This window comes from Grus americana, chromosome 2 (assembly GCF_028858705.1).
Source record: "Grus americana isolate bGruAme1 chromosome 2, bGruAme1.mat, whole genome shotgun sequence".
Lineage (NCBI taxonomy): Eukaryota > Metazoa > Chordata > Aves > Gruiformes > Gruidae > Grus > Grus americana.
Window position 1 is genome coordinate 45,748,367 of NC_072853.1, and position 60,948 is coordinate 45,809,314.

A 60,948-nucleotide genomic window follows, 5' to 3' on the forward strand; every position below is an offset into this window, starting at 1 on the left:
CAGCAGCTTAGCTCCTCCGTATCAGTCAAGAGAGCAGAGCTTATAATTGGCTACAAGTGTTCATACTCATTCCTTCACCTTGGAGAAAATGAACTGCTGTCAGCAATTTAAGGTGGTTATCAGTTCCCTGGGTAGAGTAAAATCCTGCAGCCACTAATCATCGGCAGTCCTCATGTGTTAATGCAACAGCTGCTGCCACCCTGAGACAGAGAGCTGCTGCCACATGATATTTGACCAACCCACTTTAAACCCTTTCAGGACTGCTAAAATGGTACAGGCCTGCAGTTTGAGAAATAATTGTTAAAAATAACAGCTTGTCATTATACCTACAGTTTTCTTATAAGCCACCTTTGGGAAAAGGTAGTGCTTTGTGTTTGAAAGAGCTGTGGCGTTGGAGCTGGGACACGCACAGAGAGGTTAAAGTTAGGCAAACTGCCAGAACAAAGTAGTTTTGCTCAGCATTGGCTTCAGCTCTCACACATCTGCTCTATAACTTACCAGCTTCATACTGCTGGCCTTTAGAAGGACCAGTGCCTGGACAGAAATCAAGAGGAGTATTTCTAAATACTTCTGAAGATCTGGGTACAGGTACTTTTTGGTTTATCAACAGATCTCTATCTCTGTAGTCTCATCTGGGAGACCCAAGGACACCAAACACCTGATGTTAAAGCTTTTTTTCTTAATATTGTTTGAGATTCATTTTTATTTTTATTTTAACTCTTAAAACCTGTAACTTTATAATAAAGTGCTATTTTCTAATTAGCTGATTAAAGAAACTATTCACAAATAAGAGCAGTTCAAATTCAATTGTTTAAATCTATAAGCACATTCTTTTATGCACAATTTGCAATATGCAGAATTACAAGCAAACATACACAAGACGGTTGTGTGTCAATCACCACAGCACATAGAGCAGGGTTAGCTAGTCGGAGATAAATTAAAAGCCAGCAAGTAAGAACAAATCCTATGTTCAGACATTCAACTTTATGTGCATAATTACTCTGATTTTGTCTGTATATCACAGATCCAGTTTTAGATTTTTTTTATTTGTCTGAAAGTGTAGTACTTATAATAGAGACATAAAATATCATCTGAACCAGACAGCATTTCTGAGTATGAAAGCAGTGATTCAGATGCAGTTCATTGACCTCATTCATTTTAATTATAATCCGGTCCAAAATTGTATCCTTTTTTTATTACACCATAATGACTTCTTTAATTTGCCAGAAGTACAAAAATTGAGCAAAAGTAAGATCAGAAAATCTTACTACAGAACTTTGCAATTTTCTTACAAAATATCATTGCAAAATATTGTTCTAATAGTGATTTGTATCAAAATGTAAGTTATTTTATGGTTTTGAAATTGATAGGAACTTTGATAGTTCTGAAATGGGTAGTCTTTGGTAATTTTTAAAGCACTGTTTCCTTTCCCCTGATTCATTTAGTCAGGGTTTCTCTATTGAGTTGTTTAAACTCAAGCACTTAGTCTATATCAAGCATTTCATTTGTGTCATAGTTAAGTTAGCTTAGAAATTATGAGCCAATGATGTAATTTGGTCCTGGTGTGCCCCTCACTGGAGGCTGAAGGATGCCTACAAACACTCTCAAAACCAGGAGACTGAACTATTGCAACTGTCTGCCGAAGGAGCAGGGCTCACAGGGACCACCAGGGTGGCCCTGGCAGCTCCTCAGAAGTGCAAGAGGGTCTGTGAAGCAGCTGTGTTCCCAATGAGTGAACTCCTCTCCCTGTGGTTTCCCTGATGGTACTAAATGAAATTTCCAGGTACTAAATGAAATCTGGCTCACCCTGTTCTCTGCACTGGCAGCAGGCTCAGCTTGGAAAGGAGCATCTCTTGGCTGCCTTATGGCTCCAGATTCCATCTTCTGCAAATTTGCAGCATCTTGCCAAAGGATCATTAGAGTCATTTTTGTCATTTTGGGCTTGTAGGAGGAAAAAGGCACAATCTTAACACCTACCTAAAAAAATCTCACATTTTTTTTAAAAAAAGTGAAGATCTGAAAAGCAAGTATTCAAACCTTAAGAAATCTGTAATGAAGCTTGGAAATGCATCATTGGCACTGGCCTTTTATCTATACAAATATTTGAGCTACGTGGAAATCTTACACGTAGATATTTGCCTGTTCAGCTGTTTCTTCCATGGATCTGCAGTGCTGCAAGGCAAGCAAGCAGAATTAGACCATATCTACACTGTTCCCATGACCACAATAAGGAGGCCCCAGGCTGCAGTGCCTTGCTTGTGGCTGCAGTTCCCTTAGTTTGCCACAGGTACGTTCCTGCTTTATGGAGGATGAACTTCTCAAGGACATGACTACAATCATGCAAGCTCTTATATCTCCTTCAAAAGACATGTCTTACTCCTGTGCAGACTACAGGGCCTGTAGGACCACTGCCTGCTGCCATCTTACAGCATCTGCACTGTACTCAATGCAAGACAACAAGCCACAGCTTGTGAGGTTGACAAAGGACAACAGAGGCAGCAAAAAGCTCCAGGTATCTCCAGATTCAAGGACAGCAAAACCCATCACCCTGGATAGTTGCTGGAGGCCATTTGGCTACTGGATCTCCTAGACTGCACTCTTCAAAAGTTGTGCCAGCACCAGCTGAATCTCTGCTGTTTTCCGATGCACTAAAAGCATGGCAGATGCCGCCATCAAACTTGGTTTTGCCAAGCCTTAATAATTCTGGGCATGCATCACAAGCCTCTCATGGTGATTTACATTCATGTGTTGCTAATTTCTGGATGCAAAAGATTACCTTCATGGGTCTATGTGGTGGGTTGACGTTGGCTGGATGCCAGTTGCCCACCAAGTCTCGCCATCATTCCCCTCCTCAGCAGGACAGACAAGAGAAAATCAGATGGAAAAAACCTCATGGGTTGAGATAAAGGCAGTTTAATAAAAGCAAAAGCAAAGGAAAAACAAAAGATTTATTCTCAAATTCCCATCAGCAGGTGATGTGCAGTCACTTCCCGGGAAGCAGGGCTTCAGTATGCATAGAGGTTGCTCCAGAAGACAAACGTAAATAACAAACGCCCCCCCTTACTCCTTCTTTCTCTTAGCTTTTATTGCTGGGCAGATGTCATATGGTATGGAATATCCCTTTGGTCAGTTGGGGTCAGCTGTCCCGGCTGTGTCCCCTCCCAAGATCTTGCCCAGGCCCCGCGTGCTGCTGAGGGGGAATGTTGGAGAGAGACAGCCTGGGTGCTGTGCCAGCACTGCTCAGCAGCAGCCACAACACCGGGGTGTTACCAACTCCTGGCTGGTACCGATACACAGCACAGCTCTGTGAGGGCTGCTCTGGGGAGAATTAACTCCGTCCCAGCCAGACCCAATACAGTTTCTATCTCAGAAACTGCTCAGTGCTGGAGGTGCCTCACACCTCTTTCTGTTTTCCTTTTCCCAGTCTAGAAATGTATGGGCATTTCTCCTTGGAAGCTGTTTCTGCCAGACTCCTATAGATCCATGGCACAGCAATCTGATGTTAGTAAATCTGTTGTGGCTGTGGATGTAATGAAAGTCTGCAGGCCACCACCATCTGCTCCTTTCCTCTCTGGTGAAAATCTACATCATCCTGGACATCTTTGCTGTATTCAGGGGGAATAGCACACTCAGCTGTGCTAGGTAGGATGTGAGGATGATATTTTCTGCTAGCCAGTGTTCCCTGGGCACAGCCAGCACTTAATACAATCATGTGGGCTGCCAATCCATCATATTCCACAAGCATTGAGATCCCACAGGCAATTCATGCACATGAATGAGCCATGTGCACGTCTACTGCAGGTTTCAGAATTACTGCACTTCTTTCTCAAAAAGAAAGAGCACACTCATCCTAGTGAAACTGATATCTGTGATGCGTAGGTGGTCACCCACAAGGTGCAGATAGTCATATTTTCTCCTGCCAGCTGTATGCAACTCTGTCCTCATGGCTGCAGTGTCCACAGAGAGTTCAGCTACATAACCAAATCTGAATGGCAACTGAGGTACTAGGGATCCTGATACAGCCTTTCTATTAAATGTCCTTTCTTCGAAAATGCTTTCACATTCACCGCAATTTGAGTCTGCAATTAGGATAAGGAGCTCTTTTCTAGCCTAAGTGGCTGCTGAAGTAGAAATACTTAGCTCGTTATTTTGCAAATCCTCAACACATACACAGGTTCATCCTACCTCATTGCGCAGCCCTATCTGGGAGCAGTTTCTAGTTCATCTCTATCTCAGTTGGCCCTCCTTGTCAGCAGTCTTCAAAAATGTTTCTAATTCAGGAGCCCTAGGCACTTTAAGTGGGGAAAGTCCAGCTGGTGAGTTATTCAGATTTTGTGTGGGAGTGCCTCCAGAGTTTTCTCCTCCAGTGGATGCTTTCAGTCCACCCTCAGGAGCACTTCACAGACTGCGCGACATGGAAAATTAGGCTTTGTCCTCTAGAGTGCTGCAAGGAATAGGGTTGTGTAAATATAAGCAGATGTCTGCCCAGTGGTGTAGACCTCCTCCTGTTGTGAAGCTTGGTGCTGATAATGCTGTGATTCAAATCGAATGAGGAGGAAGTCCTTCACAGCAGTGGTTGCGAAGCTGTTGCTGTGCAAGGGCCCATCTCATTCTGCCAGGGCACAGCCCGCGGGGCTGTACCAAATTACACAGAGACTCTCTAACGTGCAGGGAAGGAGTCTCTTTCTTTCCCATTTCTAATACTTAGCTCAGCACTTAACATGTCCACTTTGGGCATGCATTTGCTTTGCACCTTGCACATTTTGCAAGACAAAGAAAAATGTAAAGTGCTCAGTACAACAAATTGCTTTCTTAAGGTTTTATTTTCAGCTATTTCTCAGGCTTCCATCTGTTGATCTGCATTATCTCCAATTACCTTGATCCTCCATCTGGTGGCCAGACTTTCTGCTCAAACTTTCTTCACACTCTCCAACTAATGCTTGGAGAAGAATTGTAATTCCACACAGATTTTCACCTGAATTTTCAAGTAATTTTTTTCCTGATTTTTCGCATTGGCACTAAACCATAGCTCTGGGCAATCTTTCAGGTTTGCTAGTAAAGCTTTCAAATTCAAAGATGACCAAAAGTTTTCATAAGATTTTAATCTGAATTCAAAAACAAAATCAAGGAGGAAATTATACTTTAAAAATTAGCATTGCAGACTCTATTATCTTTCTTTTTCTGCTTTCAGGTCTGCATACATGAAAAGAGCAGGTGTACTTGTTTCAGTACAATCTATTTAATTTCTTGACCAAATCTGCCGCTGTAACAGGCGACGATAACATTTTTTCAAGTTTTTTAATACAGTTTGACAGGTAAGACTACGAAAGCAGTAGTTCATTATTTTCTATTTATGAAGCAAGCTGAGACTCTATAATATCCTGTCCTGACGTGATCTATTGTTGTACTCTTATTTCCTGCCCCTGTTATCTGACTGCTGCTAGAAATTTTACCCATAGGTGCTGATGCATTGCCTTTGAATATAATCATGTATTGTTGCCTGTTCTCTCAGTTTGATTTATTTTGGGTGATAAATGGACATCTTGAGGCAGTCATCAGACTTTAATTTGACTGAACAGATCGTATCTGAAAATCACAATTTTCCTAGAGCGCTGTTGAAGAGCAGCCAGTAATTTCACATTTAGCCATACATTGTTGGCTGTTTATTGGTTCTCTGCAATATGCACTACAATGCTTTTTCTAGTACTTACGGCACTACTCACATGTATTACTATCAATGCTTCATAAGCTACCAGCAACAGGAAAAATATATATTTACCCACAGAGCATGTGATACTGGGGAAAACACAGAAATGTAACACTACTAACTGTACATATCAAACAATATGCTAAGTTGCTTTACATACTATTAAAACTAAAAAGTCCTTTACGGGTGCTTTTATTACCCTTTTTTTCCTTTTTCTAAAATCCTCTGGAGAGCCTCAAATTTGAGAGGCTTTATACTTTCCCTTGCAAGAATTTTTAACACAGCTGCATATAGGTCTTGTTCTGCTGTTATACTGATGTAAGAGTATTGGTGTCAAGGGATTCACTTCTGATTTATAAGACTGGAAAGGTTCTATCTCTTTCCTCTCGTTGCTGTCTTTGCTTTCCCTTGCCTTTCTTTCAGCTCATATTGCCCATGCCAGTTGCGCTGGAGCCCTTCCTCTTACGTTTCATAGATTCATTGAGTCTAAGGACTAGTAAATAAAGTCATCCAAGTGCCAGTACAACAGAGGCCACAGGATATTGGCCTCCGCTGAGCCCAATAACTTGCATCTGGCTGAAAAATATCTTTCAGGAAGCATTTAGTCTCACTTTGAAGGCAGCAAAACAGGGAGACACTGCCACTTCCCTTGCCTACCTGCCTGTATTTTCCTGTACTCTCAATTTTCCATCTTATAGACAACGTCATCCAAAATGGTATCTTTCCTTTTGGCTCCTGTTAATTGCTAAGCACATGTAGAGTTCCAATAAAGGTGATATACAAGAAAGGAGCTGGATCCCAAAAACCTTTCTCATTGTAACAATCCCATCAACAATCATCAGCAGCTGATTTTAACAGAACTGACTTTAAGGAAGCAAAGTTTTCTAGCTGAATTCTGACACGACTGAATAAGCATGGTCAGCTTTTGTGAAAAACTTTCAAAGGGTCAGAATCTCTTTGCTCTTTTCAAAGAAACACCACCAAAGTGCTCTTCCCTCCGCCGTAAGTAAGCCCAGTACTGCCGCAGGCTTTACTCTCTGGGGAACATGGGGCTGCACCATCCACTCCTCTGCTGGGACGTGTAGGGCTCCAAGGGGACAGGAAGGAGCCTGAGTTGTACATTTTTTCTCTAACTCTAATGCTCAGCACAGCAAGGCATCTTTTGTGCCATTCGATTCGTCTCAGAAAGGATATGTGTGAACTGAGACAACGCTTCTGCATGGCAGTCCCTCTGTGCTGCACAAACTCCAAGTTAGCCTCTATACGGGAAGTTTAAAGCTCTTACCGTCCTTATGAAGGTTTTGAGCTGTAAAACCTAGATCCTTTGAAATCTGATCCTGTGTACCTACCTGGTCCAGTTTCTAGTACTGTGAGTTAAAAAGCAAGACTTTGTTGTAGTCCTTGGAAGTCAAAATCCCTTGCTAGGGCCGCTCCATAGTAGCTGATGCTTCACATAGTCTTTTGTTCAACTACTTATGCACCATTTTTCTGGTAAACATATTTATTTTTCGTACAGATGCAGGGGAAAATTCTAGCATTTTATAGCACTTTCAAGGGAAAACACATTCTTACAGAGATTCTTTATTTTTTTTTTAGTTATTCTGTGTGTACTTCATTCTGAAGAAAGCCCTGGAACACAGTGTCACCTGTCAAAAATCCATAAACTTCTACATCTACTAAATTAATTTAAAACTACCTAAAGAATGAAAAAACAATTGTATGACCTGCTGCCACAAGCGGATTGATCTTCAGAGAAAAACATTTGTGGCTATGCCCTGCTTTGAAACAATCATGGGGTGCTGTTGGGAAGTAATTTTCACTACTCCTGCTTACAAGTCAGGAAAGCAAGGTAAAAAGCAGGACAATGATAACAGCTAGGTACTGTATCCATCCAGAGTCTCTTAGGTAACTAATTTTCAAAGATATATGTGGAACAACTTATCTGTTGAAAGCATAATAAAGTATTTTGTGGAGATCTTGTAAGAGCATACATCTCTTGTGTAGTTTGCCCTGTAGCTCATATTTGCTCAGACTCTTACTGCAATCCCTTCTGCAGTGGCTTCATGTTATATGCAGTGGCTGAAAAGCACATGATGTAATTATGAGAAAGACTGTTTGGAAGGTGGCCTGACTATTCATCTAACTGGATGTGTCAAAAGGTCCCTCTGCTAACATATTATGTCACATCATATAAAGCTGCCTCATGTATGGTGAGCCAAATCATACATTTTGAAATGCTTATGGCTTCTTGTGGAAAATGCTTTTATTTTATTTGGAGCACAACCTCAAACGCTGGTTCTGTTGTATCAAGGACTGCTGCTGTTGGTCACTGGTGTTGTCAGTCAGAGAGAGACTGAACTGGTGAGAAAGTTCCAGAATATCGCTCCATCTTCCAAAAATGTGTTCAAAACAACATCATGTACTTTTCAGCTGTAACCTCTCCTGCCTCTTTTCCCAGGACCGAGCAAGGGAGATACAGAGGATTGCTGGAAGAACCAGAGCAAACACATACTAAAGCACCTGATAGCATAGCATGCCAAGTTACATACTGCACTGGTAAAAGTCCACTGATATTCTGACAAATAGGAAACAACACTAACTTTGCCCTGAAAATCTCTGTCCTTTGGAGCTAAAAAAAAAAAGTTTTACTATCTGCCCAGCCTTCTGTGAAAAATCTATACTTAGTACTCTGTAAGGAAAGCTTGGCTTGGCTTAAACACAGCCTCCAGCGAATATCAAACTAATAACGAGTGCACCTTCCATAAGCTATTGTAAATTCTTGTATAATTCACTTGCAGTGAATTCCCCCACCCCATAGGCTCAGACCTGCCTCAAGCCTAGCTTTGCAAGGTGGGCAGGAGGAAAGGTCTTCCCATGCTGTGAGACACACTCAGGACTAAAGGCCAGTCTCGGCAGGAGTGTCAGCCCAGAGTACCAGGCCAGCTCAGTGCCTAACTGAACGCTCATCCATACCGACAAAGCCTTCCAGTTCAAACTGAGCCATACACAAAATGGTTCTTATGGTCTTGGGCTGGGGAACAGTTTTCAGCTCCTGCACTGCTGATGTTCATGTGGAGTGGGAGAGCTCATCTGGTCCCTCTGCTAATACTGACGCTTTCTGCACTCCAGACCAGTTCTGCCCATCTCTCTGCTCTCTCCCAGGAGTTAAACCCTGTGGGTATTGTTCAAGTGTGGTAATTTAAACTGACCGGTGCAGGGAAGTCAAGCACTAAAGAAGATTATCCTGTTTCTGCTGAACCATATTTAGGACGAGCACAGCAACAGGAATAAACGGGGTTCATCCTACTTTATATTTCCAGTCAAGGTATTCAGCTGCCTTGATATGAAATAGCTCAAAAGTAAATTTCTTTCACTGAAATGTAATACAGGAGTTGTCTTCAAAAGATCTGTGTCAGCATCTCCTTGTTTCAAGCCTTCATATTAAAAAACATTATGAATGCTATTTTATGCCTGTATGTTCAAGCCAAGCATTTTATGGTGTTTAAAAATTAATACAAACCGAAAAGCCTTTGATAGTGCAAACCTCAGCATTCTGGATTTCCTTTTTCATTCCTTTATATGTGCTGCCAAAATATTTGTTAACCAGCTGCAACCTTTACCCTACTTTCACTGGGTACTAAAATAGTCTGTTGTGCTGTAGATGTGTTTCTCTGCTTTTAATTTGCTGTTCACGTATACTATAGCGTGTAGTAGCCAACAGCCTTTTGTGGGGCAAAGGTAACCTGTGGAATACGGCAAAAACAACACAAGGAAAATGTTGAAAGTTTAATCCTAGGTACAAGCAGCATCGTCTGACATTTAGGCAAACATGAGTTCAGACTTCTGAACTGAACACTCATGATCATGAGTCACATGTAAGACATTTTCTATCCAATCTCTTTTCTATTCCCTATAAACTCTCTATATTCTGATTTAATGTATAAGCAAGGAATTTTAATGTGTATTAATCTAAAATGCTTCAGGACCATAACACAGAAAATGAATTATTCTGATTTTCCCTTCCTTAATGCAGCTTGGAACAGTTTTAATCCTCCTGAAAATAGGCAAAACAAGAATAGTTCTGTTAGTATGTATTAATGATAATAAACAGGCCAAATGCTAATTCAACTAAAATCCCACTGATCAGGAAAACTGAAAAAAAGACTTCAGGGCATAGTCCTATAACTGTAATTTGCAATGTGCAGCACCTTTTGTCTAAGGGTTTTATAAATATTAAAACTCAGAATGTAATAAGTCATTGTAGACTTGACTAAAAGGAGGATTGACGCTCAAACAGGCAGTCAAGGTCGCAGTCACAATTTCAAGACTGTTCCCTGATTCAACTGCCATGTCCCACAAGACCGGTAAGAAAAGGAGCCATTGCAGACTGGACAAGGTTGCTCAAAGGTAACAATAATAAGCTGCATCAGGCTGCAGAATAAATGATCTGCACCATCCTGATTAGCCTGCAGATTGGGAAGGCATTGAGCATCAATGTGCTGCAAATTCCTAATTATGTTGTGCCTCATGCAAGGCTCTTTGTCTTGGTGGCTGAAAGCCATACTTTAGTCTTTTTTTCCCTATTTTAGGCCTTTTAATGTATTTTTCATAGAAAAACAAGATGGGATGTATCTCAAAAACATATTGTTTTAGGGATGTGTATGTTCTGGGATTCCTAGCAACACAAAGAATCCCAAACCTCTGTGGATTTTAATGGCTTAACCAAGTCTGTTGATATTGGATTTAAACCTGAGAAAAAATATATCTCTGCTGCTAGAAGCACTGGGAGAGTTCTGTCCTTAACTTATTTTCTGTTGTACGGAAACTCTCCCATTTCCATTATCCCTAAGTGCATGTGTAACTCTTTTAAAAATACAATAATGTGGAAACAAATTTTTCTCTTAATGTACTCTCTCTGTGTTTATGTATTCTTACACATACACTCCACCTTAAAACTAAATGCTGATAAGTCACACATACATATATATATCTTAATTATTCGTAAATAGAAGTGACATTTTAAAAATTCACCATAAGACTGAAATCAGCAAGTTGCCAGAGAAAAACAAAGTACTCTGCAGAAAGTGAAAAAAAATCCAGGCTTCTTCCCCAGCCTTATGCCCAGATGTCAAAGAAAAGAAAGATGGATTTCAGGCGGGCTTTCATCAGGAATGTTTTTCTTAGTTATAGACATGCCAGTCTTCTACATTCATGAAATATACATGTCTTAAGAGAAAAAAATATCCACTCTTTGACTGATAGAAGAATATAATTTGCAAAGGTTCGAATGGTTATGTTTAAAGCTTTGAGGTGGACTGCTTCTGTGTACTGCTTCTGTGTTCTGATATCTGTTATATGTCTACCAATGCAGTTATTTTCGACTTGTTCAAGAACAGAAGTACAGAATCCATACTCCAAACACACTATGCAATTAAGTGTTATCTCCAATTGCTTTGATTTCATTAAGAAGTTCTAGAATCCTACTGCAAACCATTAGTCTTATTTTGAATTATCATGTCATATATTCACAATATTAATGTATGCATAGAAGTAAAGGAAATACTGTAAGTGTTCTGACACAAATAAGTGTATATGTGTGCATCTCTCACAGTTCTGCCTAGCTTGTTACATGATTTTTATTTTGTTCAGTTGGTGTGGATGGAGACTCTTTGGCAGAATAATGTGTTCAGTTTTAACATGGACAGAAGAATAAAAGCTAGAAATTCACTGTTGGGACCAAAACTGACTCAACCGCTCAGCTGTGTTTCTTGTTCTTAAAATTATCTTGTATCAGTCCATAGTTTTATGAATCACATATGCTATATAGGATGAACTAAGATTAGAGAAGGTATTAAACCTAAATTTGTGTACTTTTGTAATTTTCTAGTTTACCGTTAATATTACACTTTGCTGGGTAAAAAACTGGCTGGATGGCTGGGCCCAAAGAGTTCTGGTGAATGGAGTTACATCCACTTGGTGGCCGGTCACAAGTGGTGTTCCCCAGGGCTCAGTACTGGGGCCAGTTCTCTTTAATAGCTTTATCAAGGATCTGGACGAGGGGATCGAGTGCACCCTCAGTCACTTTGCAGATGACACCAAGTTGTGCAGCAGTGTTTATCTGCTTGAGGGTAGGAAGGCTCTGCAGAGGGATCTGGACAGGCTGGATCGATGGGCTGAGGACAACTGTATGAGGTTCAACAAGGCTCAGTGCCGGGTCCTGCACTTGGGTCACAACAACCCCATGCAATGCTACAGGCTTGGAGAAGAGTGGCTGGAAAGCTGCCTGGCAGAAAAGGACCTGGGGGTATTGGTCAGTAGCCAGCTAAATATGAGCCAGCAGTGCGTCCAGGTGGCCCAGAAGGCCAACAGCATCCTGGCTTGTATCAGGAATAGCGTGGCCAGCAGGACTAGGGAAGTGATCGTCCCCCATACTCAACACTGGTGAGGCTGCACCTCGAGTGCTGTGTTCAGTGTTGGGCCCCTCAATACAAGAAAGACATGGAGGGGCTGGAGCGTGTCCAGAGAAGGGCAACAAAGCTGGGGAAGGGTCTGGAGCACAAGTGTTATGAGGAGCAGCTGAGGGACCTGGGGTTGTTTAGCCTGGAGAAAAGGAGGCTGAGGGGAGACCTGATCGCTCTCTACAACTCCCTGAAAGGAGGTTGTAGCCAGGTGGGTGTTGGTCTCTTCTCCCAAGTAACAAGTGATGGGACAAGAGGAAATGGCCTCAAGTTGTGCCAGGGGAGGTTTAGATGGGATATTAGGAAAAATTTCTTCACCGAAAGGGTTGCCAATCATTGGAACAGGCTGCCCAGGGAAGTGGATGAGTCACCATCCCTGGAGGTATTTAAAGGACATCTAAATGTGGTGCTCAGGGACATGGTTTAGTGGTTGGACTTGGCAATGTTAGGTTTATGGTTGGACTTCATCTGAAAGGTCTTTTCCAACTATTCTATGATTCTATGATTAAGGGTGAACTCTATCTAATTTCAGTAACATGTGAAAGCTATTGAATTCTTACCCTACTTTGAGGAAACCGAGGTCAGTAAGAAATATAGTGAAAAAAGCAGAAAAAAAGAGAAAATGTCATGTGAAAGACAAATATGTTTGAACTAAATTCTACTTTTACCTATGTGTGCACATCTCTATGGGGAAATCAGTGTGCTAGTGTATGTCACGTTCCAGTTCCTCCATACTATGCATTAAGACTGAGATAATTTGCCACATACTGTGTGTCAAGTAAGCTACCTCACATCAAAGTACTTTTAGGGCTAAGATAGGGGAGTGACTTTTTTGAGAATTAAGGGAGTGTATGAAATTGGAGGACTTTACTTTCCCTGCACTGAGACCCTCACACATCCTGGTCCTGGTGGCCCTGTCCCCCTTGAGCCCACTCATGCTTTGACTCACCAGCTGATGGCACCTCATATACAAGATCCAGAGCTTCTCCTCAGGAGCCAAGGCCAGTAGCCTTAGCTCTGTGCAAGGCTCTGCAACTATCAGTCCCCTCTAGGCACCAGATTGTCTCCATGTGCAGCCTTGTGCTATGTCTCTTCCATGTCTCATTTTAGCTGAGCTTTTGCCACATCACTTAAGACACATGGTGGCCTGACTGCCATGGCATTACCCTACACACAGAGCTTCGTAATTGGATGAGGGAAATAAGGGGAGGACTTTTAATTAGTCAACCTGCGACTCCTCCATACATAATGTTCAGTGCATGCCTCCTACATGGGCATTTCTTATGGAGCAGCTCATGCCCTGCCATGTCCTGGCTTGACTCACAGTCACCTCCCTAAAAAGGTGGTCCTTTAGTAGTGAAAAAGACAGCTCTAGAGGGGTGTGAGTTTTCTCTGACTGCCTTCTGAGCAGGACCACAAACTAGCAGGCTTAATAACCATGTCCTGCTGTTGCAGTTTAACCCAGCAGGCAGCTAAAACAATCGCACAGCCGCTCGCTCACTCCTCGCCCCCGCAGTGGGGTGGGGGAGACAATCAAAAAAAGTAAAACTTGTGGGATGAGATAAAACAGTTTAATAGGACAGAAAATTAATATTATTAATAATAATTATTAATGTTTGTTATTAATAATTACTATATATAACATTATAATTAATTACACTACTACTAATAATAATAATAAAAGAATATACAAAACAAGTGATGCACAGCACAATTACTTACCACCCACTGACCAGTGCCCAGCTAGCTCCCGAGCCACGGTGCTCCCTGGCCAACTACCCCCAGCTTATATACTGAGCATGATGTCATATCGTATGGAATATCGCTTTGGCCAGTTTGGGTCAGCTGTCCTGGCTGTGCCCCCTCCCATCTTGTGCACCTCCTGCAGATGGCTCACGCTTCCTCACTGTCAGGGCCTGGGAAGCTGAAAAGTCCTTGACTTAATTACAAACACTACTTAGCAACAACTAAAACATCAGTGTGTTATCAACATTATTTTCATACTAAATCTGAAACAGAGCACTGTACCAGCTCCTAGGAAGAAAATTAACTCTGTCCCAGCCAAAACCAGGACACCTGCTAATCCATCACACATAGCTCATGAACTCCTGATCCGAGGCGGCGGCAGAGTGAGTACAGAGTACATGTGTGTGCATGTCATGTAGACATAGCTAAAAGCACCCATGGGGAAAGGTAGGGGAGAGTCACTAGCAAGATTTAAATTAACACTTTAGCTTTCTGTTCAGTAACTTGTATAGATAGGTGACTCATTACATGACTTTAATTACCGAATAGGTCCACAGACTTTGCTAATATTGGGAAGAGTATGGCCCATATCACAGTCTCCATAAGTAGACCACTCTTCTGAGAGTGTTCTGCTCTTTCATAATGCATGCTTGCTGCAAAGAGAGAGGGAATAAACCTTTTTTTTCTCTATAGAGCAACGACAGGAAAAGAAGCAGGGCTTAGACTGCGGCAAGAGATAAACTCTCTAATGGCAAGATCGTTGAGTAATGGAGTAGACTGCCTGGGGAGCTACAGTTTCTCCCTCACTGCTTTTTTTTTTTTTTTTTTTTAGCCGAACATAATACAGCATCTCTCAGGGATGATTTATATATAGCTTATCCTGCCTTGGAGCAGGGGATAGACTAACTGACCTTCTCGGATCCCTTCCAGACCTGTTTTCTCTCATTCCCCATGCTAAGGCACTTCTGTAGGTGTGAATTTACATACTGTATTTCCTTTGTATTCTAGGGGCACAACCCTTAACTCTTATAATTTATGTTTTTCCTGAAACCAGTTCTGTTTCATTAAGTGTAATGACAATTTAATGCGCATTTCTTCATCCTATATACATGATACTCTCTTTAATCTGTAATTCTGCAGTACTAGAACATAGTCACCCTTCGCTTTCCTTTTAATTTGCAGTTCAAAGCTCCGCCAGAGTCCAGGGTCAGAAACCTGCCCAAATCTGTCAAAACAGTAAAGATGAAGGATAAAGCTGATCATCTAACAGAAATGATTGTTCACCTGTTGTTAGTTGAAGTTGGAAAGGAAAGCCAAGCTGAAATGTAAGAAAAAGCTGTCACACCACCAAATGGGAAGAAAGCAATCCATGAGATGTTTTGTGTGATGACTGGACGATGCACTGCCAAGTGATGGTGTGCAGCATCTTTGGCAATGGGGAAAGATGACCCTGTTTTTCTTGTCCACAACTGTGTGGGACTGAACCCAGTGATTCAGCAGGTGACCTTAAGTCGTTTGTCCCGACTGCACAGTGAGATAGGCAAAGGCAGACTATTTCAAGCTAGTAATTTCTAATGTTGCCAAAGATATCTTGAAAGCAAAAATAAATTCTGTATTAATACATAGTGCCATAGGCAACACCTCAAGTTCATTGCCTATCTCTGAGTCATACCATCTTCAAAGATGGTCAGGGTTTTTTTAATGGTAATTAGCAGTTTCTGTTGACTGTTTAATAATCCTGCCTCAGCTTTTCTCTGTTGTTCACAGCTTACGTTAGACATTTAATACACTCTCTTTTATGTTTTGCAGCTCACTCTCAGAACACCTCATGCAAACAAAATTGGTAAGAATCAGATTTTGCATGCTATTCAGGTGCTGTTTTGTAAACAGGATATCCTGGCGGATTCTTGTGTGCCACTGATATAGTCTAACGTGTTGACAAATTAATTGACGACACTATAATAGAGTGTTTTCTGCTCAAAATCTCTTGTCACTGCCATGCTTCTAAATTATCTTTGTATACTTTCTATTGAGAGACATAATCAAGTAAGCTATCCTTCACCATAAGCTAGTCCCAACTGTTTTCTTTTAAAACATGCAGATGATCTGTGTGCTATTAATAGAAGAACAATGCTAGGAATATTATGTGAAGAGTAACTGTGATCCATTAATACTAACTATTTATGAAACATCTAGTGTAGATCTCCATAATATTTATGTTAAAATTAAAATAGATGTATATGCATGTGCATATGTATGCTTAGAAATTAGGAAAGTATTTTATCATCATTTTCTTCTTGAAAATACAGGAAAGGGTGCAGAGTTGAACTGATTGATTGGTGTGTAATGACTCACAGCACTAGCTGAGTTATTAACTTCAGTCCATACCGAAATACTATTGCTTTACCTTTTTCCCTATGATGTCATCTGATTGGAATGAGACCTTTTCATTACAGATCAAACTTTTTCTGATCCTTGAAATACATCAGAGCTGCTGAAGTTGAGAACAATCTTTCCCGACCATCTTTCTGTCACTGCGGACCAAAGAAAATTAGAACGAGGGCATGTTTATTAATGCTTGTTCTTGCTTCTTCTCCTGCCTAAGTTTGTATCATGTCCTTAGTTACTGTTCTCAAAGGCTCGTAACACTTGACATCAAGTGGGAGAAAAGAGAGAGAGTATTTCACACGCATGACCCATTAAAGAGGACGTCACTTAAGGTCAGCTGGCACCTGTGAGCAGAGCTATAGTGAGATCACAGGCTGCGTTTATACTTATGTTGTGGTGACACCAGGACAACTTACAAATAGAATAGAACAGGGCCTGTTTTCTGGGAAGGGGCATGGCATGCTTTATAACCATCTAGATATACTGTCTATTTTTTCCAGAGCAATTTGCCTCATTCATGCTGGCCTGTGGATAGAAACCCTGGTCTATGCTAGCGCCAACACCACACCCAGAATCGTGCGGGAGCGACTAGTTGCCCTGGACTGAAACCATGCCAGGAAGCTGACAATTAAACTATGGTTTTTATTTAATTCAACAACATGCTATAATAATATGACAATTCTTGAGCTAGTTTCCTTGGCCTGTTTCATTAACTTGAATAGCTGTAGTCTCAGTTTCTACATAAGACACAAATGCTAGCAGGGACACAAAATTTTTTGTTGACAGCACATAAAAAAGGAGCTATATCCCTCAACCATAGTAACGGCAGCAACCCTGCTGCTACCATTTTCCCTCATGGGAAGTGCTCTCTCTAGGTCCATATCAACACTGTGCGTAGGATGCACACCTAAGGGACAGAACCATGCCTAACAGGATTTACAGGCATACAAGAATTTCAAGCTGATAGCATTAAAAAAAAAAAAACAAACCACAAACTTCAACCTGCAATATCTGGTATGAGCTATATCTCTCCATTTGCTTGTTCTTCTACAAATACAAAGGAAGACACAGGCATGCTCCAAGGACCCAATAATCTACAACCAGGTAATTTACTTAAAAGTTGCAGTGAATGAGTGTCTGATCTTCAAAGAAGTATCACAGTTCATTTTCTCGACTGGACGTTGTCCAGAGTGTATAGTACCCAAAATTCAACATATACTTTCTGCTTTCTTTTATGATATTTTAACAAAATGAAATATTGGTGAGTATTTTTATTTCTATAAGGGCTCTTGGATCATAAACCAATTAATAAAGATTTGTAATTGATTTATAAGTTTAAAATAGGAAATCAATACCTTTAATTAACAATTGAATGAATGGCTTCATATTATCTTCTTTGTATATCTACTTAACAGGTGAAGGCTTTGATCCTCTAACGCACCCACATGGGGAATCTGAGGCTGTATACGGTCTTATAAAAGGCAAGTTGCCACCCTCTGAAGTACCAACCCACACATATTTTAAAATTTAATACCGCATAAAGGTTTTCCTACATGGCACAGTTCTTCCCTTTCTTGTCCTCACTGTGTCCCAGCCAGACTTTTACCAAATGCTGCCCATGTCCCTTTCAGGCAGAGGTGGCATAGCAGCGCACCTCCATGGCAGCAGGGCCATCATCACCAGATATGTGCCAGTAAACTTTGCCAGCCCCAGGGGTACTCTTCACTGCCATCACCAGTCTTTGTAAGGTCACTCTGTAATGCTTCAGAGTTTGCTCTCCATATTTGTACTGCTTAGCATGACATATAAATTTATAAATAAATAAATAAATAAATCTGTGCCATCTCCATTGTACTTCTGGTTGTGATCTTATGCTCCTTTCTCATGAGAAACTGCAGCTGAAATTTTCCAAGAGTTTGCATTTGTTATTATTTACTTACTGCCAGTAATGCTAAGATTTCCTGCATTTCAACATTTAGGGAAAAAAACTGAACTGTGTTCCCCTCTCATTTAATCAGTTTGGCTCTCCGAAGTGTTTTTCCCTTTCAATTTCTATCAGAATTTTTGACAAAACCAAAACCATTGGGGTAAAAAAAGTAATTTAAGCAATGGAATAATTTTTGTTATTTCGATCTGCGACTTTACTGTACTCATCAGTTTTGAAATTAGGCTTATTAGCCTCCAAAGCATACATATTCAACACAACATGTGGCAATGCAGTTGCACTCTTCATATTAACATTAATGAAATGTTCATCATCACCTCCCTTATCTTCAAGCTGAATACCCTATGCTTTTATGTGCTTTTGTGGTTTTATTTCATTTCCTAGTAGTCATAATACATGTTATAAACACCAACAGAGCTTTGAAAATTGATTTATGTGGTCAGTCCTGAAAGGGTAGATATTCCTCACCAGGGCTGTGTGGAGAGAATCCAGTCAGGAACAGAAGGGACAGAAAAAAATCCCATGTCCCTGGGTATATGGGACAGTTATTTGTGCCTTATGCTCTTTCAAAAAAAAAAAAAAAAAAAAAAAAAAGAAACAACTATCTAAATCACCCTTAAAAGATTAAAGGTGACAAAAAGCAGTTGTTCTTTTTATGATGAACCAGCCTTAACATAAAAAAAGGTATGATGAGTGAGTCTTGGGAGCAGAAAAGCACCGTGATACAGATATTAAGCTTGATGGCAGATGGAAGCTACAGTGAACTCTATCCTAGAGTGATTCTGTTTGCGTGTATCACTTATATGCTGTATTAGTTTGCAGTCATTCTGATATTTTAAAGACAGTTTGAGTTTTGATTATATTTAGCTTTTGATTTTCTTTTTTTTTATTAAAAAAGAAAATGCAATAACAAGCAAAGGCAGCAGCTAGTACCGATCCCTGCATGCTGAAATAGTAGAGCTTTTCATAGTGCTGACTTGTGCAATATGAGACTGAAATTAAGAAATAACAAACAGAACTGTTTAAATGTTTATTTTTACAGCACAGCTGTCTATTGCAAAATGGTGTTTGGTCAAAAAACAAAATGTTCATTTTGAGTATGTTTCTGGTGGGAAATTATTAGATTTATTCAAACTCAAAACACAGTGTTCAGTATTGATTTCTCTCTACAGTTCCATCTGAAAACTTAAATTCCATGCCATAGATGGGAATTCAGAGTTAGTATTGTTACAGCAGGCATAACCCAAATTAAGTATTTGGACATAACTAGGGAGAAGAAAGCATTTTAGCATGATCATTTTGATGTTTCCAAATCAAAATTCTCTGGAAAATTTATCTCCTGAGAGAAACTTGAAGTTTTATTGTTTAGGATGAAAACATTACAGAATGTCAGAATTTCCCACAGGATAAAATTCAGATTTCCAGCCAGCTCAGCAGCCACTCGCTGTCCTCTGTAGCACGAGTGCCATGAAGCCCGCACCCTTCAGCAAGAAGTCTCGAGAGAGACAAGCAGCACTCTCATTAGCTAACACTCCTACAATGCTATTTTAATTACAGATTTTAATAAAAGAAGAGACTGTACAGCTCCACAACAGTGCAGCTTGCTTGAAAATAGAGACCAAACTTTTTAAGTTATGAAAAGAAAGATTAAAGATAGCAGAAAAAAGCAGAAACCATTCTTCCACTTGTAAAACAGTTAAACCGCCTCCGCTACGCACACCTCTATAAACAAGGTAAAATCCTGTCCTGCGGACAGCCCGGCCAAGCTCTGTTTGAACTCATCTGACATTTGCCAAAGCGTGAAATCTCTTCCCTTATTTCAATTCAATATCTGCATTGATTCTGTATTGTAGGCAATTCATCCTTTTTACACTGCTACTCGACTTGCAAACAAGTTAAAAATTGTTCTAAATCAGAAAATATCACCCAAGCTTGGGAAGGAACAAACAGAAGATTGATTTAAATGCGTATATCAACCTAGTGTCTCCTGCTTCCACCTCTGAGTCCTAAGGACAATCTTCCATTTCCTCAGCTTTTGGTTCTCTTTCTGGTTTTCAAGTGAAGGAAATGAAACATTGTCTGGTCTCATTTACTTAAATATCTGGACCTCCAAACTAGGAAATGGATTTTCACACTTTTCTGTTTACCTAAGATGTGCTGATAACCTTAGACTCTAGTTCCATTTACATGCAGATATGGTGCATTTAGCAAAAGTTAGCACTTGTCTCCTGGTGAGAATATCTTAGATAAAATGGCATTTCCAGTTCTCAGCTCCAGAAACATGAAATAATAATAAATGTAAGGAGTTCACACACACACATTCCTCAAAAACCACAGAAGTAAAATAAAAACAAGCACTGTTGCAGGTTCTGATGGGTCCCTGAAGGATCTATATGCTATTATTACAATTAAGAATGTCATGGTTTGGGGTCTCTAGTTTGTTTTAGTGCTGCTGTAGTTTCTCTGTGTGTAGCCTTGGACAAGAGGACCGGTGCCACCCATCATCACTCCAGCTGGATTTCTGCAGCTTCCTTACCATGGTTTGGACCTCAGAGCATGCTGTACCAAGCAGGACCCTTCAGTAAGCCTGATGGGCTTGAAATCTTCCAGCTTTCCTTTGTAAAGCAGCGGAATTTTGAAACAAAGTATGATTTAATGTCAGGAGAAAGAAGGAAGTGCTGCAAAAGCAAAGAATTTTGCAATACATCAAGGAAGTCTACATGAACCTCTCTTTTAACCAAGGCTTAGAAAGTCATTCCTTGCCTCATTCAGTAGCAGCTCCAAGGATGAAAATGGGGGTTTTGGTCTGTAAGACAGGCAATCTTGTTCTTATCTTCCTTCTGTTTAGAAGCTGCCGTGCTTGCTTACACCAATTCTTTGTCTTTTGCTGTACTTCTAGAAAAATCTGGTTTATCAAATTGTCCCCCAAACAGGGTGTTTTCTTAAATATTCTTCTAGGCAAATGCAGTGTGTTTTGTCCTTGATTAGAGGCGCAGAGATCCATGTTATATTCTTAAAAAAAATATAGATGTAAATTTTTCCCCCTGTACTCGGCACTGGTGAGGCCGCACCTCGAGTGCTGTGTTCAGTGTTGGGCCCCTCAATACAAGAAAGACATTGAGGGGCTGGAGCGTGTCCAGAGAAGGGCAACAAAGCTGATGAAGGGTCTGGAGCACAAGTCTTATGAGGAGCGGCTGAGGGACCTGGGGTGGTTTAGCCTGGAGAAAAGGAGGCTGAGGGGAGACCTGATCGCTCTCTACAACTCCCTGAAAGGAGGTTGTGGCCAGGTGGGTGTTGGTCTCTTCTCCCAAGTAACAAGTGATAGGATGAGAGGAAATGGCCTCGAGTTGTGCCAGGGGAGGTTTAGATGGGATATTAGGAAAGATTTCTTCACCGAAAGGGTTGTCAATCATTAGAACAGGCTGCCCAGGGAAGTGGTTGAGTCATCACCCCTGGAGGTATTTAAAGGACATCTAAATGTGGTGCTCAGGGACATGGTTTAGTGATGAACTTGGCAGTGAGGTTAACTGTTGGACTTGGTGTCCTAAAGGTCCTTTCCAACCTAAATTACTGTTCTATGATTCTAAATGTTCATACTGCTACTGTATGAACTAAAGATACTAAACTAACATATTGCTGCTAAAGTTTTGGAGCCACTTTGTTTACATACCTTGGGCTGTGCAAAGATGACATATGAGAAGTATACTTAAAAGTATAAAACAGTGATTTATTGGCCAACACACACAGAAGCTGATTACAATTTCACAAGCTACTAGGCTAGGCATTAATGTGTTCTCCACCCCAATAAGATACTCACAGAGACTTTGCTGGTAAGGAGAGCATCAGTCAGGAGGGGAAGAGGTGGCCTCACAGAGAGCTGGTGACTGCAATCAATCAATACCAACACATCAATGGCACTGACATCTGGACAAATCCTCATGACCCTGCTGCGCCAATATTTTTCTTCTTGAATTGTTGAGCTCCTCATGATCCACATCTCAAAAATTCTTACTTTAAAGACTTGACAGACTTTGTCATAGCTGTGTCTCAACTTAGCAACTTTCTCAGTAGCCTGAGCCAAGGCTGTGCAGAGGTGGACCATGGATGCTTGAAACATCAACAGCTGAAGCTGTCCCCCCCAGTTTCTTTACAGCGAGGGCTACTGACAGAGGAGGTTATATTAAGGACAATCACCATCACAGTACAAATCTAGATATACCCGTCTTCATCTCTGCCTCTGGAAACAGTAAAAGGTGACTACTACTGATGCAAAAGAAGGTGCTACCCATGCTTTTGAACTGCATTTTTTGTCCTATCAACCACAATCCTAAGACCTGTGTTACGATCAATGTATCAACCTCAAATCAGGCTTCACAAATATTAGTTAACTCATAAGCTATAAAATTATATGTTTTGATTAAAAAGTGATAGCCATCATCATTTGGCTAATGACAGAGTCTTCTAATTTCATTCCTGCAGTAGAATAATGATGAGCAATTTAGTGCTTTCAAACACACACAGCGATAGCATGGGCATATATTTATTGTACTCATTATCATCTAGGAAACCTAATCAACTCCTATATGAGCAAAGTACAAAAGTTTATAATGCCATTATTAAACAACATTGAAACAAATGGGTATGATTGATGTAGGGCATAAAAACATTCTCACCAGACCACATCTGGCCTCATGCCCAGAAATCTGAGGACAGTGAGTGGTACCAAGGTGTCATTGTGGTCAAAAGTTGTCATGCTAAGGAAGTAACCACTTTCTTACATCACAGATTTTCATACAGATCACCTGCCTTCTCTTATTGCTGAACCAGCACTGCCTTATGTACTTGTCATGTCAAGAAGCAGCAAGATGCTCAGCCACCTCCAGTAATGCTTTTAGGAAACCCTCTGCTGGTTTCTTCTGCTTGCCTTTTGGGATCTTTTGGATAAAAGTCTTTTGTGTTACTGCGGGGAAGTAGCCAAACTCAAAATAAAGACAATGAACAAGTGCTAAAACAGCTGCTTTGGGAAAAGTGAGACTTGGGCTTCCTGTGGTGGATGGTTCACACAAGGCATGTTTGGGGCTTCCCTGGACAAAAGACGTGCTGAGAAAATGCAGACAGATTTCCACTTTACATACTGTGTATCCATACCCCTGAAACACTGCGAGTTCTTCCAGTCTCCCACAGGAAAAAATAGCATTAATCTAGAATGAATGATCAGGGGAGCAGAGATGCAGCCTGAAAGAGGTATCGTATCAAACCAACAGAGAAAATGCATCACTGACTATAAGGTTAGAGGAATGTAAGGAACCTTATATTTTCTGTTCTGGTTTCTTGTATTATATGATACTAAAAGTTTAACCAGATTATATCTGCATTAAGTCAAATACCTTGTGTATGAAAACCTTCCCTTGTAAGTACAAACTAGTTAAGGTGTTCACCTGCGTATCCTTTTCTGCAGGTCTTTTTTTTTTTTTGTCAGGTTTATTGTCCACTGGCTCTTCAGAGGAACAATTTGAGGCCTCCAAATAGTACTTTAATTTTGAGAAAATGTAGAATTGCTTTGAAGTCCTGAACTATTACTCATGCTACCCATTAGATACCAGTAAAGGCAAAAGTAACTCTGTGTATTAGTGTTGAGTCACAACCTTTGACATCAAGAAGGCTTGTCTGGTAAGTCTTCAGCCTTAGGTTCTGTCCTAGAATAAGATGCCTTGTTGAGATGGCAATATTTTGTATCGTGTCTTCAGATAAACCAATACTTTTGTGATTGTAACTCTGTGCAATATTTATGATTTTGTCAAGAATTCAGAATGTTTCTCTTATATGAAAAAATGTCACACAAGGACAAAAAAGCTTTTACTGAAATGATGGTCGAAAGGAAATAATAATATAGTAGTCTAGGAAATGCCATATACGCTTTTCTTTGTTTACATAGAAACTAAAGGACATAATATACCCTACTCAGGTTCTGTGCCAGTTTAATTTGAACTGAGGGATCACAAAAATATGTTGATAATTAGAAATTTTTGAAAGAATCCAATCTGGCAAAATCTAATCTCCAAACAGTTTAACTCCAGCACCACTCTGTTGATTCCATTGTTATCTCTGATTTACACTTAACATAAAGCATAGGATAATTGATGTCTTCTATTAAATGGGATGTTTTATTTTTAATGAGGAGAGGTTGCTTGCTGCTTGAGGATTACAACCAGATTTATTGCCCATGCTATTCCACTTATGTCAGCAGATAAAATAGGGTAGAGTATGACCATCCTACACCTTTGTAAAACTGATTTTGTTTTTAAAAAGTGAAGCTAACAGCAGTCCTATTGCACCACTTTTATCTTAATGAATTATATCTTTCCTCCCTCATGTCTTTTACATTGCTGGTTGTCTTAAATTGTACATTTTGATGTTAGATATGTTTGTTTATACAACAGGTGTCACAAATCATCTCTCTGTGGAGGGTGCTGTAGACTGCTTGGACACTGAGAAAAGCTACTAATGCAAATATGGAATGGAGCCACAGACAGTACTAGATAATGTGGGAAAATTAGTGCTCAAATGTTTCTTCCCATTCCTGCTCATCTGTATCCATGCTGTTGTGTTCGTTTCTGTTCATCTCTTGCCATTTCTCCTGAGATGCCACAAGCAGTCACAGACACATGGAGTGTGTGAGAAACCATCTGTACTAGGAGGAACCATCAATAGCATTTTCTTCATCTTAAGAGAATTTAGAGCTGTTTATTTAAGATAAGAAAGGGTAATGAACTGAATGCATTACCATGATATTTACTGTATTTTGTATTTTATTATCACAAGACCTGGTACATGTTTGACATGGAATAAAGACAGAGAAAGAAAACCAAACCAAACCAAACCAAACCAAAACAAAACAAAACAAAACAAAACAAAAAAAAAGCACAGCAGGGTGTTCAGAGGGTTTTGTTTTCAGGGTAGTATAGCTTTATCTATTAAGAAAATTGGCCTCATGCCACCAGATCTGACTATTCATGGGATGTGTATTTAAATGGGAAGAAAGAGAGCTCAGCACCAAAGTTACATACTGCCAAGCCACCAAAAGTTTTGAACCTTCTTACAAGACTGCAGAAAAAAAGAGCAGTGTACAAACATGCCTGTGAGGTTTACATGACCACAGAGTAACCACAGTGTTTCTAGCTACATATTTGTAATGATTGCTTTGGTACCATACGTATAAATCCTCACAAATCCATTTGTGCAGGGGCAAAGGCCATTTGTGAAGCAGAATTTTATATTATGTTACAGAAAATTCATGTTATGTTGTCATAAAAGTTTTAGATTTCTTCTCAGTTTTGCTTTTTTCCCTTAAATTGAATTTAGATTGAAAACTACTGTGTTCTCTAGCTGTGAGAAATATAACAGCACCTGAGTTACTGCTTGGCTATACCAGCACAACATAGAGCATATTTTGTTCACTGACTATAATCTACAGGTTTCAATTAACAGTCAAAATGCTAAAATTCAGCTGGGACTCAGGCAAGATCTCACTTTCTTAAAGCATTAAGTGATAAGGATTTTCTTCAGAATCAAAGTGAGGAATAGAAAAACTTGATTTCCTGAAAAACTCTGTGCATTGACTCTTCCCATCCCTAGCATGGCCACATTATGGTAGTAAAAGCTGGCCTCTCTCACTGATATGTCTGTGGGAAAAAATGATATACAATCAAAATTCCATTGTTCAACAAAGTTTCTTTTGTTAGAGGGGGGAAAAAAAAAAAAAAGGCTCTTTATGCCTGAATTTAAAATGTTGATCTGTTTGGTGTAAGCCTATACTTACCTCTCGTCTTACCCTATCCCAGAATTTTCTCCTTAATCTGCTGTTTCAGAGAGAAAGAGAATCAGATTACTGATAGCCCTTTCCTCAGATATCATTGTCAAGCAGGAAATCTGTCTCATCTCCTCATCTCTAATGGATGCCAAATATTTTATGGTTTTGTGGGGAGCTCCAGTATCTATGTATCGCTGCTAGAAATGCCCATGAAAACTGGAGAAGCCATCCCTGTTTTACCAGATTATAACCCAGAATATTGCCTGTGTTTCCCATTAAAACTGTCAACAGAGAAGATGAAGAAACATAAATGAACTATCAGGAGGTCATGATAGGATTGTCTTCCTAAAAGAAAACCTTGTGTGACAACATGAGCATTTTTGTTGGGCTCAGGAGAGTTCTTCTGAAGTGATTGTCTCCACTTGGTTTGCATGGCAAACTAGTCTTGAAGTGCATGAACTTGATTTCTTTAGATAAAGCTAAGCCAGAAGAGTTGCTCTACAAGCAACGTACAGTTTTCTGTTACTTATGGGTATTCAGTCTATGGGATGAGACTAAAAGCACTCCAAAATACAAGAAGTGTAAAGTATTGCTATCCTATTTAATTGATTGGTTGATTGATTGATTGATTTTACTAGAAGAGATGGTGGGGAATCTCCATCCTTAGAGACACTTAAAACAACTATACAAGTTGCTTAGCAACTTGATCTATATGGACCTGCTTTGAGCAGGATGCTGGATTCAGTGACCTCCAGAGGCCCCATCAAATCTAAATAATCCTGTGATTCTTTATTTTGCCCTACAGATTAAGTGCTATTGGTCTGTTCTGCTTGTCAGTGTAGACATAGCCCTTGTAGACTTCAAGGGCTTCACTGTGTGCTGGCAGAAGGTATATACTTATAGGTATAGCAAAAATTTGAGATACAACAAATTATCGAGGTGTAGAAACGGTCAGAACTGATGAAAGAGAGAAATTTGGGAAGGCAAGACAGGAGAGTGTCAAAGAAACAAAGTAGTACATTCCAGTAAACTTTTTATGAAATTGGCATTGCAATTTTTCTCAACTTATCCCCAAATAGAATGAATCAAAGATTTCAAAGTCTGTCTTTTCTCACCTTAAAACTTAGTAGATCCGTTTGTAAACTACTATTCAGATTTTACTCATATTTGTCATGATTATGGATTCAAAATCTACCTTTAGAACAGTGAATACCATCTTGTTCAGTGAGTTTTTAAAAAACATGGTTTTAATCACAATGATACTCAATGTGCTTGAAGCTGTTCATTCATGTATCTTGTTATGCTTTCACTGAATGCAATATACTTGACGTCCTATGACTCCACATTCATCTCACATACAGTATAAATATATGTATTTGAGAACCAGCTATTTTGTTATGTATTTGAAACATAGACAATAAGTCTTATGAGGAGCGGCTGAGGGAACTGGGGTGGTTTAGCCTGGAGAAAAGGAGGCTGAGGAGAGACCTGATCACTCTCTACAGCTCCCTGAAAGGAGGTTGTGGCCAGGTGGGTGTTGGTCTCTTCTCTCAAGTAACAACTGATAGGACAAGAGGAAATGGCCTCGAGTTGTGCCAGGGGAGGTTTAGATGGGATATTAGGAAAAATTTCTTCACTGAAAGGGTTGTCAATCACTGGAACAGGCTGCCCAGGGAAGTGGCTGAGTCACCATCCCTGGAGGTATTTAAAAGATGTGTAGGTGTGGTGCTTAGGGACATGGTTTAGTGGTGGACTTGGCAGTGCTAGGTTAAGGACTGGATGATCTTAAATGTGCTTTCCAATCTAAATTATTCTATGATTCCGTGATTCTATATTGTTGTGCTTGACTGAAATGTTTTGAACACCTTATTAACGTAACTGATGCCAAATGTTCCTGGAAATCTCAAAGAAAATAAATAATAATTTTATTATAATTATTCACTTATTTTACTGACTATTTCTTAAGAGTATTCAACATTTTTGAGATATGGAAATGTATTAGCTCCTATCCTGAGGAATTTGAAGTTATTCAAAAAACAAATCCTATAATTATTTAATTAGGAAATTTATACTGGTTTCAACATACTAATCTCAGGTAAATCTCCCTACAATATTAAAGTTAAATTAAGGTAGATTAAATATGAGAACAGGTTCATGAATCTTTGGTGTGCAGTTGTGCAATTACACAAAAGATCCAACTGGCCAATAACATCCATACTGAACTCTCATGTTACAAAGTTGCTCAGATGAAGTTTAATGTATCTAGTAGATTCAGCCCAGCTACTCCTTGCATAAATGTTCACACTGGGAGACTGAGCTTCAGACAGACACCCAAATTTACAGTAAAAAAAATTGAGGGCAAGGAAAATATCTCCAGACGGTTTCCATGAGGAATGTGAGATGTAATATATATTTCCTTGTGCTGCTCGTTATTTTTCAGCTGGAAAGGTTGCTGTTCATTTTGAAGTCCCTAACATATTTTCTTTGTGAGCTCCTTTCCTTTGTAAAATTTAACTTTGTAAAATCTTCAAAATGTGAACCAAGTCTATTCATAACATCCAGTGTCAGTGCATATTTAAATTAGAAGAGGTTCTGTGTACTCCCTTTTCTCCTGTAATGCAAAAGTTCTTTGCTGCAATTCATGTCCATCTCATCTCTGCAACAGATGCAATTTATATAGATTACAAATCCAAAACCTCAGATAAACAAAAAAAAAAAAAAAATACAAAACCCATTATAGCTCTAATGAAATCACAGAGTCCTGAGAGAAGTGACTTATCCTATTGGATGATCTGTACGCTTATTGATTATGCAGTTGGGTTTTTTTTTCTTGTTTTGCATTTTTTCCATATCATTCTTCTCCTACAGTGCATGTCTACCTGTGAACAGTAGAGCAGAGAATCTACAACACCAACAAAAGGATACCTTAACCACAAAGGCATTGACACAGTCAGAGTATGTAAATACACAGTCCAAGGCAATGTCTGGTATTTGGAAAAAAAAAAAAAAAAAAGGTTGCCAGAATTGCAATGGGTAACTCCCATTTATAAGAGTTTCCAAGCACCAGCAAAAGACATGAGGTACGCAAAGACGATAGAAAGAGGAGCTCTTGCTCAAAGGAATTGGTTATCCGAAGAAGAAAAAAATGCTGTGGAAAGGTCTTCAGTGACCAGCTGCACAGGCTGGTTCGTGCTCAGACTACCAGGTCACTGTTGTTCAAATTCTCTCCAAGAGTTTTAGAAATTGAAAGAATTGAAAAAGCTCAGGTCTTGGTGTACTGCGACAGTAAGTAAAAAATCAAACTTTCAACGGATTTTTCCAAGGAGGTCCCTAGTGCAAAAAGAATAAATGGATTTCCTGCCATACAACAGCAGAAGCCTACCTCAGAGACCTGTAACTTGTGAATATAACAGTGACAAAAGTGAAAGAAGGCTCGGAGACACTAAGTTTACTTTTAAAAAAAACCCAAACTCTCCTACATTTACAATATCAAAATATTGTCTTTTGGTTTAACACATATTGAAAGAAAGTTTAAAACAAATATAGTCACGGTCTGGGGCAAGGAGAGTTGCAGAGGGCAAGGCTGGCTTTTCCTCATGTTCAAAAGCACAATTAGGAAAGGAACAACCACCAAAGTGACTGGCTTTCCCTCTCTCTTAATGGCTTTATTGAACAGCCAGAAAATAAATTTTTCACATACAACACCACAAAGTGCTGCTCTGTAATACTTGGATAGTAATTGTTACTGTGAATGGGATAACTACATAAAGCAGCAGCATTTGAAAAATATTTGCTGCCTGATTTTTCACTCTTCATATAAATATTGCCTGAGCAATTTTTACCTCAACACTTATTTACTGTAACTTCTATTTTCATCATAACTTTGTGAAGTGCTGAAAGTTCACTAAACACACCAACCTTTTTCCCCATATCAACCAAAAATTAATAAAAACTTGCCAAAGGCAACTGCTTTTTAAATTCCATGCAGTTTCTCATTACCATTCCCCTTCTCGTCTCCTCCTTCACTTGGATGCTTGGATCAGAGACTTGCTCCAAGGCTTAATCGTAGGTAACAGGCACTTGTTCAGTTTAATGACTGTCACTCTCTCACCATGAATACAAGAAAAGCTTTACTCTTTTATTCAAATAATAGTCCAAGCATTATGAAAATAAGTCTCATGTAAAGTATTTCATGCTGGGCATGTAACGAACTTGAGAATAGCAATTGCTTTCTGTCCTGCCCGCAATTTCTGCTGGCCACTTATTGGAAGATGTGCTAGTCAAGGAGCACACGGTCATCTATTGAAAAGGTGAGGATGAAAATCCAGAAGTGCTAGGTCTGAATCAGGCCAAACCCAACATTTTTTGACATTTCTCATAAAACTGGAGCTTCCTGGGCCTGTAGCAAAATCAATGCCTCAGTGAAATCAACGTCCCTGTCAGTTCTACTTTGAATAGTTTTTCCAGATTCTTAGGGCTCTGGGGACATCCCAGCTTTCTTAGTCTCTCATCTGTGACAGACCCTCCTGGCTCATTTATCAAGACCCAGAGCTTTGGTTTTGCCTCATCAGATAACATCTTGTCAAAGATCAAATTTAGACTAGCATTACGTCCACAGCACATCTATCGCCCTCTCAGTGTTTTCAATTTGTATTAGTCTTAGCCTGTATTTGTATTTGCATCAGGCAGTAGAATAAAGAAAAGACTTATTTTTAATGTTAACTACTGCATAGGATCTATAGTGATGCTAAATGCTAGCTTAACAGCACCAAGCACATGTAAAATGCCACTGAATATTCTTGTTCTGCTATTATAGGATATCGTTATGCTAGCAATGACCTTTCACGGATTAGTATCAAATTAGTGTAGTGTTCTGGGAGCTGAATCACTGTTTGAGATTTGAGATCTAATAGCAGAAAGATGGAAGTCAAATAATCTTGAGCTTCTGTCCTGGATTAACTGCAAGAAGCCAAATGTGATCCCCATTTTCATCCAAGAAAATGTTGCAGCTAGGACTATCTGACAGTATCACTTACCACAGGTATAACCAGGGAACTAGACAGGAGTTTGGTATTTTTTTTGTTGTTACAAAAGCGGATTCTGACATATCCCTTGGCCTGGTTTTGCACGCTGAGATCTGCCCTAAGGCTTCTGTCATTGAAACGCCGGTGCCGGTGATCCGTGCCACGTTCTAACTGCTCAAGCCAAAACCAACATTTGATCAGCAAGTCCCCACCTTGTCCTCAGCAGGGCACACAGGCCTGGCTTACACCCTCCCTTGGGGCTTGGCTTTCTTGGCAACTCAGGGACAATAACAAAAAAACACAGCCAAAGATTCACAGCTGTCCTAGAGATTCTCCTCAAGGTCTCTTCTTTCCCCCACTGCCGCCTTCACTTTGCCTAGAGAGGTACTGAATTTTTGATTCTCCCTCACAAGACAGTTAGCAAGTAATATTTAAGACAATTCACTGGAAAAAAACCCAACTATTAGATAAATGATTTTTAAATAACACACCTGCTGATATATTAAGAACAAAAGCAAAGGAAGTGGAATAGCCAGTCTGTATTTTGCCCAGTTTATAACCAAACAGGTTATTAAGTGAGATTTTGAGAGCATCTAAAAGAAGAGGTATAGATACAATTTTATTTTCACATTTTTCTCTGCAAATCTACAAGCTTCTCTATGCTCTGGACAAATGAACTTGGCAACTGAGCCTGCTTTTCAACACAGTGTCAGAATACCTCAAAGCATTCATCCCACCAGAAGACAAAATAGGCAAGTCTTCCTCCCATCACTTTTAAATTTACATTCTATTTGATTTTCTTCTTTCCTGTAAATACTGAAAATATTATCTTACCTTCTTGAGACATGAATGATGTTTCTTCCATGTTCCATTGTGAAGCTCCCTCCCAAAAACACATAATTCCAGACAGCTTCCAACCTAATATAAAAAGGAATGTAATATAAAAGGGAAAATACAGCCTTTTATAGCTCCAGAACAGAAGTGCCAGCGATCTTAACTACCACATGTGCCCTACTGCTCACCCTTTAGCTGCAAAATGTACCCTTTCCCCCCCACAACCAGTTTTTAGATGCAACTATAACATGGAAACTTTGTCTATACTTTCTTTTTATGGAAGAAGATGATTAACATAATACACAATGCATCCAGTCAACTGACTGGAAGGGGAAAATCTTTCAAATAAGTGACCACATGTGCTACTGAGGACCTCTTCCAACCTGCCACTGGGGCTGGGATCACACCGCCAAATCTTGCAACTACAGTCGTAAAAATGTGGCTTTGCGTGCAGAGTGGGTCAGACAATCACCTCAGCAGGAATATTGCAGCTTTATTAAGAAATTCTCTTTTCAGCACCCACTGTACATCTTTCAGCTTCACTGTAAACGACCCCAAACAGCAAGTTTAAGTTCATTACTGGTTTCATTTTGTGGTCCATATAGTTCAAGTACAGAGATTATCAAGAAATGTAATGCATAACCTTGTCTTTGCCATATCATTCCAGCTGTGTCTCTCAGCCTCAGCTCCAGTCCTACAGTCCTATACCTTATACTTCTCCTTGTCCAGGTACTTCCAAAGGCCTAGAGCCAGCCAGCAGAGAAGAAACATAAAGTGTGAAGCAAATTAAAGGCTATTTAATCTGGTCTCTCTGATGGCTAAAATATAATCCCTGAAGAATTAGTGTCACTGTTTGATATTGTAGAACTGTCTCTTTATTCATACTGATCTTTCGTTGTTTATTTTCAGTGAGTTTCAGAAGTTTGTGTTGTGTGTACTTCGATAAAAGTATCAAGCTGCTTGTACACTCAAAGGTTACTAGATTCACTGCTGGATAACCCTGCAGCTGGCATGTTTGGCAGGCACTTACCAAAATTTCTCTCTGTTAACCCTCCTAAATAGACTTTATTAACCTGGCAGACATAATACATAAGATTCTGTCTTTTTAAACTCCATTCCACTATTATTTCTACCCACTTATTATGCCACCTTATCCCACCCCAAGCAGCTGATGCGCCTCTGACACAAATTCTGATCATAGGTGCTTGTCCCACTGTGCTCTGCTTCCATTCCCCCAGCTGCACGCCTGCTTCTCAGCAGCGAGGCCAGGCGGGACGCTAAGTCTCCCAGAGAGCAGCCCCATCCTGCAGAAGGTGACAGGTCTCTGTGGCAGTGCAATGCCATGGCAGCAGCGAAGGGGATTGCAAGGCAACGTGGAGAGTGTTGCTCTTTTTTCAAGCCTGCACAAGAAATAACTCCATATCTGGAAATGACGCCCAGGGAAGGGGGAGAAAATAAGGTGAGACTCTCTCAGCAACCTCAACGTGCAGCATCAGCAGAGCGTGCGAAGCAGGGTGTGAGGTTTCCCAAGGCTGAAGCGGGGGAGAGCTGTTAGAGCGGATCTGGCAGCCTCCCATCCACAGGGGTGGAATACGGTCAGCGCTTGCTGGAGAAGCTTGGAAAGAAAGAGATGTGCAGTGGGCAGTTGTGTGCGTGCCCAGAGGCTGACAGGATGCACAACTGGAAATCAGGTTATGTTGCCTTCTAGACTACCATTTAATATTTCTTGCCTAGAGCTTAATTTTTCCTTTTTCCTTCCTGATTTCCATTTTTTCCATTTCTCTGGTCTTGACCCTTTGTTTACTAGGTTTCTATTCTTTTTTGATGTTGAAGAAAGTACTGTGTAATCTCTCTCAGACTTTATTTTCAGCATTTCTCATCATCTTTGCTGTCACAACAGAAAAGACCTCAGCCTTTGCTTTTTCAAGGTAATGTTTGTTAATGATATTTTTCTTAAAACACACCATTCAGTAATGTAGAAATGCATGCATTTCAAACCTGAAAGGAGAAGGAAAACAAATATATGGGCTCTGAAATTCTCAATCACTGCTTGCATTTTAATGTTTCATGATCTACAATATCACTCTCAGTATTTTTCAAAGTTATGTGTAATGAAGGTGACCTTTTCACTTCTCAGGAAAACCCTAAATAATTAATTATCTGTGTGATACGTCAATAAACATAGTCATCATTTCTTGAGCTTTCTGACAGCAATGGGGAAAAAGCAACACATTTAGGTCTCATGAACCTCATTTGCTGAAACTGGCCTTCTCTGGATTTACAATGCTCTCTTGTGGCCAAATCAGGCATCTACAATGCAATAATAGCCTGCTACCCTAAGAATATCCTTAGTCTTTTTGGCCGCTACGGTCATTCTCAAATTGCCACAAAATGCTAGAAACATCTGCCAAAACAGATGTTTTAGAGATGTGCGATCTCTTTTTTTTCTTTTTCCCCACTAGTCAAGTTCCCTAAGTTGTTCATTTATCAAAAACACCCTCCAAATATTTAACTATTTGAAAACTGGGGGGAAAAAGTTTGCTCCTGTCATTGAAAGAATAATTTAATATGACCTTTTTTCTTTAATCAATGTTAACTTTTAGCATGGATTTCTTAAGTCTATTATTCATAGGTTTTCAGGTACATCACCAAGTCTCCTTGAGAACAGCAGATTCAGTGTTAAAAAACAAACGCACCTAGAATTGAGGAAAATGCTTCATCCTGCCAGTGTGCGCTCAGACCAGATCCGCTTCCGTGCTCCTCCGTTTCAAACGGGCACTGAGCAAGGTTCCCAGACCGGCATTTCCTCCTGCCGTAAGGTGGGATACAGGAGCGCATGCCAGGCAGCTGCAGCGGGGCTGTGGGCAGGCCCCCGTCACAGAGCCGCTCGCCGGTGACGCTCATGTCCTCATGACGGGGCACAGCAGGGTTGGGGTCCATCCTGCAGCAGAGCCTGCCCTCGTCCCCTTCACAACCCCATCCAGCCCTGCCCACCGCCCCCCTCTTGCCCAGTCTCCCGAGTGGGAGCTACCCAATTAACTGTCTAGTTAATCTCCCATGCAGAGAAAGGTGGGCAAAAATCTGCCAAGAAAGTCAAGGACACGCCTACATCGACTCAATCGGTGGGAAATAACCTTCTCCGCTCCTCTGCATTGGGGTAGTAGGTTCAGGAAGAAAATGCCTAAGTCTGCAGGAGGGTGGTATGTCACCCAAAGTCTTCACTTCTGTCTGATTAAACATACAACATTAAATCACATTTACATAGTACTAGCAAGAATGCCTCAAGTTCACGCAGTCTTCCAAATTCATTGACTCACAGGCATTCATGGGAAGAAACAAAATATTGTTGGCGATTTTTAATTATTCTTTTGATCAGTGAAAACATTTAGCTACAAAGGCATAACTTAAGAAGAATCTCTCAAATAGGCTAGAACATTTTTGTATTTACCAGATTCAACCTCATCCATAAGTTAGAAAAAAATACAAGCAAGGAAGGAAGGAATGAAGGAAACCCAGAATCAAGCGGCAGAAAAAATTGAACTGAAAACCTAGTTGTTGTTAATTAGCATCTCTCACTGATTTGGGCATTTTGCTTTACAGAAAATATCCAATTTTATTCCACTGGTTTTACTAGTAGTGTAAAAATATCTGCTCAAAGGAAACATAAGATGTAATATAGCGAGTGTAATATTCAAGCCTGCTTCATATACAGTTTTCAAAGAGAAAATTTCAGATAAGAACACTTTCTCTTCCTGATGTTGTTCTCTTCCTGCTAAATTTGGATTGCCCTTCAAATATTTCAGAGTTTGTAAATAACCTTGACATTCTTCCTCTGTCTTACTGCATAGGTAATTTTAGCATCACTGTTGGACAGTTGGTGAATAATTGCCTTGGAAAACAAAGAAACAGAAAACTAACCTGTAAGGTTTTCATTTTTACAGACACTAATCAAATTACTAAATGTAAACCAGAGGATAAGACTTAAAATTCTTCCTTGAGATTATTCTCTGGAGTACCAAACTTCTGCTTTTAAAGAGCAGATATACTAATTTCAAAGACACTGAAACCTTCTATCAGCTTGCATAAGTAAAAAAGATGCTGCAGAGTGTGAAGTGAAGAACATAAAAATATGTTCTTTAATGACTTACTGGTTAGCATTTTATAGCATCATTAAAAATATTTCCTGTTATGTTACATGCTAAATGTGCTCATATGTACTAGTTCACTTTAGACATCTTTGAATGTGCTAAAATTTGAAGACCTAATCCTTAGCTCTATATATGGAACTATGCACATAAACATCAGCAAGTGGATGGATTAAGCAGTTTAAATTTATTCTTTTTTCTCTTACTCCCCTTAAATTATTCTTCATGCTTCTGGCAAGCCATAATTCCTTTTTATCCCAAAGAAACAAGGCTTATGCAATCATCTTTTATGTATACATAGCATATGTGAGTTTCCACATGTCCTCTAATTTTTGCTCATACTATACACTATTAAATTTGACAGATAGAACAAGTCCTAATGTGCTGAGTTTCTAAAATTTAAGGAAAAAAGACGCAGCCGGTTGGAGGAGGATGGTTTTCTTAGTACCTTCACTGAGAGAATGAGCTCTCAAAAAATACCCAGAAATCCATAGCCAAGAAGGATGTTATGAAATTTCCGGCCATGGAAATGCTGTAGTCGGAACTCACTGCTTATTTGACACCAGCAAATGAAGCAGAGGAAGCAAGTCTAAAATTCTGCTTGCCACAGTGCTGCTTGTTTTTCCATGAAGGCATTACAGTGCCAAACTGATGATGATATTAAAACACCTCTGTTACCTTACAGTTTCCTTTATTTGGGGTTTGTTTAAATTTTAAAGATATTTTAATTTATACATAAAATTAAAATGGGGGGGTGTGGGTGTGGGTGTGTGTTTTCTACCATCTCCAAACAGAAAAACTGTTGAAAAACAAACAAACAAAAAATATGTGGTCATTTGATGTATACTAGTAGCATTCCAGTGTCACTATGGGTTTAGGCTTCCTCTGTAAACTTCAGGATGAAAGACGCTTTTCAAGTATCAAAGCCTCTTCATTTTATCTTGGCATATAACTGTCATTTCATATCTTTAGTTTACATGAATATGTGTTTAGTTCTGCCATATCTGTGACCATTCACACACCACTTTTTTAGAACAGAGCAGTGAATTAACTCAGAGTATGATGGATTTTTAAGAGAAGAATTACACAAAACTTTGATTTTTCTGTATAAGCCTCTTGAAAGGTCAGTATCACATTAGTCGAGCCACAGAAAAGACGATATTGCTAACATTTACACTCAAGTCTTTTAACACAGTGTTGTGTTGTGTAGCATTTTGGTGTGGATCAGCAGCTGCTCCTGTCACATGCTGAAACAGCTGTGAGCTTTAATGCAGTGAATCATCTTTTTGCCAGCAGCCTTGCAGAGGGCCTTTTAAAGTTTCTTTTTGATCTAGTTGGCTTTAAAAATGCCACCACATTTCTGCACTTGTTGCAGTTCCTCTTGGTTTTATTCTTCAGTGTTCCTTTAGTTCATTGTTAAAACCAAAATTGGTGGGATATCTTTCAAAGAGCACTTTATGAAAGGCAGGAACATCTTGACACTGCTATCAGTACGAAATAGCTGTAAGAGGCTCATTAGCATCTCAAACAAGAAAATTTCAGAAATATGCAGTTTGGATCTCTGTGCTAGAAGACCAATAAAATCTAGGGGGTTTTGGAAAGACAAGGCAACCGGAAGGAAATGTATTAAATTGCAATGCAAGAAATCCTGAAGAAACGAAGCCCAAGGGTCAACGCAGCCTTCCGAGTTAAGCAAGTACGCTACTATGCTGACAGAGTACTGTGAAAAAGGTCTGTAAAATATTACAAAATTCATACAATACTCTCACAAACATGGAAGGAAAGTCTTAGGCTCCGCAAAAGGTGACCACAATATGTACTTTAACCCAGTCTAACGGGCCCTTTGATGGAGGCCCCCTTCTAGAGACTCTGGCAGCAAGCACGAATGGGGACAGCAAGTGTCACTTTCCTTCCCACTATCACCAATGATATTGGAGTCTCAAAAATAAATTGCATCTATGCTCAAAGGCACAAATTGGCAAGGCCTCTTCCTCTGAGTCCTACATCCTCTCATATGAAAGAGAAACACTCTTAAAACAGAAAAAGCATTTGAGTGCTATATTGTATTTCCTCAGAGGTATGCTGATAGACCTTACAAAAGTTTAGCACCAAACCTTCTGTGTATCACAATGGAAGCTTGGAAAAAATTTTGGAAGAGTACAAAATAATAGTTTAGCAAAGATATACAGCTTGAAATTACTGTTTCTTAAAGTATGAGATGTTATAGTTATGCTACACTATGCTATAGTTACAGTGAACCTATGTACATTATACAACTGTTTTTCGTTCCGAATTTTGGATAATGCTGCAGCGATAATATAAATTGATGCACACTTCTATTTTATATCTGTTGAGGTTTATATTAACAGAAGATACATGTTTTTTCTCAAAGCAGAAAGTCAGAGAGGCACATAGTGAGCAAACGCAAGTTTTAGTCATCTCTACATTGTAAACAATTGCAAAACTTTATGAGTGAATTTGACAGATTATGGATTTTAATCATATAAATATTCTTGAGTAGCTTAGAAAGCTTTATTTCTTCATCATTCTTCTTACTAGTTTTATAGCAGAACTTTTGTCTTCAGTTTTATATGTAAATAGGTGACTGGCCTATGTGATTGATTTGTCTCTTTTTTGAAGGCAGCTGAAAATGTAAAGACGTGCTCTCACTGTCTCTTGAAAAGCAAAAGTATAAGGAATTCAAGGCGGTCAATGTTACAGACAGATGTGTAAATACTACACTCTCTCTTAAAAATTGCACATTTGTTTTGGATCTCTTCGATGCTTTGCTCTAGTATGAAAGGCTTCCAAACCGAAAGTTACTTTTCTATAGTGAATACATGGAAAGTATGACAATGTGAATGAAAAAGCAAAATGCATCACTTCTGTATATCAATGGTAATGGATGAAGTATTATATGAGTCATAAGTCTCTTTGGACATATAAAACCATACTAAAGATTAAGTGATTTTCCAAAGTTTAGGCAGAAGTTATTGGGTATCAGAATCACAAGATACAGTTATATCTCACTTTCATAAAATTAAATGCAAGATTCCAATCCTTTAACAGGAAAAAGATCAGTTGCAACAGTGTACTCTTTGTTTCATGATCTTTTTCCTAATGAGACTCCATTTTCAGCAAAAAATCTTTCACATTTTTATTTTAGCACAGAGGGGGTGGTTGCTAGCTTTTGCTGTGTTTGATTATACTTGGCGATCGATTCCGTAGACCTTTAGTTTAACTTTCAAGGAGCTCTGCAAAGAGACTGTAAGTTATTTTCTGAGATGGATGGAATAGGGTTCAGTGCTGCTCTGACTACAACATGGGGTTTATTGAGCAAGTCTCTATAACCTTTTCTTCTGTGCTGATGTTGTGCTTCCAGAAAAGGGAGATCTAGAAAGTTTTGAGTATAGTGACTTCTTTATTCCTGTATTTCTGTGTTTCTATGACATTAAACAGAGAAACTACAATTTTATGGCAAGGAGAGCAGTTTTAAAGATGTAGCTTGATTCCACTAAATGTGTTTTAACTACATCTATTTCAGTCCATGCTGAAATTGCCAATACCGGATCCTTTCTTTAGCAGAGTACTGATTCTAGCCCCAGTATTTGCATTTAGAGAGGACTTAGGGACCATAAATTTGCATCTGACCCTGTGAGTACTGATTATATGACTCACTCAAGTTACTTCATTTCTGGAAACCATGCAATCTTTCATTGAAGGGAGGATGACAGGCTGTTTTCTGTCTTTCACTGCCACGATTCTGTCTTTGTAGACTCATTAGTAATCCTAAAACTAATTCTCATGCAGCTAACAAATGCACCTAAATCAAAGTCATGCTTCAGAGCAGGACTGCTGATGAGCTCTGAGGGAAGTAGCATCCAGAGAAGAATGTTGAACATAACTCCTTATATATTCCCTGTGCTGGCCTGAGACAAGAATGTCTGTACACAACTAATTCATTTTCAAAAACATCATTGACCAAACAGACACAGTCTTATTTCCTTTTAAAAATAATATTTTAAGTGATCAAAGGGAGTCTATCACTGTGTCAGACAGAAAAGGGCACTGGCTGAAGTAAACTGATAAAAGAAATGCATTTGCTGCTCAAGGCATGGAGAAAGACCAAGACCTAAACTTCAGATTACGAAAGGCAATGACTTGGCACATGTCACTCACCAGGAAAGCTCCTTTGATAATACAACGATAATAGATTATCCCATTTGTTACACTTAGTGTTTTTCTATGGGTTTACTTTGGGTTTCAAAAATAGAAGAAGTAAAGGAGCCCTCATACATTATAAGAAGCTGAATGTAAATAAGTAAAGGCCTTAAATAAGTAAATCCTAGTTGTTTCTCTCTAACAAGGAACTTGGCTAAGAGTAAATGTGTTTTCTCTTGATTTCTGACTGTCTTGTCAACCTTTACATGGAGAAGCAGCAGCTGTGGTGATTCTTCAGCTCTTACTGAGCAGTGCCAACCCCTTCCACATCACACGTCGAGATCAGGATTTTTTGTGGAGTGTGGAAAAAATCAGCCAAAATGAAACACCATCAATGTCTAATTACAAGCTGGAGAGAAAGAGCGTGCAATACCAGAACACAAAATGTATTTGTCAGAAACAGCAGGAACACAGCAAGAAAAGTTTGTATTGTTACAATTTATGAATCCAGCCCAGAGTCCCAGTCCTTAGTACAGGGGTGGGCTCTGTGACAGAAGAGCTAGGAAGATGCAGTTGGTGTAGGGAACGGAGCCACGCAGTCAATCCCTGAGGACTTCATGTGTTAACATAACACAGTTAAATTTTTCCTTTCCTGCTTAAAATGCCTTTTAAGGTGATCTGATGAACTGGGACAGCTCTTTCCTGTGATGAGTGCCCTCGTTTACCTCCAGTCCAGTAGGCTCCAGGTACAGGGTATAACTGCAAGCCTCACAGACTGTCCCTGCAGCTGTTTTCTGAGGAGGAGAGGACAAATCCTGTTCTTTCCTTCTGTTCCCCACAAACAAGTATCTGACAAGAAAATTCTGCAACAACAGAAGCCACTTTCCTCAGCTGCTTCTTCCTTCCCTATTCCACACACACCCCCGCAAATGGATTTTTGTAGAGGGAAGGTGTGATCAAGGCAACAAGAAGTAATAAGACACCGAGTGACAATATATTTTAGCTGAATCATGCCTTTAAACATTCAGCCTACAGATTAATCATTGAGTGACATCAAGGATTCGCTTCAGAATTGGATCTGACTAGTGCACTTAATTTACCTACTGCACCAAACAGCTGTTCAGCTTCTGCTGAATTTGAAAGCAAATGTAATTAGTGCGTGTTCACTGCTGCTTCCTCATTACATTGCCAGCCCATACCATTGGAACAGTTAATTACTGCAGAGACAATGGCTTGACTTACCTGATATAGTACATGATTATTCATCATTGATTCACTTTTTCTTCTTCACCGATAATTTTGTTAACAACCCTGACAGTACGTAACAGTGAATCCCCTTGATCTTTTGCATTATTATGTCTTCTCAAATGTTACTCAAATTCTCCAGGTAGCTTACTACTCTAGATTTTAACGAGACATGAGGTGTAACATCAGTTGACACTGTATGTAACTGGAGAAATAACTTGATTATGTGGTTCACAGCAAAATGTGCTATTCAGTCACTGTTCATCTCAGCTATCTTTGTACTTGGGGACTTGCCCCTTGCTCACAAACCGAAGGTCTGCTAACAGAATCACCTTCTTTCAGCGATGGGTTAAAAATAATGCTGAGAAAAGGAAAGATTATTCCATAATTAGTCTTGTTCTCAATAGACCTGCTTCACTCCTACACAGATTTTTTTTTTGGTGGCTTTGAGTGTGCCTTTTTAGTTCCCCCGTGCCTCAGTACTCCATCACTGAAATGGAGGTAGCTGACTTCCCAGCCCTGCCTACCACGTGTCATGGGATCCTCTCAGATACAGCCTCTTTTCTCAGGAGAAAGCTCTGTCTGGATGGAATGTGAGGACTCTACATTTATTGGTGACCTCCGGGCTGGTGAAGGACAAATTGAACAGTACATCTGCCAGTCCTGGCTATTTCTGCAGTGCACGTGCAGATCAGCTGGGCTGTGCTGGCACAGTAATGCACCATACTTCTCAGAAATGCCAGATTTCGTCATTTACTGCACATGTTCAGCATTATTGCCAGGCATATGCAAAATAGCCCTAAGCTGTCCTGCTGCATCCTTCTCCCATCACATTGCAGATATACCTGACTACTTTGGCAAAGGAAGGTCACCTAAGTCATTAAGACAGGTTTTAGTAATTTGCACAGTGCTGCACATTCATTTGTCATCTTTTTCATATGTGTAAACTTTTAACTGTTCCTGGAAGAAAAAAAGATATAAAGAACCAATGAAATGCATAAAAAAGTGTATGACAGTTTAGGATAGAGAAGATATGGAAAATTCTTAGCAAAGGTGCTTGAATAAAAAGAAATTTTTGAAGAAGTGTGATGTTCAGGGAGAAGCTGAAGGAATTGAAACACTGCTCCTAAAGCAATTCAGGAGGCAAATAGTCCTGTCAACTACCACAGCACTACACTGGCACTTAGAGGTCAGTAAAGTAGAATTGAAAGGACTTCTCTAACATCTGAAAGAGACTCCATATTTTTCAAAGGCTTTGCATGATCTGGGAGATCAATACCCGACATTTATTTGGTTTGCTCATTCTTTCTTCTCACTGATATGCTTCTCTCTTTTTATCTGACTCTCCTACATGAAACTTTATTATCATTATACATTTCACAAAGAATCCCCAACAAAAAGGCTGCATAAGCAGCTAAGCAGTCCACAAACAATAAACTGTAAAACGATATCTGATCTGTACATCAAACCCATGTGGTAGCTGGGAGCTGCATAGAACAGCAGATATTTGGGTTAACATGCTATACCATTCGGTCTGACTTTCAGTAGGCTTTAAAGATCTTTCAGTATTAGCTCATTTTATTAGGGTTTGGGTTTTTTTTAACTTAGACCTCAAAGTTATTTTGGGGTACCTCATTTCATTCCTTAAGGAAAAAGTGATCAAATGAGAAAACATAGGTAATTTGGTAGTCACTGCTGATGGAGGCACAAATCAAGTTAAACTTAAGGCAAAGTTACCTTTCACCTCCTCGAGGAGCAGCCTCCGCAGCCTGCTCAAGTCACTGAGAAAGCTTGAACTTCACATCAAAGCAATCTACTCTACGTGGGGATAAATAAACTGGGGATTAGGCAATTTCAAAATAGGTAGTTGCCTGAAATGAGCAATTTCTAGCAGCTAGTATAGCCAATGTTATCACCCACATAAATATTGACTCATTTATTAAGAGTAATTAATGAGGAAACAGAACTGCAATAAAGGAAAAAAGTGAAAAGCAATCTTCTTAAAGGCCCTGAAGGCCTCTCTTTTCTATATTCTGTGTTTGTCAGTGCTCTAAACTGGATTTTGCAATGCATATTTTCTCTGCTGATCTTTAAAATTTCAGCAAAGCATTTCATAGTTATTTCAACTCATGAATTATGCAATAACACATGACAGGAGCAATTCATTCCTATCTCTGCTTCACCAGGAGGCAGTGAAACGAAAAGCCTCAGCTCCAGCTTGAGATTTTTTTTTGTCCAGCACATAATCTCTCAAAATGGTACCTCAGAGATTTACTCTGCAAAATGATAAGGACACGTGCACAAAAGGTACGGGAGCAGAATGGCTGAACTGAGGAGGAGGACAAGCACACAGTAACATGGCACCTCCTTTTGCTTCTCGGGTGGGAAATGACGCAGCCTTGAAGGAATTTCAGGGCACATCTTCCAACTGCGTCTGCCTCCTCCTCCTCCTCCCTCAGTTCCCTTGTCATCAGCCTTTTCTGGTTCTGAATTTTCTTCCAGACTTCAATCCACTCCAAGGCATGACTAATCTCCTCATTAATATTGCCTGTGCTTTACAGCAGTAGTCCTGAGACCTTCTTAGAAGATAGGGAAATGCCATAAGCTCCGTCTTAGAAATGAGAAACAGCAGCTGAAACACAAATGGTACTAATCTGCTGCAGAACTGGGGCTTGTGTCTCAGGATGAAGAAACGTGAAACATATTTCTCAGGATGAAGTGAATCAAGTCTTAACCATAGAGTTACCTCTCGTCTTGAAATCCTGCTGTTTGGAGTCCTGCTCTTTTCACTCCTGAATGAAAAGGATGTAAGGTAATCTTCAGAGTTTTAAGGATGTGACTCTTCCGAGGTTCAAACATCTCTCCATTTGCAATATAGGTTATGACATCATATGGTGTCCCCACTTTTTTTTTTTCTTTATTGAAATGGGACCAGCCAAAGAATATTTGTTAGTTGTGATTTTGCAACAGGTCACCTCCTCTTGCAAGTCTTTATTCCACTTCAGAAGAAGTCAGCTGTCCATACTGATTGCTCATTCTTTTTCCTGGTGATGCTTATAATATGGGACTCAGCATTTTCATCTTATCACCTGCCTCGATCACATCTGCCATGAGGAACAGGGAGATATTCGGTATCTACAGTAGTTGTTTCCAAGATGTCATGAATAGGTAAATCTTCTTGAAGTCATTTACCAAGTACCTAGAGCTTTTTCAATAGCTGTGTGGCTAAGAGGATAGGAGGATAGCAATGGATAAGAAGCTAGGACCAAACTGATACAAAATAAACTGAGATAGATGCTTCATAATGAGTAAATTAAGCTGGCACAAAGTTTTAAAGAGCAGCGGTAGCAGTGGAAAAATCTATGACCTGAATTTTAGAAATTCACTGACTGATTTAGAAGTTTTGGAATTATACTTCATAAAATTACAACATAATTTGAATAAAATGCATCATTTTTTTCTTCTTTTTTTCCTCTGGACAGATACATATCAGGAAAGCCAAAGCCCTGATAGAAATTAGTCTGGCCAGGGATGTCAAGGACAACAAGAAAAGCTTCTATAGGTATGTTAGTGATAAAAGGGGACGAGGGAAAATGTGGGTCCCCTCCAGAATGAAACGGGTGACCTGGTTACCCAGGATATGGAGAAGGCTGAGGTACTCAACGACTTCTTTGCCTCAGTCTTCACTCGCAAATGCTTGAGCCACACTGCCCAGGTCACAGAAGGCAGGGACTGGGAGAATGCAGAACCGCCCACTGTAGGAGAAGATCAGGTTCGAGAATATCTAAGGAACCTGAAGGTGCACAAGTCCATGGGACCTGATGAGATGCATCCGTGGGTCTTGAGGGAACCGGCGGATGAAGTGGCCAGGCCACTCTCCATCATATTTGAGAAGTCCTGGCAGTCCGGCAAAGTTCCCGATGACTGGAAGAGGGGGAACATCACCCCCATTTTTAAGAAGGGAAAAAAGGAAGACCCAGGGAACTACAGGCTGGTCAGTCTCACCTCTGTGCCTGGCAAGATTATGGAGCAGACCCTCCTGGAGACTATGCTCAGGCACATGGAAAATAAGGAGGTGATTGGTGACAGCCAACACGGCTTCAGTAGGGGCAAATGGTGCCTGACAAACTTGGTGGCCTTCTATGATGGGGTTACAGCATCAGTGGATAAGGGAAGGGCAGCTGACGTCATCTGCCTGGACTTCTGCAAGGCATTTGACACTGTCCCGCACAACATCCTTGTCTCTAAATTGGAGAGACATGGATTCGATGGATGGACCACTCAGTGGATAAGGAATTGCCTGGATGGTCACACTCAAAGAATTGTGATCAACGGCTCAATGTCCAAGTGGACAAGTGGACAAGTGGTGTTCCTCAGGGGTCGGTACTGGGACCAGCACTGTTCAACATCTTTGTCGGCGACACGGACTGTGGGATCGAGTGCACCCTCAGCAAGTTTGCCAGTGACACCAAGCTGTGTGGTGTGGTTGACATGCTGGAGGGAAGGGATGCCATCCAGAGGGACCTTGACAGGCTGGAGAGGTGGGCCCGTGCGAACCGCATGAAGTTCAACAAGGCCAAGTGCAAGGTCCTGCACGTGGGTTGGCACAATCCCAAGCACAACTATAGGCTGGGCAGAGAATGGATTGAAAGCAGCCCTGAGGAGAAGAACTTGGGGGTGTTGATGGATGGGAAGCTCAACATGAGCCGGCAGTGTGCGCTTGCAGCCCAGAAAGCCAACCATGTCCTGGGCTGCATCAAAAGAGGTGTGACCAGCAGGTCAAGGGAGGTGATCCTGCCCCTCTACTCCACTCTTGTGAGACCCCACCTGGAGTACTGCATCCAGCTCTGGGGGCCCCAGTACAGGAGAGACATGGAGCTGTTGGACAGAGTCCAGAGGAGGGCCCCGAAGCTGATCAGAGGGCTGGAGCACCTCTCCTGTGAGGACAGGCTGAGAGAGTTGGGGTTGTTCAGCCTGGAGAAAAGAAGGCTCCAGGGAGATCTAATTGCAGCTTACCAGTACCTGAAGGGGCCTACAGGAAAGATGGAGAGGGACTGTTTATCAGGGAGTGTAGGGACAGGACAAGGGGTAATGGGTTTAAGCTGAAGGAGGGTCGATTTAGATTAGGTATTAGGAAGAAATTCTTTACTGTGAGAGTGGTGAGGCACTGGAACAGGTTGCCCACAGAAGCTGTGGATGCCCCATCCCTGGAAGTGTTCAAGGCCAGGTTGGATGAGGCTTTGGGGAGCATGGTCTAGTGGAGGGTGTCCCTGTCTGCAGCAGGGGGCTTGGAACTAGATGATCTTTAAGGTCCCTTCCAACCCAAACCATTCTGTGATTCTATGATACATAATACACACTACAATGCATACAACTTGTTAGGATGAAAAGAACTGTTATAAAGAAGGGTGTAGATGAGACACGAGAGATTTGTCCTGTTTTAATATCAGCATTCAACAATATTTCCTTCAGCGAAGAATCAGCCTGATTTCAGGAATATGAGCTATATCTGGATTAGCAGATGAAACAGAGCCAAGGCACAGGATTACAAATGTCTACAGTGCTTCATTTCTAGTGTTTTGCTAGCGTGGCTTTGGACTGTAAGCATTAGCATCCTCCCAGCTAAGGCTTAAGCATTGTTCAGCATTTTACGGGACTGTTTCTATAGGCAGTTTAGCTGTAGCCACCTTGTTTTCGGGAAAAAAAGATCAGATGAAGACTTGAGTCAGCTGTGATGATGTGCCTGAAGGCAGTCTCTAACCTCTTCCACGTAGTAACATTCATATCTATATCTATACATATACAATTTATCTGTGATAATGCAGTCTTCTCAGTCTTCCAGCAAACTATCCATAAACTCTGGTGGCAGTGGTCAGTCCAGGAAAGCTCGCTCTCTGTCTCTCTCTTTTATAGCAGTGAAGGTGAAAGACGTAATTCACTAAGAACTAAAGCACGAGCAAGAACTAGAGAAAAAAGCAGTAGAGCATGAATCTAAACTTCTCAATACATGCTACCCACGAGCACAGACATGCGGGGAGCCAAAACACAGCCTGAACAGAGGTGAAGGAATGAGGGTAAATCCTCAACAGCCTCTGTGGGAAAGGCTGGTGAGACGCTGGTGAGACCACACTACCAGGTCACAGCTCTGTGGCAGAACAAGCGGTGTTAAAAAGAACAAGACTGTGGAGAAATACTGCTTTTATATCTCAGAAAAGGAAGCAGAATGAGATACTTACACCACAAAATTGAGATCACTGGCATCTTCATGTAGCATTGGAGGCATAAAAGTTATCTCCCTAAACACAGTCACTCGTGGTGCACTTCATACCACCTTGCAGAGACGATTACTGAAAGAAACACTAATCCTGTGTGTCTCTAAACAGGAAGAACAGGAAAAGTACATGAGCAACGACAGCCACTATTGCAGAAGAAACATTCAGGACCAGAGAAAAGTAAGTTAGAGAGACAGATCAGCAAAAATTTAGCTGATTCAAAAACCAGCCATACTACCATAGCTATAGCTGGACTTTGGGATCAATGACAGATCCAGTTCTAGCCAATGTGCGGAAACAGCTGCAGCTCGCTCCCACAGGTACCGAGAGGCAGCACAACATGAGGGTGAAGAAGTGTGGCAAGTACTGGCAATAGGCAGTAAAACAGTTTTGAAGCCAGCAGGCAGACATGGACTGTTAACACAGAAATTTAAAAAGAAGAAAAACCAAACCCAACAACAAACAAACAAACAAAGCTACTATCACTGGAAATATACAGTAGCTGATGCAAAGGTAGTACTATTGCCAGAGAACGTGACTAAAGCACGCCACCAGTTTGGTTGAAATATGATGTCTGACTGTCCCCACCATGAAAGGAAAAGATAATAGTCACTCTGTGCCTTCTCTAGCAGCCTAACGGAGACGTACTGTAAGGAGATCGACTCCTCCAGCACATGCCGTAGTCAGCTGAAGGCTCTCACAGGAACTAGTAAGAAACACAAAGTGCAGACATCCCTCAGGCCGGGTGGAGCTGCTGAGTAAGGACCTGGGGAGAGCAGAAAGCCCAGACGCCCTCACACTCACGAAAACCAGAGTTGGCAGATGTGCCTTTTCATTTTTGCAGGCTTTAGCAGCTTTATGGTGGTGAAAAGCCCTCAAGAATGTCTTGGATGTTTGGGAAACCTCCCGTCAGGGACCAGAGCCCTGCAAAGGAATCACTATGCGGTAATCCTGAAGATATACTGCGTGATTTGTCTGGGACTAAAAAGATCTCTGGTTGCAATGTCGAAAATAGGTTCTGGCATGCTGAATCACCCAGCCCCTGACAATCTGTGCTACGCCTTTTGCCAGGTACCACTGAAGGAAAAAAACAAAGGCTCCAGACATCAGCCTGCCCTCAAAGCTATTCCAGCGATAACAGATAAAACCAAAACAGGACTTTCAGACATCAGGCCTGCAGCTGGCAACGGTTATTGTCCAAGGCGATAGCAGAAGATAGCGCAGGATGTCTTTATCAAGCTTAACAGAGCCAGAAGCAGAGCACTAGTCTGAATGCAAAGGAGCTGGGACTCAGGAGAAGAGAGATCTCCGCTATCAAAAGTTCCTGGGGTCCTGGGAATTTCCAAACAGAGCTTGAAAAATGGAAAGACCAAGTTCGTGAAGTCAATGCAAGAAGTTATAAGAATAGTCAAGTACAACATTTGCCTGAGATCCAATGTGCAATAATACATAATGTTAAATGAGGGAATGAAGAATAGGCAATACAGGCGGTGAACCAGCCTTGTAGGACCACTATCGTTTTGGGCAACAGGCGTTACAGAAGGTTCTTGGGCCTCAGGATGAAGCAGAAGAGTAACACTGAAGCAAACCCAGCAGCTCTCACCTTCTGTTACCACAGTAAAATGATGAATTTATACTGATATAGAGATACTAACTCTATGGAGTCACATCATCTGTTCATTTTAGAGCACAAAGTGCCCCAGCTGTCAGCAGTGCAACTACAGTGCACGCCACTGAGATGCCAGGAGTTGGATAGAGGGAGAAAAGAACTCACGAATTTGAATCCTTTGAACAAATAAATATGCGATTGATAAATAAACAAAAAAAGACACCCGCTGATCCACTAATTTAAGATAACTGCCCAAGAAAGTTGTGTCAGATATGCCCCATGTATTTCAGAGGGGAAGGTCTCTGCTGTCCCCCTCCAGAGCACACTGCGCTGCCCCACGTGCTTATTGCTGCTCCACAGAGCCCCCGAGTCAGCCGTGGCTGCCAGGCAGCAACACTGGACTCCAGGGCTGGCCATGGGGCGAAAACTGAATGCCACAGGCTACTGCCGCTTCCTGCACCCAACACACTTGAAGGCGAGGGGAGTGAGCAAGTTTTCCCTGCCAGACAACAAGCAACTGTCTGCACTTTTAAAGGAAGAAATTAGAAAAAGTGTAATGTAGGGGTGTAGGAAGAGTGGCCAAGAAGAGGAGGTGTCATACAGACATTTATGCCCAGTCCAAAGGTGAGACATTGCTGATATTGACCAGTTCGACCTAATATCAGAGAGCATATGATGATAAGGTTTACATTTGCATGTTCTGGTAGGCAGTCACTACCTCAAGGACACTCAGTCAAAAAAACAAGGTGGTGGGAAACCTTAAGGTACATTTGGTGAGGTAGGGCGTGCTTGAGAGTGGACCGTGGGCTTCTGCAGAATGGAGAAAACACTTCAAACATTGTGTGAAGTGTTTGGTATGGGAACATCAGAAGTGAAACCTAGGCAAAACATAGATAGCCAAATCCAACCACTCTAGTCCACGGATGAGTGGATAATTTAAAAAAGGTATCAAACTAGTTTTTATTGTATTTAAAAAAAAATCTGTGAAGCTACAGCAGGCTGTGGCTAAAAGTCATGTTAGTATAAATGATAATTTAATAATATAAATTATACTCTGCATAATCCTTTATTGTCAGAAGAAATGTAAATAAATACAATAACAATTGCTACATAGGAAATGATACAGTATCTTGTGCAGCATTTAAAGACAGAAATATAGGCTGTTGGAGGGAAGGGCACCACAAGTATTAATTAAAATACACTTAAGATCTAAGTTATTGAAAATTTCAGTCTTAATCTCTTCATGCTTCAGTTACTGATTTGTAACATAGGAATAATGACACTTTCTCTCCCATAAATATTTGTCATGCAATTGAATTGTCAATGTTCAATATATGGTCACGAGTATATGTCAGAATATGCACAAATATAAGTGTGTGTGTATACATATAAAAAAATATAAGTGTATACATAGGGGTATATATAAAAATATAAGTATATATAGATACATAAATACTTTGTAAATATATATGTACAATACATGACAAATCAGTGCACATCTCTGTCATATAAACACACACACTCACACACGCATTCCCCAAAGCAGGAAATCTTGAATGATGCCTTCACATCTCACTTTGCTGTAAGCAGCAAACAATAATTTAAGGGAAAAAAAAAAAAAAAAAGAAGAAGAAGAAAAGTCATAGATGTCAGCCCTGTTACAAAATCCGGGAAGTGATTTATGCATGTCTCGATCGTTTCCCTCACCCCGCTACATCTCTTCGCCGAGGTGCCCCAATGTCCCGGCGGTGGTACAGCCGCCTGCCCGGGGTGCACCCCCGAAGCCTGGCCAGTTCTCCGGCTGGCCACACGGTGGGGCGGCCGGCACAGGTCTTGCTCCGGAGAGCGGGCTCCTCCGGCTGTGGCTGTCCCCAGCAGGTGGCTCTTTCCGACCGCCTAACGCTTGTGCAAGCCCTCGCTTCACTCCCTGGATCCCAAGGTCAGCGTTTTCAAATCTTTTGTTCCTTTTATGAGTAACGCCAGTGGCGTACTGGAAGATCAGGAAAATGTAATGCGATGCAGAAAGCATTGCTTTCCAGAGTGTAATAGCTTTAGCTGGGATGTAACACACTTCTGTTTAATGAATACTTGTCACAGTACTACACACATAAACAGAGTTATATTTATTGGACTAGCTTCACATCTCAGTTCTGCTTGAGTAAATCTGAAATATCTCAGCTGTAGCCAATGGAGATACTACAGATGGGAATGACAGGGGAATTTGGCCCATTGTTAAAATATCTTCATGTAGAAACAATGCAGGAGAATTGAACTATGACCACGTTCCTTCATTATGGGCTAAATTGACTCTAAATTGAACCCTCTTAAATCAGTGAAGTTACACAGGTGTGAAGGAGAGAGCACACAGAAGCCAGCCTTGTTTGAATTACTTCATCCAAAAGGAAACATTTTGTATCTTATTAATAAAAGTAAGTTTATTTGCAGCTAACATTTTATATATATATATATATATATATAAAAATTAGAGATGGGCTTAGACCTCTAAGAGACCCACTTCAAAGTTCCTAGACATGATTTCATAATGGTCCTTCTTTAAATTTGCTGTCATTTCTGCTGATAGTTCAGGTCAGCATTTGGAAGGATGAGCAAAACATGAAAGAAAAGGTATCCTAAAAACGTGTTTCGAAAAAAATCCTTAAGGCATCTGTGTTGAGGCAACAGGAAGGAATCCCATTCCCTAATTGTTTCCCTCTATTCTGTTAATTTTGGGCTTATTCCTCTCTGACATCCAACCTAATCACAGCTGAGGTACTCCTCGCCTTCTAGCTCTACTAAACCTTTCCTACTTCCGAAAGTTACACCAGGATATACCAGGTGGCACTAAGGAGGACATAAGAAAGCACAGGATAACACTAAAGCTGATTTGATAAATTCTGCATTCAACTGGCTATTGAAAACTGATCAATTTTTTTTTTTTCCTCATATTAACCATTTCACTCTTTCCTTCGAAATGTAGGAGGCTTATGAACTGCAAGAGCTACACTGTAAGTGTGAGTTACTTGTGCTTTTACCCCTTCCGGGATGAAGTCGTCACCTGCATCAATAAACCTCCAGAGCTATTTTTGGTATGCTCTGCTGGGCTCAGTGCCTCCTGGGGGTTCCTCTGAAACTCGCTGTGCTGCCTTCCATGGGCTCCATGGCAGGTCCAGGCAAAATGCACTTAACAGTGCTGCCTAAGAAATATATTGTGCTCTGGGAACAGTGACCCAGCATAACTCATTTAATATTCTGAAACTATTTTTCTTGATTCTGCTGTGTTTAACCATATATTTAACATTTACATTTAACTAGCACGATCTTGCTAGTAATTGATGCTTGGTAAGGACGCAAATGCTTTCATGAGAAGAACTAAGCTGGTGATGGCTTATCTTGGGTCCTTCTTCCCTCTTTGATAACAAACATAGTTCTGGCACTCTTCCATTTCCAGAAAGCTGCGTAACAAAAGTTACTGTCCTTCTCAGACAGCCTGGCAAGAAAAAGGATTTGGTGGAGCTGTCAGAAATGGGGAGACTAAAGTGAGGCTCATAGGTAGTTATTTAGGCACATGAACCCGTGCCTGATGAAAAAAAAAAAAAAAAAAGCCATTTCTGCTGCATGGTTGAAACTTTGGTCCTAATCATTTAGTTGGTACAAAGCACATGCCAAGGTTTCAGGCAACAGAATTGCTCGGATCATTTCCTACCCGCTTTGCAGAGTGGCAATTAGCAGCACAGTGGCATTAACAAGACAGCTTTACACGAGCTTTCAAAGTAAAAACATAAGGAATCCCTAAAAGACCAGCTTCTTGTAAAATGTGAGAGGGAAGCTCTGGGCCTGATTTTTCAGAGGTGGATGCAAGGCTTTGCCCACAGGCAGCGTGACCATCAGAGCCATCCACCGCCCCCTGCAATCCCTGCGCCTCCCTGACTCCCCCAAGGAGGGGGAACCTCCTCCTGTGTTCTGCATTCGACCTTTGTGTTTCCTTTCTTGCACGGGGATGGATGCTGCACGTCTCCGAGTGCCCTCTCATCCACATTTGCTGTAAACACCCAGAACACCTGTTTACTCTGACTCACCCACTCCTCATGCAGACTCTCCCTTTTTTTGACAGCAGACCTCACTCAGGTAGTATGTGCTGTTAATATCCTTTCAGGACCATGTAATAACATGCCTTCTATCCAATTCCTAACATCCTTCAATCAGCTCAGCCAGTGGGCTAACTGCTTACGCTCCTATGATTTATATAAGTGCAATTAATTTAAACTGCATCACTCCAGTGTTATGCTGGTGAAAATGCCCTGAGAGGGAGTACCTCACTGGTGAATCAGACCCTTTGCTTTTAACAAACATACAAAAGAACAGATCCCGAGCCAGTGCAAATCTGCATGGCTCCATTCATTTCAACACACAAACTTAAACCAGCTCAAGGGCTGAATCACAGCTCATGTAACAATTTAGATACAGACTAATGCCTCACATCCTGAAATGCAATGCTTTCCCAGAGTTGGCAGGGGACGGGAACTTCTCAGATGGAACAGAGCTGAGAGGGGAGCAGGACCACAAATGCAACCTTTTAAAAATGCTTGGCGGATTTCTTCATTTCTGTGGAGTTGAGGAAAGCAACAGCTTGCGTCTCTGCAAGCGCTGCTCTCCCTTCTGGGAAGAGCTGTGTCTGTTCCTCCACCCCAGCTGCAAAGCAGGTACCTGGGAAGTCCCTTTCCTTGCCACTTTCCCTTTCCTCCTGTAGCTTGGGTGTGTTCCCCGCAGCTTGGAAATCCATGTGACACCTTTCACTGACAGACACCAGAGTTAGATGCTGAAGAGCTGAATCTTTTTAATCAGTTCTTGAAAATGGCTAACTTTCTCTGCACTTGTTTTGGCATCCCCGAGATTAAGAAGTCACGCAGCTTGACGAAGCACTTTACTCTTACATGTCTTAACAGAACCAGGGGCTTTTTTTTTTTTTTTTCCCATGTCTCTTCCAACACCTGCTGCAAAAAAGGGCTGGGGTGGTCTCTTTAAACACCCCTCCGTGCCGCCTCCCAGCAGGACAGAGTCCTAGCGGCACACCGGCACGGCATACCGGTATGTGCCCAGGCAGGTGTAGATAATATACAAGGGGGGGGGGGGGGAGGGAGGAGTGGGGAGGGCAGACCAAGAGTCAATCAAAGTGTAATTTGTGTTAGAAATTTACCAGCATTCATCTGTCCATATTTTCAAAATGCAAATATTTTAAAATTAAAAAACCTATCTGTGACTAAACATCTCCTCTGAATCAATCTAGATAGCCAAAAAAATTCTGTAGCACATTTAAGAGACTTTCATCCTAAATGAAACACATAATACAGATTATACCTCCATAGGAAATCAAGAGGTCCTAAATATACTAATGGAGAAGGACGTTTAAGAGACATTTAAATTACCCAGTCTATAATTTTGGGGGGTTTGCTTATCTGTGCATCTTTTAACTGCTTTGGATAATTAGGAAAATTTCTTTGGCAGTGCTCTAAGAGGATAGGCAAAAGAGTGACATAACTACTCCCGAGGAAGGAAAGGTCGAGGTTTTGCATTCTGCAGATTTTTAAAATAAAAAGGAACGTATTCTTCATATGAACAGTCTGGAGCAGTACGCATGTTATATAAAACCTATCAGCCTGCTCTGAAATGTCATCTTTTCCAGGGCTTCTCCCTCTCCTTGAACTCACTTGCAGTATCTCGCTGGCCCTTCTGCCTGGAAGGGCGCAGGTTAGGGAGGCAGGCTGCTTATCTCCAGCCTTTCCTAAACGCAACTATTCAAAGGCAGTTCCCAAACGGAGCAGGCACACAGTGAGTTCAAAGGCTTCCATTAGCTCTGCCGGCTAACTTGTTATCTTGTAATGTTCCCCCCTTCTGCCCTTAATGAACAGTTTGTTCCATTGTAATTCTTATATCAAACATCTGGAAACCAGACTTGTTTTAAAAAAAAAAAAAAGTCTCAGTGCCTATGACTTATCCAGGTCTCCGTCAGAAAGAAAAAAAGAATTCAGCTGAATCAGTAAACTAACTTTTTTTTTTTTTTTAAAGCACTTTGACCACCACATTTTTCTAGACAGAAATTCTGCAGAGCAACATACACCCACTCCGTAGCAGGGTAACGCGCTCTGACCACAGCTTGCTCCTCCGTTCACAGCTGTCTCCAGCGGGAGGAGCTGAAACCTGAACCAAACCCTCCGAGCAGGGATTGGATCCCTCCTGCCAGCAGCCACAGAGCCCTCCCAGAAAAACAGCCTGTTTGGAAAAGTGCTTGAGAACATCCCGAAGTGATTGGAGGAGCGGAAAACCCTTCCCCCCTGCACCTGACTAGTGGGTATTTACAGCACTTTTCAAGGCTCCTCTGCACTGCCACTACACAACCACAGTGGATGGACTGCGCGGGGCAGGCAACGCCATAGGGACCGATGCGCTCGCAGTGATAGCGTGCGTGTGTGTGCCGCGCACCAGCCGGGGACCGTTACACCGACCCACGAGGAGAGCCTGGAAGAAGGAGAAACCCTGCATCCAAAATGCCACGCTCCTTCCTGGTCAAGAAACATTTCAATTCATCCAAGAAACCGAATTACAGCGAACTGGACACTCATACAGGTAGCAAAATGAAATCTAATGCCACCGCGTTGCTTCTGAGGTTGCGGTCATTGCGTGGCAGTAATGAGGAGGGGTGGGATTGCTTTTCAGGCTTGAGGGAACGGCTTAGTTCATTGCTAGCTCTTTTTTCTTTTGCTTACAAGGAGGGAGTTTTGAGAAATACGGCAATGCTGCCCAGAATGAATCATAAAGTTTGCTCATCCACTTGAACTCGGTTACTTAGAGAGGAGTTGGAGTTTTCCTGTTCTGTGTCTGTTGGTGGTAGAATTGAAACTCTCACAGAAATCCTTCAGGACGTTTCACTGCTTCATTGTATCAGGCTGCACAGATTTAGAAACAGCATGCTGCCTTGAAGAGACTCTCCAACTGTAATTTGTCTGTTCAAGGGCACTGCCCCTGCTCATCAGAATATATGTATGAAATAGTATTTCCTTAATCCTCCTTATATTCAGATGACTATACTGAGTGTTTAATTTATGCACCTTTTAATCCCCAAAATGTTAATTTTGCTGCCTTTTGAAATACTTGTTGGTCCTCTTACCTGCAAATTTTCTTCTTTCTCCAGTGATTATATCCCCATACCTGTATGAAAGCTATCCAGTCCCTATCATACCACAGCCAGAGATCCTGAGCTCAGTAGCTTACAATCCCATTACTGTGTGGACTACAACCGGGCTGCTACCGTCCCCATTACCCAACGACCTCTCTCCGCTTTCTGGATACCCCTCATCTTTGGGAAGAGTCAGCCCACCTCCACCTTCTGACACCTCCTCCAAAGATCACAGCGGTTCAGAAAGTCCCATTAGCGATGAAGAAGAGAGAATCCAGTCCAAGCTTTCAGACCCCCATGCAATCGAAGCCGAAAAGTTTCAGTGCAGTTTATGCAACAAGACCTATTCAACTTTCTCTGGCTTGGCCAAACATAAGCAGCTGCACTGTGATGCCCAGTCTAGGAAATCATTCAGCTGCAAGTACTGTGACAAGGAGTATGTCAGCCTGGGAGCACTTAAGATGCACATCAGGACCCACACACTACCTTGTGTCTGCAAGATCTGCGGCAAGGCTTTCTCTAGACCCTGGCTACTTCAAGGACACATTAGAACTCACACTGGTAAGAACAACGATTACGACTGCAGTTTCTTGTTGCTATAACATCAGGATGCCTTTTTGATATTTTTTTTTTCCACAGGTGGAAAAACCAGCAGTGTTTCTTTACTAACTTTGAAATGCATCCCCAGAATTTCAAATGTATCGTTAAAAGGCTAAATTCTCCCTCTTAGGGGGGTGGGTGGGAGAGGAGTGTAGCGTGGTCTTGTAACTGTGAGCCAGATACTGGCATAAATCAGCATTGCTCCCTTGATAATTTTAGGTGATTTAGCCCATTTCCACTAGCTGAAGGTTTTGCTTTAAGGATTTTATGTTAACTTACTTTGAGAAGGCTCCATCTGACTCTGAAATCAAGCGGCAAAACAGAAAGGCAATGCATGAGGGGCTGCTTTCTGACTCCTTAAGCAATTGGCAAGTTTTGCACGTGCTATCTCAACTCCTTAAGAATTAGCAACACACGGTCACCTAAGCAGTCTTTTTTTTCTGTTGAGGCAAAAACTTGATTTTGAGTGTAATGCTGGGTACAACATAATGTCTGTACTGCTGTTTGCTGCTTTTCCGTCAAAGCCCTTGTCTCCAGCAATTCACACCGCGCTAAGCAGGAAAAGCACTATGAAAATATTTGACAATGTTGGGAGGAGCCCAACCTAAAAGTACTGCCTGCACCTGTAGATGCAGAAGGTGTCAGCAGCTTGTCTTCGGAGGCTGCACTTAGCAGCACATTCTGAAAAGACCGAGTTCTGCAAGTACAGTCAGCAGTGCTGAAAGCTGTTGTATCTGTGGCCTGATTAACTTTATAACACGTTCTTGATCCTAACAAATCCTTTCCATTTGCTCATTTGTTCATAAAAGTGGGTTCTACGTGTCCTAAACATGTACTTCTTTTTTAAAGCTTTATCCTCTTTTTTTCCTCGATGTTTCCTTTTTAGGAGAGAAGCCGTTTTCCTGTCCTCACTGCAACAGGGCTTTTGCAGACAGATCCAATCTGAGGGCTCATCTGCAGACCCACTCGGATGTGAAGAAATACCAGTGCAAAAATTGCTCCAAAACTTTCTCCAGAATGTCTCTTCTGCACAAACATGAGGAATCTGGCTGCTGTGTAGCACACTGAGTCATGCAGTCAATGTTTACCTGGACTCGATGCATTTCTCCACTCCTGTTCCAAATGATAAGTGGAAATCCAAAGGCGTTTTCTCGTCTACTTTTCAGCCAAAAACCCAAAACACCACCAAACAAGCAAACAAACAAAATAGTGGAAGAACTTAGAATGTCAGTAGAAATGAGCTTTCAGTAGTTTCTGTTCAGTCACACATTTGCGTTCTTAAGTGTGAATTCTGAAATACGGGGAAAGACACCATGCATGACATTTCAAGTAGATCTAAAGGAAGAAGCATTATCAGCTATCTTTATAGATGAAGCCAAATGTAGGTCGTCTTTTCTGGCGTAGAAAAGGCTACAAAGTTAACAATACATTCCTGCCAAGCCATTTCAACCAAAGAAACAGTATTTTAAGTGGAACTTTTAATAAAAATACTACCAAGTGAATTTTGCTAGACACCATTTATCTCAGGTGCCTTAAAAAGTATTCCGAGTTTACCTTAGTAAATGTTTAATATTATTCATTGCTGTGTTTTTATTTTATTTTATTAGAAGCCAAGGCCTTCATTAATGATCTGAAATGCTTTAAAACTGCATAATTAAGAGAGGAAAAAACCTATGTAAAAGAATGTACGAAAAATTAAAAGCCACAAATTAACCGCATGTGCCTTTTAAAAAAAAAAAAAAAAGAAAAAAGACTGTAGCTTCAAACATTCCTGGTGCATGCTTGACCATCTTTTAATATGGAATAGTTCCTCTAAACTTTAATCTTTTTTAAAAAAACGGGAATAAGTGCAAGAGAGGGGGTTCACGGGAGTTTGACAATTATTTTTTTTAAATGCACAAAGGAAATGCAATATTTTCAGCATTACCCCTCCAAGTGCCTTTTTTATTGATGATTTTGTAAAGTATGTGGACATAATGTAAATATTTTTATTTTTATATGATCGAATATGTTATGAATGAAAGTGAATTGTTGCCTATAGCAGCATCTATAGATAACTTGAAGAAAGTGTGAAGTGAAAATTATGTTGTTTTCTAGCCACTTTTTTACAATAAACATTTTTAAGTAAGATTTCTGTTGTTTGTTCTAATTAAAGAAAACAACCGTGTCTGGTTTATCAAGGCTTTGGAACATAGGAAAATGCAAATGTCTCTACATGACCAAATGAAGATAAAAGTGAATTTCAGATGCGAATCCTTAGTTCACAAGTACTGAACATTAGAAAGGAATATACTCATTGCATTTTAAAACATTTAAAAACCTACAGAGCATTTTTCTAGAGTCACTGCTTTAAAACACCGTTGCTTTTTTTGCTACTTACAACAGTATGACAACATTGTGAAATATATTTTATCAAAAGCATTTAAAAGAAACTTCTTCCTTACATTTTAACACTTGAAAGGATGCTATTAGAGCAGCCTTATTATAGTACTTTTGCTGACACTCTGACATGAGGAAATCTGGGCCTGATCCAAAGTTAATTAAAGTCAGTGGAGCCTTACAGGAGGTCAGTAACATTTGCATGATGCTCTTCTAAAGTAGTAAAGTCACAGTGTGATATACTTTATATGACCATTTCAGAAAGATTAAAGATATTTTTATTAAAGTATCTTGCATATCAGAACTGTCAATTGAATGTATTATGGCTATGTATCAACTAATATATCACAGGAAATAATTATTCAGTAATAAAAAGTAGAAATATTTTTCTTCAGATGATTTGACTAAGGAGTCCAAGATCTGAACTGTATAAAAGAATTAAAACATCAACAAATCATGTCTCATCATTACTCACCAGTGCAAAAGAACAACTATTTTACCAAAGTACAAAGCTAGAAAACAGATAAGCACTAGCTGGCATCCAGTCTAAAGACTGCTATGTCTACAGTAGGGTACCAGCAGGAGCAAGTAATAGCAAAAACAAAATTCCAACAATTTAACAGGAATGTTACTGATGGATAAAAACAAGGTGCACATTTCTTGAAAAAGAGTACATTTCAGCAAAATAATGCAACAGACCATGCCTGCATTGTGTCTCCTACAGCTGAGTCCTGCAGAGGAGTCCTTCAGCAGGACTGCACTGGAGTAACGTAGGCAATAGGCGCATGGCAGAAGTTTTGTACCTTTTCTCCATGGAAAGCATGATACTGGAAAAAGATCAGCTCGAATGCAGCTTTTCATATTCTTCAAGCATCTTCTGACAAAATCTCAAGGTTATGACAACGATTCCCTAGGACCTGCTAGATTTTTTTCAGGAAATAGCTAGATAGTTCAAGAAAGATAGGGTTAGTGGGAGTTTGTGAAGTACCATTTCGAAATGAACACGTGAAGGCATCAAATAGCCTTGAAAAGTTTCATGTGGTTACTCTATTGATTTGCACTTCCATGTCATTCACTTTGAAGTCCTTAGGCTCCAGCAGCTCTTTGTGCAGCTTTCTCTTCCCAGAGCAAGGTTTACCAGAATACGAGTAAAGCTCTGGCAGTCAACAGCTATTTGTGCTGTCAAAGTTCTAGGTTTGCTCTCCTGTGTCATGTCACAAAGGCTTTTCCATTGGTTTAATTCACACTTTACATTCTCTACGCCCATAGTAAATGAAATAGCATAAGAGCTTGACTGCTTGAATGAGTGGAAATGCTACTGTTGTCCTTAAGGGAAATCAGATGAAAACTTCATCAAAATACAGTATGCTAAACCAAACACAAGTGGAACTGGTCTGATTTGGAGATGACAATTAAGATATGCTACTTTGCATGCCTGTAACACCTGTACTCAT

At 40.6% G+C, this 60,948-nt stretch overlaps 1 protein-coding gene across 2 annotated transcripts; it reads left to right on the top strand.

The window, feature by feature from the left end:
* The first annotated feature begins 33,547 nt into the window (after nt 1-33,547).
* On the top strand, nt 33,548-59,245 carry SNAI2 (snail family transcriptional repressor 2). Of its 2 annotated transcripts, XM_054817783.1 has the most exons (4): nt 33,548-33,840; nt 55,514-55,965; nt 56,531-57,076; nt 58,002-59,245. In XM_054817783.1, the coding sequence occupies exons 2-4, from the start codon at nt 55,887-55,889 to the stop codon at nt 58,181-58,183; spliced, it is 807 nt and encodes a 268-aa protein (XP_054673758.1). In that variant the 5' UTR covers nt 33,548-33,840; nt 55,514-55,886; the 3' UTR covers nt 58,184-59,245. The 2 variants fall into 2 exon arrangements, with proteins under 2 accessions (XP_054673758.1, XP_054673757.1); XM_054817782.1 differs by lacking the exon at nt 33,548-33,840 and having other exon boundaries at nt 55,459-55,965.
* The last annotated feature ends 1,703 nt before the right edge of the window (nt 59,246-60,948 follow it).

Excerpts from the sequence above, each read along its gene's own strand:
- SNAI2 (XM_054817783.1), top strand. The coding sequence starts at position 55,887 with ATGCCACGCTCCTTCCTGGTCAAGAAACATTTCAATTCATCCAAGAAA. Across the intron at positions 55,966-56,530 it reads CGAACTGGACACTCATACAG|TGATTATATCCCCATACCTG; the intron begins GTAGCAAAATGA and ends TTCTTTCTCCAG. Across the intron at positions 57,077-58,001 it reads ACACATTAGAACTCACACTG|GAGAGAAGCCGTTTTCCTGT; the intron begins GTAAGAACAACG and ends TTTCCTTTTTAG.